Source organism: Physella acuta, unplaced genomic scaffold (genome assembly GCF_028476545.2).
Source record: "Physella acuta isolate Inbredline_101_S28 unplaced genomic scaffold, ASM2847654v3 ptg000708l, whole genome shotgun sequence".
Lineage (NCBI taxonomy): Eukaryota > Metazoa > Mollusca > Gastropoda > Physidae > Physella > Physella acuta.
The window spans coordinates 1-62,500 of NW_026732227.1; the positions used below are offsets into that span (position 1 = coordinate 1).

General features: G+C 31.5%; 3 protein-coding genes across 3 annotated transcripts; 1 reads left to right on the forward strand and 2 right to left on the reverse strand.

Moving 5' to 3' along the window:
• Positions 1–2,430: 2,430 nt before the first annotated feature.
• On the forward strand, positions 2,431–5,319 carry LOC131949650 (neurogenic locus Notch protein-like). Its single transcript, XM_059311497.1, has 7 exons — positions 2,431–2,554; positions 2,675–2,791; positions 3,211–3,304; positions 3,625–3,747; positions 4,062–4,319; positions 4,647–4,901; positions 5,136–5,319. The coding sequence occupies exons 4-7, from the start codon at positions 3,681–3,683 to the stop codon at positions 5,234–5,236; spliced, it is 681 nt and encodes a 226-aa protein (XP_059167480.1). The 5' UTR covers positions 2,431–2,554; positions 2,675–2,791; positions 3,211–3,304; positions 3,625–3,680; the 3' UTR covers positions 5,237–5,319.
• Positions 5,320–13,074: 7,755 nt separating this feature from the next.
• On the reverse strand, positions 13,075–18,360 carry LOC131949647 (protein delta homolog 1-like). The gene is made up of 11 exons (XM_059311493.1): positions 18,348–18,360; positions 18,115–18,234; positions 17,636–17,860; positions 16,549–16,809; positions 15,602–15,730; positions 15,319–15,431; positions 14,816–14,880; positions 14,380–14,546; positions 13,959–14,075; positions 13,682–13,817; positions 13,075–13,518 (listed from the first exon to the last, which is right to left on the reverse strand). The coding sequence occupies exons 1-11, from the start codon at positions 18,358–18,360 to the stop codon at positions 13,368–13,370; spliced, it is 1,497 nt and encodes a 498-aa protein (XP_059167476.1). The 3' UTR covers positions 13,075–13,367.
• Positions 18,361–20,009: 1,649 nt separating this feature from the next.
• LOC131949648 (fibrillin-2-like) lies at positions 20,010–29,762 on the reverse strand. Its single transcript, XM_059311495.1, has 16 exons — positions 29,742–29,762; positions 28,221–28,344; positions 25,769–25,963; positions 25,235–25,486; positions 24,683–24,908; positions 24,389–24,555; positions 23,708–23,875; positions 23,467–23,589; positions 23,152–23,280; positions 22,945–23,061; positions 22,712–22,831; positions 21,705–21,956; positions 20,858–20,974; positions 20,615–20,743; positions 20,268–20,390; positions 20,010–20,017 (listed from the first exon to the last, which is right to left on the reverse strand). Exons 1-16 carry the CDS (start codon positions 29,760–29,762, stop codon positions 20,010–20,012), a joined length of 2,271 nt encoding a protein of 756 aa, XP_059167478.1.
• Between the last annotated feature and the right edge of the window lie 32,738 nt (positions 29,763–62,500).

A 62,500-nucleotide genomic window follows, 5' to 3' on the forward strand; every position in this document is an offset into this window, starting at 1 on the left:
CTTATCTTGATTAGGTTCGAACTGAGGACTTGCAGGTTTAGCAACCGACTCCACCGACCCTACACCCCTGACAATTATCCCCTATTTGACTCTTTCCCGCGCCCTCTGCCAGTAACTATTGATAGTAAAAACTTATAGTATATTGAAAGCGTTTTTTATAGGAATATGGTTACGATTACGGTTAGGCTTAGCATTAAGCATAACCTTAGTACTATGGTTAGTTTTATGGATTCATACAGGGTTAGTCTTAACGTTAGAATAAAAAGTATTGGTTTTGGACAGGGATGAATTAAATTCAATTGTTGTAAAGTTTGTGATTGGGATGGGTTTAGGGATAAAGGTTGGATGTAAAAATAAGATGAATGAAAATAAGCATATGAATCATTTTAGGAAATGTTAAAGATAGGTTAAGAAAATGTGTGGATAATGTTAGATCTATGGCTAAGGTTACTTTGGTAAAAGTTATCGATGGAATATTCTTATAGAGCACATTACATATATATATATATATATATATATATATATATATATATATATATATATATATATATATATATATATATATATATATATAATATATATATATATATATATATATATATATATATATATATATATATATATATATATATATATATATATATATGTATATATATATATATATATTTATATATATATATCTATATATATATATATATATATATATATATATATATATATATATATATATATATTTATATATATATATATATATATATATATATATATTTATATATATATATATATATATATTTATATATATATATATATATATATATATATATATATATATATATATATATATATATATATATATATATATATATATATATAATATATATATAAATATTTGTATGTTGATAGAGTAAGCAAAAATACGATACATTTTCTCCCACAGATTAACAGCTGTTGATGATAAAAACATGCAGTCAGAAGTTATCCCATTGTCTCTTACTCTCTGTACTGGTTGCAGTAATCAGGGATCATGTAACTTCTCTGTTACCAGACCTACCTCATCTCCTTATTTTACCTATGCAATCTGCAACTGTAACTCTACATATAGAGGCATGTTGATAATTTAATATATAACTTAAAAAAAAATGTTTTCCTACATTTTTAAAGTTTAAAGCTAGAGCTTTTAAAATATATTGAAGTTGTATAGTTTGGCAGATGTTTTACTTTGATTTATATTAAATAGAAGTAAGCTGTATAGTTTGGCATTAGTTTTACTTTGATTTATAATAAATAGAAGTTTAATAGAATTTCTGCATAAGCCTAAATAACATTCTTTCTTTATAACATTTTTACAGCTATATGTATAAATTTGAATTATATTATGCAATAATCAGTTTGCAAAATTTAAGTTAAAGTAAACAGATCTGTCTGTATACACCTTCACAACTTTATTTTTTATAATTCTTAATAGGAGTTGATTGTGAAGAAATTATTGATGGCTGTGCTGATAAGCCCTGCCCATTAGGTTGTACAAATCTTTCAAACAATATAAATCAGGCTACTGGAGTATTTTATAACTGTGAAAATTGCCCTGTTGGTTTTAATCTTAGCATTACTAAAACCAAGTGTGAAGGTATGTTTTTTCCATATTTTAATTTTAAATATTTTTGGGTATGATGTAAACTCAGTGTGTTTACTACATGCATTTGAATAATCGATAGTGATATTTTAAGCAAATTAAATGTACACTATAGTATTAAATATGATAGGTACTTAGAGCTACACAGTGAAAATGTGGAATGCATTTCAATCTAGACAAAAGCAAACTATAACTCTTGAAATAAGAGTATTTCTATAATTTGTCTGCTTTCTTTTTTAAATTATTTTTAAAAAATTATAAATGTAAAAACATTTACTGAACAAAGTACAGTAGACACTATTTTTAAAAACAAGTTGTTAGCTATGTAAAACTAATAAATAAAGAATTATACATGTAATTTAAGCAACATTCCTTATGCACTGTATATTAAGACTATTATTAAATATATTGTATTAACAGACTTTGATGAATGTCAAACTTCACCATGTGATTCTCATGCTGACAGTGAAAATACTTATGGACGCTTTTTGTGTCACTGTCAGAGTGGTTACCAAACTGTAAACAACAATTGTGTAGGCAAGTAGTTTTTCTATTTCTAAAATCAAAATAGAATAAACAAAATATGAAGAAATTGTTAAAATTCATAAAGAATCCATACTACACATTTGTCATCTTAACATATAATATACCATTTATTAATATTTAGAGTAAATTACCTTTGTTATCATTTTTTAAAGAATTAAATATTACGATGTAATAATCTGGAATATTTTAAAATAAAGTATTTCACATTGTTTATTTTGTATATTATTCATTGTAAAAATATCTTAGACATAGATGAGTGTGCTGATAAACTAGATAACTGTGATCAGTTATGTACCAACACTCTAAGAAGTTTTAATTGTTCCTGTTATCCTGGTTTTAATAGCTCCAAAAATGCATGTATTAAAACAGAAACAGGTGAACATTATTTTTTAAAATTTATTTAAATCTTAACATTGATACTATTCATTTATGAGGATAGTAAACAAGAGACGAATAATCAAATATTTTAATCTTCACTTTATTTTTAATTTAAAGGTATAAATCAGTGTAAATCAGTCAACACAACATGCACATATCGCTGCAATAATGACACTCAAGGCTGTTTTTGTAAACGTGGATTTATTCTGAAAGAAGATGGCATTGATTGTATAGGTAATTCAGTATTAATAATAATATAATTAGAATAATGGTCGATATTGTTTTGCTTTTATTTTGAAACATATTCATTATAATGAACTTTATACATAACAAAATAATATTTATTTAATTGAGTACAGTTTTATACAATTTTAAAGAATTCATTTTGAAATAAGTATTTTGAGGTTACTAATATATATATATACTCAAACTTTTAAAAAAAAATTAAATTGCTTTAAAAATCTCTTAAAATAAAAAAAAAATTTATAAATAAAAAATATGTACTCATTAATTTACTAACAGATTTTTAAGATAATATTTTAATGTGTGCATCAGCAATAAAATTACTGTTAACTTTAGAAACTTTTAAAAGAGACATTACATTTTAATTTTAGTGTGCCATACCTTGTGACCCAACAATTTTATTTTTTCAGCTGTGGACCCTTGCGTCAATTTTTATCTTAACTGCACCTCAATGTTTCTGTCATACTGGCTTCACTCTTAGCACTAATAACTTTGATTGCATTGGTGAGCTAGTGCATTGTTTAAAATTGACATTTTTTCAACTATATTTTTAACAATTGGAGTTTAACATAATTAAATAATAAAATACAAGTAGGTTTTAGTAACCCTGTTTTATTAACATTAGTAAAACATTTCTGTTCCTCAACTTAAAACAATTTGAAATATTTCTATCAAAAACAACAAAAAGAATAATCATTTTATTGTTATTATGAAATTAACACATTATTTTAAGAATAAAATTAACTATAAACATTTTACTAGAAAATATCTAGCCATTCTGTAAAAATTAAAAATAAATCACTAATCAAATTTTTTTTTTTTAGATGTAAATGAATGCAAATCAGAAAATAACAAGTGTGATGGAAACTGTGTTAATACTATGGGCTCCTACAACTGCTCATGCCCTGTAGGCTATAAACTGCAAAATGATAAATTAAGCTGTCGAGGTAAAATAAGTTATTTTTAAAAGAGTAGTAATTTATGACTGCATTGTGTTTGCTCTCCTTACATGTACAATCATAATAATGCAGGTACATCACATTGTTTCCAGCATATGCTATTTAAGCGTGTGAATATTTTTTCTTAAACTGCTATAGTTTACAGTTCTATTTTTATTTTGCCACTCTTATTTGTTTTTAATATAATTTTTTGTTTCTGAAAATATTATATTTAAAGCAATAATATAGTTTAGTATAAGTTCTCATAATGCAAATGATGTTTTCCAAAAAACCATAATTTTTTAATGTTTATTTTCATCTAGCATGTGATGCTTATCATTGGGGAGATAACTGCGAAACTACATGTAACTGCAGCATACAAGGCACGTCAAGTAGTGATGCTGAAATTGGATGTCAATGTAAAACAGGCTGGGCTGGGACATGGTGTGAGATTGATCAAGATGAATGTTCTAGTGAAATTTTTCCTTGTCTGCCATTGTCTACATGTATTAACACACGTGGATCATTTGAATGTCAGTGTAAAGAAGGATACATTGACTTAACTAATCATACATGCACAGGTAATGTGAACATCCTTTTTATCTTTGTATTTCTTTTAAAGGCACATACACATCATTATTAATCACCAATTCTTGAACCTATTTTAATACACCAATTAAGTAAAATTATTAAAATATTTAACCATTTAATTATATTTTAATGAAAAATGCTTCTGAAAAAATTATTTTTGTTTTGTTTATTAAAGATAAAAAACATAAATTCTAAGCAATTTAAACACAAATAACTCCCTTGAAATGGTAATAATAATGACTTATTATTAAACTAATTATTCATTTAAGTGTACAGATAGAGTCATAGAAACCTACATTGTTACCATGTGTTTTCAGAATGTTATTATGGAACTAACAGATACAGTTGTAATCAAAATTGCACATGTAATGTAACAAAGGGTATTTGCTTTCCTGAGAATGGAACATGTGAGTGTCTAAAGGGATGGAATGACACAGGCTGTAATACTGATATAAATGAATGTAACTACCAAATCAATCCATGTCAGAACAATTCAAACTGTGTTAACACTTTGGGATCATATAGATGTGTCTGTGATAAAGGCTTCTTTAAATCAAACCATGGTTGCACTCGTAAGTATTTTACATTTTTATTTATTTTTCATTTATTATTTAATTTTTTATTTTGCCCAAATAATATATTAATATTAGAACCTATTATAAAAAAAGAAAAAAATTGACAGTTTTGAGCAAACATTAATTGACACAGCTAACTGAAAAGCCTTAAGACTTATTGTTTTGTAAATTAAAAATTGAAAATGAAAGTTTTAAAAATTAATTTTAATTATTTTACAATATTTGTTTTAGCTTGTAGTAAAATGAAATTTGGTCAAGACTGCAGTGAAAAGTGTAATTGTGTTCAGCTTCACACTGAGAAATGCAATAATATTGATGGATCCTGTACATGAAAGCCCGGCTGGACTGGAGTTCATTGTGAGACAGATATTAATGAATGTTTAAACACTTGCTACTGTCCAGATGCTGATGACCATTGTTTTAATATAAATGGATCAGCAGAATGTAGATGTGATGAAGGATTTGGAAAATTAATTGGCCCACTTTGCAAAGGTCAGATAAATTATTTTATCATTGATATTTATCTTATAAAAGTAAAGTTCCCTTTCAAACCTGATGGTCTACGGTGCAAGTGAAGTAGAGTTCACCTGTTTCTGTAGCCTCAATATATGTAGGGATAATGTGGTCAGTACTATACCTAGCCCCCTTGACTTACACTAATGTGAGTAAGGTACCCATCAGAGCTGGGTGGACAGGGACGGTGTACTGACTTGAACCCAGATTCAAACTCTAAACTTTTGGGTTAGCAGTCCAGCTCTCTACCGCTAGGCCACTCTGTCCAATACGTAAGTTAATATTCCTATTCATGTCGTAAATGATACTTTGCTCTAAAACTTAGCATCTCAATTTCACATTTTTTTTGCTCTCATTAAAATTGAATCTAAATGAGCTGCTTAAGTTACACTTCAAACATTTTACATTTACAGATATAGATGAGTGTCTTGATCCATCTTACCAATGTGACTACAAAACTACAACATGTAGCAATACAGAAGGATCATATGAATGTATTTGTAAACCTGGACATTTAACAAAAACAAATGACAAATTTGCTTGTACAGGTGACTTTTTAAATCAGCTGATAATTTTATTTTTGTACATTTTAGAAAGTAGATTGGCATAGGTGAATTCTAAAAGAATTAATCATCGTATTTTCCTGTTCGTGCTTAAGACATATGGGGTAGATAACCTAGAGTTCATCTGTTTCAGTGATCTCTTTACTTTCCCTAATTTGATTTAGGTACTCTTTAGAGCTGAGTGGATTCGGGGACATCCTACTGAGTTGAACCCAGATTCAAACTTGAGACTTTTGGGTTATTAGCCTAGCGATCTACCTCTAGACCAAGCTGTCCCATAGGGGAATCAATCAGAGACCCAACACTCAGTTTCTAGTGCTTGAGCCAATAGGCATTCCAGGGAATATAATGCTCTTATAATGTGACTAGACATGTGCAGACCATAAAATGCCACATGATGTCTAAATACATTTATTAACATCAAAATCACAAAGTTATTATGTAATCAACTGATTCAACTGCTGATGTTTCCATACAGTGAATTATGTTTCATTCCCATTGACTGTTCAACTTCAGTATCCCAATGAAAAAATAAACCCATTCTTGTTTATTTCCACTACGAGAGAATCAAGAGAATTATCAAGTAAAATTGCAGATAGTGTAAGTTTTATTTATTATAAAACATACATCTAGACTAGAAAGTTAAGAAGGGTTGCTTTTGTGCTTTATTTAGTCTAATTAAGATAAAATAATCATCTAGGATATTATTGTTTCAAATATCCATAATATTTCTTTGAAAGCTTTTGATATATATATATTGGTTAAATAATAGTTATCAGCGACAGAAGCAATTTTGTTGTAATTGTGTAGATCTTTGAAATGGAATTTAACCAACGTTAAATCACTTTTGGTTTTAAAACAGTTTAAAGGGATCTTGCAACATTTATTTCAGTTAACTAAATTTGGTAAAGAAAAACTTGGTCAAGCTATTTTGCCTTTCATTATAAAAAAACTGGTGTAAGTATTTTACAAATTTAATTTTGTGATGTAATTACTGTTACTTTATATCTTCATTAAAATAAAACCTTGAATTCATTTATAATGTTGATATACGCCAATACATTATAGTAAAGTAAAATATTATATTCTTAAAGACAACTTATACCTTAAACATTTTTTTTCATATAGAAATGGATCAGTTATTGCATATACAGAACTACAGGTTGATCAATTGTACAGTGACTCTAACTCAGACCCAGCGTCAACATTTGCTTTTGAGCTAAACAAAGCTGGAAATTTGACAATTGGTTCTGAAGTAGTTGAAGTACTAGATGTTTCTGTTTGTAACACTTCATGTAAGTCAATACAAGTTGTTATATTTTTTTTTCTCTGTCTAATACATTTCAATGAACTCAAGTGTATAAAAAATTTAAATACATTTCATTATGAAACAGTTAGACTTTAAACAGATATTCAGAATAATAAATGATATTGGTTTAGTGTCTGAGTATCAGACAAGTAAAATGAAATATTATTTAACACATTTTTTTAAACTTTGAGTTGATAATAAAAATATTCATAATTATTCAATCACTTTTAAAAAAAATAATATAACAAGAAATTTAGACAATGTGTAATAGAAATATACTTAAGTAAGATGGATGATTTTACAGTTGATTCACATTTACACATTTTTGTAAATAGTGAAAAAGTTACCAAGTTCATGTGAAGTGTACTCTGTGTTAAAGAACTGCTCATCTAGTACATCATACAAAGAGAACACAGTAGCATCATGTAAAATCATAGGTAATTCATTAAAAATAATGAAAAAAAATATGCAGAATTTATGGTGAATTTGCAAACTCATTTTATATAACACTGTTCTCTTTAAACTATAAATATATTTTTATTGTGCTTGTTTTACCATTTTATATATTTGAAATTGAATATATGACATTAGGAAAAGTAAAGGTGGCTGAGCCTAATCCTGACCACACTGTCCCTTCATATTCCAAGTTAATAGAAACATGTGAACTATATTTTATCTACCCCATTGACCCTCAGCTTTTGAAAGGGTAATATTACTTACAATGTCAATACAGGCTATAAGTAGCATGTAACTTTATAATTATGTTTGTCCTATAAATACTTATTTAAAATAATAAAATAAGATACACTATTTTAAGATGCTGAAAACAAAACTGCATTAATAATTGGACTGTCAGTTGGACTTAGCCTGTTTGTCATCATCACAATAGCTGTTGTGGTGTTTGTTATCTTGTACTATAGAAAAAGAAGACATAAACGTGTTAAGGAAGAATATATTGAAATTATTCCGTAAGTTTTTGTAATGAATGTGTCATAATGGTTTCATAGCACAAATTTAGTCAAGATAAGACATTTTGATGAATTATTTTAACTTAGTTAATATGTGGATCTTGGTAATTATGTAAATCACTAAAAGTTTATCTGCAATGATTGTGCAAAAATAATGTATGCCTTTAACTGTGTGATAATAATGCTGTGGTGAAATTATCCTTTTATAAAGTCTGTCATGGAAGCACATTCAAGATGCAGAGTTCTAATGTTTTCTTAAATCTTTTTCTAAGACAACTGATATCCCCATTACCAAATGACGCTGTGTACAAAACAACTGAGGACTATCACGCTTACAATAAACCATTTAAGGATTCAGAAATAACTAACAGTACATACAATGAAATACAGAATAATCAAAATAGTGTAATTGTTATGAATGCAGATTTAAACAACTCTCCATACAATGAAATCCCCATCAAAGAAGACAATGAAGTTGCCAACAAAGCGGTAGAGGCTAACAGTCTTTATAATGAAATAGCCACTAATCCAGAATATGATAAAATTCACAATCCATACCATCAACTAACTGAATCTGGAACTAATGACTTAGACATGGAACATGTAAGTAGTACAAAGTTTGGAAATATACATTTATTATGAATGACCACAATGATTGGTTCAGATGAAGTAGAAGTAGGGTTTTTTTTAAAATAAATTTTCATGCTTTTTAATCTTAAGCTCTACCTTGATGACATATTTTTAAATTTTTTTACCCACAGGTTTATGAAAAGATCCACAAGTGAACAGTTGAACTTAATCTATGCTTAACAACATAAGTAATCGTTAGTATGATATAATTAATTATAATAAACAATAGTTTTTTTGTACATCACTTTGCCTGTTTCATTCATATATTAAAATTTACATGGAGTTGTATACACCTATATGTCACCAGAACAAATAAAATCCTAGAATTTATGGAATACCTAGGCAATTTAGCAATCTCTGTTGTTGTAAGGCAAGGTGTGAATTATCTGTGTTCTATAATTTTTCTAGGCATTACATGAAATGCATATGCACTGTAAAGACTGAATTAGAAAGTTGCTCATATTAAACGTGAAACATCCAGATTGGAAAAGTCCAATAAACAATCACAACTGAAAATTTAACTTCAAATATTAACCCCTTAACCTTCTATTTTAAAACCAACATGGTCTTTATCCAAACGTTTAAGCACACAAAACTAGTGGAAGAAAAAAAGGATTCTTTGAAATACACATCTATTCATGTTTTTAATTATCAACAGTGGTTTCAGCTTAACCTTCATCGTTGCATGTTTCTTTCATTTGTATTGTTGGTACACTTTTTAATCAATGTTTTTATTTTTTTCTCTGTTTGTATACCTTGTTGTAAGATATCTTGTTTAGGTGAGATGTTATGAGACACACTTTACATACTCTAGCTTTGCAGGTAAAAGAGAGCTTCCTAATATGCACTTTGAAGCACAGATTGAAAATCCCTATTATTCATAACATTTAAGATGGATGAAATTCTTTGCTATAGTGGTCAGTTTCCTGATAATGCATCCAAATAGACAGCATAGCTTTATGTCTGGGTTTGCACTTTCAACCATAATAATATTCTAAAATCTGCCTAATTTGATTTAGGTATTCTATAGATTGTCTAGCAAATGTATGAAATTCAATGCATTTTTATTTGACAACTAATTTCCGACATTTTATACACTCTCTATGTATGAAGTGTCTTACAGTTTTAGTGATTAGTATCTTGGTCCTAAATTGTTGAGAAATGGAAATATTTCATTAGACTTGGTTTTAATTTAAGCAGTATTATAATAATTTACACAAGATGTTCAAATAGTATTGAATTTAAATGCTGGTCTAAAGTTACTTAAGTTTTCCACTTTTACTACCCATGTCCAAAAAGATGGCTTGATTTTATGCAGTGCCTTTCTACATTATTTAAATGAGTTAAATTGAGATAGTGACTCAATCTATGTAAAAAGCATATGGGACTAGCCCATCACTAATATGATAAAAGGATCGGTAACAAAAACTTATACCTGTCTCCTTTTTCTGGCTTTCACATGTTGAGTTGAGGGCCATCAGCCCTTCTACTACGTATGCTCGATTTTGTATTTAATTTATTTTATTTTTAATTTAATGTTATATTTTTTTTTACCATAGCTAGAAAGTAATTCATATTGTGTATCATTAATATGTTGAACCACTTTTTAAAAAAATCCTTATTATTTTTAAAGATATTTCTGTCAAAGTTTTAGTTCATGTGACAGTGAAATTTTGAATTATAATATACTAAATTCCCAGTGGAAAAGGCACAGACCCTCCAACTGGTTGCATTCTGTCATTGCTAGGCTATATTATTATAGCTAAAATGTATAGAAATATATTTTTAACCGATGACTATTAAATTGAAAGACAACTCACATAATAAAATTTGTTCTTAAAGTTAAGCATAAGACTGGTTATTTTTTTCATTTTTTTATTACAATATAATCAGTATAATCAATATTTAAAAAATTAAAATACACAGAGAAATATAAATTAAATTTATTTTATTCATGTTAAATTTTTTAATTACATAAGATTTAATGCTTAAAACTTCCTTCCCCTTCTTCTTATCTTAAATTTAGTGTTGGAAGGGTGCCCTCCAACACAATTAAGTAATAAGAGTCAACTTCGTATGTGCCATATAGTATAGTGAACAGAGATGTAATTATATGCAAATAAATATATTCTACCATTCTTAATAGCTTTGTTACTGCTTGATCAAAATGTCATCCTTTCTATTATGTACTTAAATAATTTTGGAACATTATGTTTTCCTATACTATTGCTTCAAATACAGATCAGAAAAATCATAATTTTCCTGTTTTGCAAAAGAAAACACTAATGCAATTAATCTTGCAAATGCAATAATAGCAGCAATATAAGAACCAATGTATACATCATGCTGTTTCCAATGAAATAGTGAAATGTATAGAATACATACAAGTAGTATGCTATCCCTAGGTCAAAGCTGAGCCCACAGATGAGTCATTGAGAAAAAAAAAAAGAACTGTGGGTAGTGTTACAGCCAAAGCAGATAAAATATTTGTTATTTCATTTTAACAAAAGTTGATAGTATATATAAATAGTGAATGTAATGGAATTCCAAGCAATAGAAAACATGCTAATTGTTCAAGTTCTAAAACAGTTCACAACAAGACTGGTTTTATCAAATATTTTATCAGGCACATTAAAGAATGACTAACTTTAAAGATGTATTTGTTTTATCTGTTAAATATCTATTTGCTTGTAAGTTTTGTTGAATATTTGTTGTTTAAATTTTAATGGTTAGAGAAAGCAATTTATTTATTATTCTCAAGAAGTAAATAATTTGAAATGGTTTTTAAATTGTATAAGCTAAGTTAACATTAAACTGCTAATTTTTTTTCAGAATAACTCATTATCGTTCTAACGATTGTGTAGACTGATTTGAATAAACTACAAAACAGATTTTTTATATTGACTAAAATACCATCAAATGAATAAAATAAAGCAGGAGTGATCTTGTCTAAACTTTCTCAAAAAGTCTTATATAACAATTCTGGAGAAGGCAACTTGGGATATAGTCATAATTTTTAATCAACGTTTAAATACTTAGCTTTTAAAAATAGAATAGAATTTCAGAGAAAAAAGAACAGCAAATGATATGAGTATAATAGTTCAGAACATTAGTACTTCATATGCGTTTTTAGAGAAAACAAAAATTGCGTAAAGTATTATTTAGGTTCACTGGAAATTGATCAAAATTTGACAGAAACAGAGTATAAGATCTTTTACTTATATGTGAAATTTTATCTATCAGCACAGTACTCAAGCTATAGATTTTTGGAAAATCGAAAGATGAATAATTTTCACTTCCTGTTAACGGAAATCGCTGAAAAGTTGATACAGAACTACAAATTTGATATAAAACTTATATATTAAATTTCAACAACCTAGCTGTAATGGTACTCAAGTTATCATGTTCACACACATACACACACACAGACATATGGACACAATTGGAAACTAACTAAGTTTTTTCTGCCTCAGGAAGGTGTAAAATGTAGACATTTATAAAAATCGCAATTTCAATTTTGTGCACGATTACAATACTTCCTCAATACATGAAAAGGTAAAAAGATGAAGTGTGCCTAACTTAACGTATTTTTATAAATGTTGAAAATGAATCATTTTTATTTAAAAATGCATTACTTAAATTAATCAAAATAGCAAACAAGACTAATTAAAAGGTAATAGTCATTTTAGCAATAACCAGAACTATGATCAAATCATCATAATATTTATATGATCTTTGGTAGTAGAATGCATTCGTGGCTTTTATTTAAAAAATAACTATAAGTGTGGCTATATGTAAGAGTAAATGAAAGATAAATTTTAAATTTAACTTTCCACCTGTACAAAGTTTTTGATCAACCAATGTTGGTGGTGTTAGCTGATGCATTTAGTCTACAAATTTTCTGTTACTGCTATGAATACATGACAACATATAGGTAAGCTATAGTGTATATGTTTATTTCCATTTCACACATATCAAGCTCAAATATAGAATTTTAAACATCACACAAAAAAAACCTAAATTAAATCATGCCAAAATTGCTTTGGCAAAGTTATTCAGAGCAAAGAATAATACATTAGCCTATGACAGTACAGCCTACAATCCAAGTTGGAAATTAATAGTTTTCAAATGCAAAGGCTACTTTACAGCAGTTTTGTAATGCAATTTGTAAAATCTCTGTTCTCAAAGAGCTGTTGTATGTTCAATATGTAGGTTAAGCAAAATCATATGTATCAATTTTTAAACAATTTTACGATAAATAGTCTAACTGCAAATACTTTTTACAAAGTCTAACAATGAATTGCTAAATACAGTCCAAATGAATCCTATATTTATCTATAATATTCATAATTGCTAGCCATCAATTCAATGTGTTTATCAGTTTTTAAAAATGTAAGCCTACTTATTATTTATTAATGCAGGTAGTACAATATTTTTTGAAAACATTAAATACTTAAATAAATATGAAATTTTGAGTATTTCAGTACATCATGTTTTCATTATATATAGCTTCACTAAAAGGAGAAAGAACTGGATTATACTTTAAGCATTCAGCGGCTGGATCACTTTCCATGACAGGAGGTAGTTCAAAGGATTGATAACTTGTTTCTTCTTTTGTATGCTTTTTATTACTAAAAAAAAACTAATTTAGGTTATTTAACATTGGGTTTTTTAATGCTAAATTAGGGTAAGGAAAGTTTGGTTAAATCTAAAACATTATTTCATACACTATTTAGAAAATTAATAATAATAAAAAAATTACAAATAAATACATGATTTACATTTTATACTTACTCATTGAGAGGCTTTGAATATAGATGATATTTGCTTAAATTCTTTTGATGAGCAAAAGCAAACACACCAATAACCACAATGATGATAATAAACAAACCAATCCCAATTGAAAGTCCCAGAATTAAGGGCAATCTGTCTGTTAATAAAATAAATATCTTAACTGTAAAATTCACACATGAGGAATAGTTAAATAACATCCCAGCAGTTTCTCATTCCCTAAAGACAAATGTAGCTAAATATGTATATTTAGCATAGTATACTGTCCATTTTAATATACCTGTATCATTTATAATTGTTGGACACTCTGTAAGATTCTGAGGATTCTTATAACAATTATCACTGGATAAACAAGCTTGTGTGAGCTGTGTGTACAGGTCACAAGTCTTGTCTGGAACTAATAATAAATAATGAACATGATAATTAGCATAAAGTAGATTAACATCAGGTGAAACACTTTTTAAAATAGATAAGTGTTACATTTTATAAAACAGCTTCCAGAGTTATAAGATTGTTTAATATGTGAATAATGCAGATAGTTTAGAGTAAATATTTTATTGGCACTTGGAAGAAAAACTGCTTTAAGCTTTTAGATAAAATTTAATACTAAAACTTTTTGTTTACAAATCATCTACCTATGTAAACATAATATAAATGCAACAACAATTTTTATTTCACAATAATTTGAAATTACAACTCACTTGGTTGATTTTGGATTAAAATATTCATGATTTCTACTATATCAGAACCAACAGTTATATTTTGATTATTTTTTAAACTGATGGCAAACTTTGATGCAGAATATGCAGGAGTGCTGGTATAAGTCATGTCTACCACAATGGCTGTATGAACTATGATAGAGCCATTTCTGCAACAAGTTACAAAATGGTAAACTGTTCATTTTTGGCAATTATATAATACAAATTTGCTAGATCATTTGTGGAACTAAATTGAAGTGATTTTAAAAATTGTATTGTTAACAAATTAGGTTTTGTCCTAACTCTTAGTGCTCATTTAAAATACATTTTTCAAAGAAACAGTTCTAGTTTTGAATATGACATCATTAAGATCATTTACTAATACTGATAGTTGTGAAAAATATTCATTCTACAATATAGTAAATATTATTGTACTTACGTAAACTTTGAAATGACAAATGGAAGAAATTCTTTTCCCACTTTATCTCCACCTAACTTGTTTAGCTGAAATATTTTGTTTCTTTTAAATTCTACATGTAATACTTTTCTAGCAGGACGTACAAGTCATGCATAAATGAGGCCAGACTCTTAAGGGTCGAGTTTCAGACATTTGTGACAAAGAAGTTAAGGGGTTTTAGAAACTTTGAGTAAATAGATGTCTTACTTTTTGTTACAAAAATTATCATCATATAAAATGTTTGCTTATCTCATTGGAATTTAAATATACACAAATTCATGGAATAAAATTTGCCTTTTTAGAGGGAGGAGGATTTATTCTTAAATGTGATATCATTTAACTGGTAATGTGTTTTGTGATGAGGTGTAATGGTTGGAGCGGGTAAAATGACAAAAATAATTAATGACATGATATATGGATAATCTCATTTATTATATTTTATAGTATATTTTAAAACAACTGTAAAACATTATAAATAGCCTTACACTATCTTCAATGCTGAATTTTAGAGAGATGAACTGTTTTGTGTTGTAAATAAAAACATTAGGGTCTGGTACAATATTCAGTCTTAGCTGCATTGAAAAGCTTTGAAAATTCACTGAAGAAGATATATCAGACAATGTTATTTAAATGCAAACAAACAAAAGAAGACTAACATTGATTCATATAAAACAATAAATAATTGTGCATCAAAAGAAAAAGTGCATGTGCACACCAGTTATGGATAAATATTATAAGACAAGTTTTTGAAAAAACACCAATACCAACCTTTACAGGGAACAGTACTGTTGACATACAGATAACCTTGTTTACATACACAATCAAATGAGCCTTGTGCGTTTATGCATTGTTTTGTCTCATCACAAGAGTAGGTGGGATCAAAGCATTCATCTATATCTGAAAACAATTAGAATAATATGACTACATTTGCACATTCTGTAATTTTGATATACAGCTAAAAATATTTGGAGGATTTTATTCATAGTTTAATAACTTAAAAAAAAAACATCTGATTTTTTAAACAGAGTTTTGAATAGCTTTTTATTTTCAATCTTTTTATTTTATTTGCAATTATTACCCAAGAGTTGGTGAGATAAATAGAATTATTATTTATTTCTAAAACTAGATAATCAGTCTTGAAAGTACAGGGAAGGAAAATGTATTAATTAAATATTGGCCTACATACAAGAATTGTGAACATTTCTCAGAACTATGATTCAGATTGACTACAAAAGAACTAATAATGGGAATATTAAGCATTGCTTCATTACAACAAAAACTATGATATAAGTACATAAATATAGAGAAGTTAAATATCCCAATATGTCATTTACTTTTTTTGGATTTTTAGGCATGACAGCATTAAATTACTAACTCCAGAAATCAAGATTTCTGACCCTGGGCAGAAAAGGCTCCAGAGAAAACTCCTAACTCAAATAACTGCTGTCTTGCAAATTGTTTTTGGTGGACAATGGCTATAAAAACAAATTAACAAAGAAAAGCAGGCTGAAGTCAGTGTTGATTGGCCAAACAGCAAACTAAATTTTGAAATGTTATACTTACATGTGAAGGAGGATATTCTCTTCAATAATACAAAATTAAAAGTTAAGATGAAAAAGAAGTTTAATTTTTCACTTTATTTGAGTCTGTTAGTTTTATAGGGGGAATGGAGAGGTTTACCCATAATGTTCTACTTTGAGTTGTCTAATACCCACCTTGGCAGTCAGATCCACCAATTCTCTGATATCCTTGATGACATCTACACTCTACAGAACCATTTAAATTAAAACAACTATCATGTATATCTGGGCAGTAGCTGTTGTTCAAACACTCGTCTATATCTGTTTCACAGTTAGAGCCAGTCCAGCCTGGTTTACATGTGCAAGTTCCATTGGCAGCATCGCAGTTATTGCTGTTGTCTTTTACACATGTACAAATCTTCTTACAGTCCTGGCCATAGTGGTTCTCATCACATGCTAAAATAGATTGTAGGACAAAATTTATAAGAAATATCTACATTGTGTGCTATTTTAAAAAAAAACTCCTATAAACTCCTACATGATGCTCAGTTTAAATCATCTTAGGCCTACACGATGCTCAGTTTAAATGTTCTTAATTAATTTTTTGTGACCGAACGAAAGGATATTTTTGAAAACTTTCTTCAGCAATGTTGGTCTAAATTATGGCAGGAATCGATTGGTAAATGTTTTAAGTCGCTAAAAGGTCTGGTTGCCGAGATATGGAGCAAAAACTGCATTTGTTCGAGGTTTTTTGGCTTTTCCGGGAAATCCAGGAAGGAATTCCCGGAATTTTTTTGGCCCACAACCATCCTTGGAACTTGCTTAACATATTTGCTTTTGGAACTAGTCCTCGATATTGCTTCGTTGAGGAGGAGATACCACTTAAAGCTGCGGACACACATCCATCCATCCATCCAGAAATGACGAGTTAATAATCGCAATTGTCCGTATGGAAATTGCGCTAAAAATATGATACTACTAAACTGGCCATGTTAAGGCCTCAAACTAAATGTACAGGAAATTTAAATATGAGTTTGTGCTCTTTAAGCCATTATATCTTTAAAACTTCAATGCACCTTAAAAAGTGTGCAGAAAACTTATGCAATCATTGATAGTCACTGTGCTTAGTATTTGTATTTCAGTAAATTTTTGATATATTTTTTATACTTAAGTTGGTGACTTTATACACACATAACTATTATTTACATTTGTCTACCAGCTCAAATAATACATTTTAACTTACACAAACAACCAGTACTGGAACTGAAATAGCCTATTTTACAGACACATCTGTAAGAACCAGGGGCATTGACACACTCTGCATTGATTGGACATACAACATCATTTGTACTACACTCATCAACATCAGTACTACAGTCATCACCAGTCCAGCCATTTAAACAATCACAGATTCCATTTTCAATAAAACAGATTTGTGGTTTGGTGTTGGTAGTGTTGCAGGTACAATTTTCAGCACAGTTGGGGCCATAGAAGCCGTATTGGCAAGCTGTAGAGATAAAATGAAACAGGTAATTTGTTTTTAAAAAACTAAATTAATTAATAAGTAATGTAATGCAATTTAAATAGAATAAAACAAAGCTTGCTTTATAACATTATTATTATTTAAAATCAATTCAAAATGCCATGCCTTGAAATCTTTAATCATGCAGTAAAAATTAATTACAGAGTAACTCAAATTACTTGTTCTTCATTTGTCAACAAAAGCTATTTGCATGCTATGATATAAACATGGATAATTACCTCTGCAAGTTTTTTTATCTTCTAAAAGTTCTGTCTTGTTTTGGCAGGAACATGAAAATGATCCGTTACTGTTGATACATCTACCACCAACACAAGGGTTATTTTCACATTCATTTATATCTAAGAAAAAATTTAAACAGAAGAACATGTAATAATGTAATTCCTTATTCAATTGTGCATTATAAATTAGAGAAAAATATTTTCAATTTTATAAAAAAATTATATTCATATACTTGCAATTGCCATTCAATATTGTTTATTGTACTTGACTTTACATTTAAAAAAAAATAACAGAAGCAAGAAAAAAAACATACCAACACAGGAATTATTAATCATGCTGTATCCAGAGAAGCATGAACAAATCTGGGTATTATTTGAAAGTACACACAACTGTTGACAGATGTTTGATGCAGGACACTTCTGATTTAGGCTGCTAACTTAAATTTCACAAAATAAAAACGTAATAATTATTTCTTAACAACATATTACCATACCAGTTTATTTTTATGGTATTATTCTTTTAAAGATTTGTCAACAATTGAAAAATTGCAATACATGTGTTAATACCACATGATCTGCCAACTAAAATTCATTGTATACATGTAAAAAGAAATGCAATTAAAAATATTGACTATCTACACAACATTAAATTGTTAAGTTGTATAATATAATGAGCACTTACTAATGCAAGTATTTCTAGTTGTATCATTTAATTCATATCCCTCATAACATTCACAAGCAAATCCACCAATTGTATTCCTACATTCCTGGTCACAGTTATTTAACTCTTTTACTGCACATTCATTTATTTCTATTGAAAATACAGATTTCAATTAGAGAATATTATAGCACATAAGATTATTGTTTAATTAAAGTTTTGATGTACCTTATGGTGGAAGCTGAACATTTTATAATAAAAACTATAACATTCTGAAAAGAAAGCGAATATACCAACCATTGCATAGTGTTCCATTAAAAATAAAACCATGAGAATAACAAGAGCACTGGAAGCTGCCTTGTGTGTTAGTGCAGATCTGGTCACATGGGGAACTCAAACATTCATTGATATCTTTAACAAAGTACATGATTCTTTTGTTTTAACATGTTTCTAAATTTCAAATGTGCTACATAAAACAATTTTATTTTTAAATATTTAAGTAAAATAAAAGTACTACAATAACACCCGTAACAAAATACATATAAAAAAATACCTGTACAAGAATTGTTTTCAAAAGAATATCCCTGTTTACACTGGCAATAAAAAGAGCCTAATGTGTTGACACAGCTTGATGTTACAGGACATGGTGGTACAAGACTTGAGCATTCATCAATATCATCCTGGCACCAAGTTCCTGCCCAGCCAGCTTTACACTGACATCCTTGCGTGGGGTCACATCTTGATGTACCTCTTGTGCTGCAGTTACATTCTGTGGCACAGTTCTCTCCCCAGTGATAGGCATCACATTCTAAAAAAATGTAAGCATCTCAATTTTTAAATTGCAAGTTTAATAAAAATAGTACAATATTTTCAGAAAAGAATTAACACAAAAAACGTAATTTTGAAGAACAACTTTTTCGGTTGAGCAATATGTATATTATAACTTAAAATAATATATATATATATATATATATATATATATATATATATATATATATATATATATATATTTATTTATTTATATATACAGACATATAAATACCTTGACAGGTTTTCTTATCATTCTGTAGTTTAGATCCAACTGGACAAGAACAATTGTATGACCCTGGAGTGTTAATACAGCTACCATTGCATAGTTTTAGTGTTGCACATTCATCAATATCTTTATTAGAACAAAACAAATAGAAAACATTTACTTGGAAGAACATTAATGTGACTTTTACTACTAAAGCAGAAGTTATACAACTTTAATAAAGAGATAAAGAATGAGTAACTTTATTAACTGTTGTAATTCACACACACACACACACACACACACACACACACATATATATATATATATATATATATATATATATATATATATATATATATATATATATATATATATATATATATATATATATATATATATATATATATATATATATATATATATATATATATATATATATATATATATATATATATATAGACACATGGCACAATGGCTTACCCAGACAATCAAACAGGTTATTACTCAGCATGTAACCTATTGCACAAAAACACTGCGCTTTGTCATTAGTTACAGTACACCCTTGACTGCAGTTCAGGTAAAAGTTTTCACATGGATCAACATCTACAATATCAATTAAATTGTACACACTGTTAAAACTTATAATAACAAATACCCTTTGACATTTTTAAAAATTGTTTGACATCTATTTTATTATTGAAGGCAGTATAAATTTGAAACAAAAATTCACTAAAGTTATGGTTGGTTGCAGTAGCTATATGAAATTGTTATTATTTTATATTATAATTGTGAACATAATTTTAAAGAAAATGCATGCCGTAACATACCATCTTTTTCACAAGTCTTCCTGTCATCTTTTAACCTGTAGCCTGGATAACAGTCACAGTTGCTACTTCCAGGGACATTAATGCATTTTTGTTCACAGCCCGATTTGTCAGTTTCACATTCATTAATATCTGTTGGGAAGAAAACTGTTCTTGTTAGTTGAATATTAATTTAATTCAAATGATTTATTTATTTGTAATAAGGTTAACATACTAGAGAAACAATGCAGAAAGACATGGAGTTACCTTTACATGTGCCATTAAGCAGCTTTAAAAATCCACCTCTACACTCACAAATAAATGACCCTGGTGTATCAATGCATGTTTGAGGACAAATGTTTCTTGTTTCACACTCATTAATATCTGGTTTGTTAAAAAGTAAGTCTTTTTATGTTTTTGATCAACAAATACAGAAGTAGGTTTTTCTTTCTTAATATTCATTAATTTCTAGTTTAAAAAAATGTAAGCCATTTAATAGTTTTAATCAACTATTTTTAAAACAGCAACTGCTATAAACAAGCATATTAATAAAATATACCAAACCAAGTGTCAAGTAAAAGAGTTTTGTTTTTATGTTTAAATCAGTACAAATGTACAAATTCATTAGTAAAGATTATGTGATGCAATTGCTGAGTAGTGAAAGTGAAGCTTAATTGAGACACACATTAGGCAGTTTAAAATGTATTTTATTTTAATGTATGTAATATTTTTATTTTATTTCATTTAATTGCTTAAAGAAATAAGTACTTTGAAAGTAGAATAAAACAGCCTATAAAATTATAACTGCAGTGTAATTAGCATCAGTGTTTCTTCCAGGCATCTATTTTTTTGGGGGGGGGGGGACCACCCCCGAAGTGAGTCTACCGCCCCCCCTCCTCCAAACAAAATGGAATTGCTATAGAAAATATCCTTTTTAACAGTGTTCCCCACCCCAATACCCCCAGAGCAAAAAGTCTGGAAGAAACACTGGATAGCATGGTAGAAAAGAGTATACAACATTCTATTTTCCTTTTGACTCACTGGTTTATTGGAAATTTAATATTTAAATATTTAAATAGAATATCAAAATATTAGAACAAAAAAATATACATACTAAAGCATGTTCCATTGATAGCTTCATAACCCACAGGACAATCACAAGTATAAAAGCCTTCTGTATTTGTACATTTATGATCCACAGGACAGACATTAGGTTTTATAGCACATTCATCCACATCTGTTTCACATGATTCTCCTTTCCAATTGCTCTGACAGATACAGCCTTTAACATGGTCACATCTTACAGCCCGTCCTTTACACTGGCATTTAGAGCTGCAGTTGTAACCATAGGTGTTGCCTTGACATGCTGGAAACAAAAAACAACTTATAAAAGATAAGTGAAATGAACTTATTAGAAATTAAAATGCTTAAGCTAGTCAAATGAATATTTCATTAAATAGTATTAAAATCTACAGTTTAAAACAAATTGTTCCAAATATTCTTGAAAAAAATAAAAAAATACAGCTTTTTAAAATAATCCTCACAATAATTATTATAATTTTTATAATTTAAGTTTAAAAAAAATAATTATTTAATGAGTATAATTAAAAGTAAATGTACTGGAGTTACTGTTTTAACTTGAATAACATTTTTTTTACTAAACCAAAAAATTATATCATTAAGGGTTGTTAAATTTCCATTTAATAAGAGCACCAGTTGGAAAAAATTACTACTCTATTATGCCACATTTGGCTTTTGCAGGAAATATAAAATTTATATCTTGCCTTTAATAAAAGTACAATAAAAAATGAAAATACTGACAATTTTGGATAGGTAGTGAGGACCACTGTTTTATAAGACAGACTTTTAGTGAGGTATATTGGTAAAAACAACACTAAATGGATGTTTAATGAAATATAGCTGCATTATTTTTATAGAAGATAGTACACTGGCTGAAAAGTTTTAGTAAAAATACAATTAAAATACTGGAGTGTCATGTTTGTAAAACTATTTTTTTTATATAATTCATTTTAAAATTATTGTAAATCATGCATTTCTGGTGAAACACATCTAACAAAGCTGTGGCTACATATAAATTTTTAAATAGTTATAATTACATACTGTCACAAGAGCGCAAATCATTCTTGTTAAGAGTATATCCAGAGTAACATGAACAGCTGAAACTTCCGTTTGTGTTGATACAAACTTGTGAACAGATTTTCTCTTTGCATTCATCTATATCTGAGACAAAATTAAACAAAACTAATATATATTCACAGTTTAGGTTTAAAAATAAAATGAATTATTTATATTGATGTATGTCGTGCATGTATACTTTGAAAAAAATAAAATACCTTCACAAGAATAGTTGTTTGCTTTTAATTTGTACCCTGATGCACAAAAACATTCTGCTCCCTTACTGCCATTTCGACAACTGTATTCACATGACTTGTTGATTAATTTACATGGTTCTATCATTAGAAAAGTAGATGATTGCTATTATTAATGATATTTCATAATACAATTAAACATTTAACACAGTTATTTATTTTTTTAAATACCCTTTTCTGTCAGTTCACATTTGCCACCAGTCCTAGCAAACCCTGGGTAACATCTGCAATCATGACTTCCTAAGTTGTTAACACATATTTGATCACAGTCATGTGATTTCTCTGAGCATTCGTTGATGTCTGTGGGTATATTATTTAAATTTACCTAGAAGCAATTTAATGTTTTTAAGCTTAATAAAAAATTTTCATAATATGTAAAATACATAAAAGATATCATTGTAATGTCAGTGTAAATATTAAACAATGAAGTTTTAATCTAATATAGCAGTACAAATATAGCTATACATTAAAATGTTTAATACTTACCAACACAATTTAGTGATCCAGATTTTCGAAAGCCTTTTGGGCAGTTACAAACAAAACTACCATAAGTATTCTCGCATATAGCATATGCACCACAAGATGGGGTGTTTTTACATTCATCAACGTCTTTGAACAAAACATGAAGTGAGAATTTAAAATATCAAACAAATAACAAAACAACAAATGCAATGGAACTCTAAATATCTTTGATAAATATAACACAGAATAATTAAAATAAACCAACCTTCACACTTGGTTTTTTTAGAATTCAGTTGATAACCAAGAGGACAATTTGTACATGTGTATGATAAACCAGTGATTTGTTCTTCTGAAGCTGGTATGTCTAAACAACCTGTCATGTTGGGGCAAGGATTTGTAGCACAGCCATCATTGTCTTTTTCACAGTCAGTACCTATTGGTTGCATTAATAGCTGAAAGTCTATTCTAGTTTTTATTAAGACAGAGTTGGAATACTATAAGCCTTAGCATATTTTACCATTACACTGAAACATGCAGAAATAAAGCATCATTGGTTAGGCAGAATAATATATTTTAAAAAATTATTAAAAATAAGTATCACATTGTAAGACAAAAAATAAAATATGTTAAATAATTGTACTTTTTGCATGATCATAGTCCCCAATACATAATTGAAGTCTGTCAAATTGTGTTTTTTTTTTGCCTACATAGAAGTGGTGTGTTAGATTTCACAAAAGTACAACTATATTCTTCTATAATAAATATAACAATTTTCATTTAAAAATAAATGCATCTGTTCTTTGTCATAACTACAAACGATAAACTCAATTTTACTTAGTTAACAGTATATTTTTATAAAGTTTGAAATCCCAAACAAATAAACCAGTATAAAATAAAAATAATTTATAACTATTTGTACTATAAATTGTAATTAATTAAAAGGAACCTGTAAATCCAATGTAACAGTTACATGCTTCCCAATAAAAATATGGGTTTAATGTTGGTCTAAGCCTTGCTTCATCACAAGTACCACAATAGCTACATCCACTACATACAGAAATATTGATTGATACCATTTCTGAATGCAGACCTTTATTATCAAATGATGAAAATCTGGATTTTAAGCAATAGAAAACAAAAAAAGTTTCTTAAAACAAAACATACCTTTAGTAAAATATGTAACATATAATATTAAAGAAATAATTATTACAAGTAGACTTTTATTATCAAGTATGCTTACATGATCTGAGTTTCAGTGTCAGATAATATAATTGAATAAGTTGATGCAACAGCTTTTGATGTATCTCTCTTATTAATAGTTTTAACAGTGTAATTAGCATTGGTCATTAAAACAACAGTAACATCTTGACCATCAGGATCAGAAGCTGTTAGAGTTAGGCTGAAAGATTGATTCACGGTGGCCCTAACATGTGTTGTGTTGACCATAATATTTGGGGCTTGATTTGCTGAAGATTAAAATAGCGCAAAGTTTGTATAAACTTTATCATTTTAACAAATTTTTATTAAAGTGCAAATAGGGTTGCTTTTTTTTAATTTTGCAATTTAAATTATAATTTTTTTTCTCAATTTTTCTTATATATTTCAATGTTTAGCAACTTGCAGAATGCTTTTGATGAAATAATAATAAGCTTTTTTCTTTGATTAAATCAGCAAAAAATTATGTGTTGTGTTTATATTTTTGGTAAATTTCAACAAATCTTAAATGCATTTAAATGTGTTTGGAATCAGTAACTTACAAATTATAATCTCACGTTGTAGTTTTTGCATTTACCTGTGCTAATTGAAACTTTTTCAAATTGATCTGAAGACATTAATGAAGTTTCAGCAATTTTTTCATTTTGTGTAGCAACGAAGTCAAAAATACAAGGAAGATTTCCTGAACCATTACAAATCTTTTCAGCTTCTGCTATTTTTGTAGGATTTTGTTCATCATAAAATAAAGGGGTAAAATTTGGGTTAGAAAAAGTACTTGTGCTTTGTCCATAGTTGTACTGGAATAAGCTTTCATTCTGAGTTATCGCCCCTGAAAATAAAATAAAAACCAATGGAGAGATATTTTTTTTATTGTTAATTTTCTAGTTGGAAAAATATTATTTTGGTATGCTAGAAAAATATATATAGTTTGGAAGAGTTAAATACATACATGATATTTTTTTATCATATGTCTTATTAAACATAGAGCAGAAAAATTCAAACATCAAACCAAATAAACAAACGAAAAAATATTATGTGAACCATATTAAAAGATTTTCAGAGCTAGTAACTAATGGTATTTTAAAATATACAAAATACATAGTATACTCACATAGCTTTCCATACTCATATAATTGTTTTTCACTTGCATCGTTAGAGAGTTGTGTTCCATTTGGGCAAATAAAATCATCAGTTCTGTCTTCATTAAAATTGCCTAAAAGACCGGCGGTCATTTTCTGATATTTTTTGTCCATCATGAGGGAAAATTCTAGTAATTCATTTACCAGAGTAACAGTCATCCCAATACCTGCAATAAGTGTTGAAATTAATTTTTATAAATAGACAAAGTATTAAGTATTGTCTACATCAGGGGTCTCCAAACTACGGCCCGCCGGCCGGATGGGCCCGCGATGTCCTCTCATCCGGCCCGCGGAGATCTTTTTGTCCACGGAAAAAACGTTTGTTGCTGACGGCTGAGGAACTTTGCCTAGAAAAATCAAAGACATGCCTGGAAGAAACTGGCCCTCGAACTGAAATTTGATAGTTAATGCGGCCCTCGGACTGAAAAGTTTGGAGACCCCTGCTTTAGGACATTAATTTATGACGTCCATGTGGGATAAGGGGTTTTACTTAAAGTGAGAGTACCAATAAAAACCTTACATTACAGTAAATAATACAATGGCACATGGAAACCTTCAACACAACAAATAACACATGTGCATGTACATTCGCATTCGCATTCGCATTCACATTTACATTTACATTTACATTTATACCTTCTACATATACACCTCTCTCTAATTATTGGCAATATTGATTTCAGAAGTAGTAAATGTTTGAACTTCAAAGTTTTTAAAATAATTTCGAAGTCAACACTTGCACAATTTTCAATGTTATATTATATTACATACAATTAGATATGTGTCTAAGTATTAAGAAGAATTTTACAATTCTATGAAAGCCATTACATAGCTCAAATATATTGTCAACTATTAATTCAACCTTCTTAGAAATCACAAGCTTTAGTAAGAATTAATTAAAACAATTTCCTATCCCTTTTAATGCTGTATCAGTGTGATTATGCATCTTTCATAGTAGTTGGTTAAGAGATACTGAATCTCTTTAAGTCACAGTAAAAAGAAGTTCTTTAAAAGCAATACAACAGGATAGGTTAATGCTCACAACAACACAGACATACAAACTTATAGATGAAGCAAAAAGTAAATTATATAAAATAAAAGCAACTTACTTTCTGGAAGAGACACTTCTAAAGCCCCATTTTGTTTTCTTAATATCATTTTATTATCATTTGTAAAAAAATTAGGGTTACTTAAGAATTCTGTTGTATAATCTCTTTTATTAGCATATATTATCATAACTGAAAAAAGAATAATAAAATTAGTAATTTAAATTTTGTATATAGATTTACATATTTAAATTAACAATATTTGTTCAATAAAGTATTCGCTTTACAGAAAGTAGCAGTGTTTCTTTTCAGGTGTCTCTCCTGGGGGGGGGGGGGGGAGGGGGAAGAGAGGACCTGTTACAGTAAAGGTATCATATTGATATCCTAGATATGGCCCCCGACCAACCATTTTTTCTAATTATGTAAACTGACTTTTACTAGCTCTGCTGGTTTTAGCACTGAGGATTTAGCCCATTAGGAACAGTTAGCATGAGCTTAAATATATTTTTTTTTTAATTTACTATATTGATTTATACTCATATTTTATTATTAAAGTGATTTTAAGTTTGATAAATTTATTATCTAATCTTGTAATCTACCTTGTTTTTTACAAGTAACTTATAATTTTATTACAGGCAGTAACCTGTGTGCAATGAATTGTCATGTAGTCCTGGTTATTAAATTTTTACTAATAACTGTTGCTGTTACTAAATACTGCAATTTTATTATTACTTTAAAATCTGTTATACTGATGTTGTTGAAGTTTTTTGTGGCAGTTGAATACATTATTTTACCAGAACTCATCCTGCATGTGTCTCAGTTCATATGGCAGTAAATAATACCTATCATTATAAAACGTATTCTACCAATGACCCATTTTACACCACAGTATACCATACATTAATTATTAATTCAACATTTTATTTTGCTTATATATCAGCTAAACTAGAAAAAGTATACTTTAACCAGTGTCTTTTCCTGGAATTTTGAAGTAATCCCCCCCCCCCCTGGTAGTTTCAAGTAACCCCCTTGGAAGTTTCAATTGTCCCACCTCTTGAAGTTTTAAGTGAGCTTACTGGAAGTTTCAACAGCCCCCAGGATAAACCCATAGCAATTGAATATATACAGAAAGAGCAACATTTAATTTTCCTTACATCGTTTCTAAAATTAAATACATAATTATCCATTTAGGACTCAAATTTTAGAAGTAGGCATATTCAAATTGAAATTTGAAACTGATTCAATATACACAGCTACTAAATAAAAATAAAAAATAAAATTAAACTATATATTTTGTAGTTTCAATAAAACATTATTTTACTATTACATTACTAAATTGTATAAACATAATTAAAGAATATTTAACATTTATTCTTACTTTTCCTTGAAGGGCTGATTTCTACTCTCAGTGAATTTTCATCACCACTCATCATTGATAGGGCACACCAGACTGTGGCTAGAGTTTCATTACCATTACTGTTTAATGCACGACAGGTTCTACCCTAATGAATTATAAAACAGGTAGCATATTCAAATGTTAATTGATACATTAATTTCTATCATAAACATTAAAATTTAGCCAATATTTATATTTAATATTTATAATGTGTATATTATATTTATAATTGTTTTTGGACAAAACATTAAGAATTTGCTATGATATATAAAAATCTTTAAAAAGATAATTATATATAGTTTCTTTAATGCTCTTAGTCTGAAAACAAAAGCAAAATATACTTATACTACCTGCAATTTAAAATGCTGGTTAGTAGTTCCTGTTATTTGCACTAAGTGATATTCTCCCAGTCCATTGAATATGAATGATCTTTGGTCCAGGGTTATTATGTGGGGGTCTCCAAACAGGAAACCTGTGAATGGTATTTGTAAAAAAATATTATATAAAAATAATAAAATATTTGCTTTAATGTGTTATATTTATAAGTAGTGTAGTAGTGGTTTAAATAAATAAATAAACAGGGAGTGATCTCCCCTAAACTTTCTCGAATATTTTTATATAAAATAACAGGGGATGGGAACTCGGGCTATAGACATGATTTTTAATCCATTTTAAATACTTAAAGTTTTAAAAATAGAATAAAATCTCGTAGACAAAAGAATTGCACACCAAGTGAACGCTAAATAAAAAAGTGCATAATAGTGCGCAATATTATTAGTACTTTAAAAATTTACATTAGTTTTTTGAGAAATCGGAAGTAGCGTAAATTACTACTTCCGGTCAACGGAAATGACTCAAAATTTAACAGAAGGTAGAGAATTAGATCTTTTACGTACATGTGAAATTTCGTTTATCTATCTTAAATAGTACTCAAGTTATAGGCTTTTGAAAATTTCAAAGTAGGAAAAGTACCACTTCCGGTTATCGGAAATCGCTCAAAAGTTGATACGGATCTACGATTTTGATAAAATACTTATATATGAAATTTCATCAACCTAGCTGTAACGGTACTCAAGTTATCGTGTTTACACACACACAGACAGACAGGCAGACAGACACACAGACATATGGACAAGATTGCGAAATTATGTTTTTCCGTATCAGTGAGATGTAAAACGTTGAGATTTGTAAAAATCTCGATTTTTTTTTCTTGCACGATTACAAGACTTTCTCTATACTTCGTATATACGAGAAAGTAAAAAAACAATATGTATTTCGTCAAGAGCAGTTTGCCTGTTTTAAATATTTTTTTAAAAACAAAACAAAATACATTTCTGAATATTGGACCAAAGATAATTAAATTGTCAATACAAAAAACAATAACTGACAAATTTTGAATTCAGTTTCAATAAACTTTGACTTGTTTTACTTTCACATTAGAAAATGTAAAATATGTTCAATAAATGTTAAGCTTGAAATTCTTTACAAATTGTATAATCTTACCTCTAGCCCAGTTACTCCCATTGCATGAGAAAATTGGTCTTAAAGTATAGTACAGGTCACACAAGCTTGACTTAGTACAGCACCAGTCTTTAGGGTCTTCATCCAACTGATCATGTTCTTTGTAAATAAAAGAATTATATCTCTGAAGACTTCCAGCTTGTGGGATTGTATTTAAAAAACTTGAACTTTCATCAGCTTTGTAGCAGCATCTCTGAAGAAAAGAAAATCAAAGAAAATAGTTTTTCAGCTTGTATAGAAGACAGAAAAAATTGTTTTGGTAATTGAGGTCAAATATTAGAGCCATACCCTTCCATATTCTCCAAAAAATGGTAATAGATCAAAGCAGTTTCTGTCTGAATTAGCTAGACTGCTAGGAACCCAGATTGGGCTACTTTTGGCAGCAACTTCATTACAAGGGCAGGCAGGCAGTAGGTTTTTGTTCCAGAGATCTATAGCTGCTCATAAAAGATTTTTAACATTTGTTATAATTTCAAAACATTGGAATCATATATTTGAATTAACCGAACAGACTATCATGTCATGTACTAAAAATATAAAAATATATGTGTAAAATAATAGTTTTAAAGACATTTTTTTTACTAGGCAGTTCTCCTTGATTAGACATAAATCATGTTTGGCTAATCTTCTTAAAATTCTTATAAATAATAGTTTTAAAGACATTTTTTACTAGGCAGTTCTCCTTGATTAGAGATAAACCATGTACGGCACATCATCTTAAAATTTTTGTTTTCTCCAACTTTAAAAATCCAAAGACCAGGTTTTCCTGTTGTAACAAAACACAAAAAATTTTAATCCAAAAACAATATTGTATTCTAGTCTAAAAAATTTAGTGCTTTTCATGAAATCAATATAGACCAGTTTTATAAAATCAATGCTCATTTACTACTACTTATCTTGAGTCTTTAGTAATATAGACTATTTACCAGTGTTCCCCAAAACTGTATCAAATCTGTAGTAACTTGTAAGTGAGGTATCAAAGCTAAAATTTGCCCAACCGACTTCAACATTTCTAGCTGATAAGGGTTTGAATTTCATTGCACCTTGGATATAGATGTATATGGCATATGTTGTATGTCCATCTGATATTATGACACATTGGAATGAGACACGCTATGAAGAAACAAGAAAAACATTCAATGTAATATGATTTCAGATTTTGTTGCATATAAACAAATGTTTAAAAACATGTAACAATGACACGCAAAATTTATGGGGTGTAGGAAATTGGTCAATAATAGTTACAATAGCAGATAATAATTGTTTTTGTGCCCATCCCATATTGCATTCTATATAGCCACATATATGCAAAGCAATACTCTAATTTGCAATAAAATAGAACTTTCATTTAGACAAATAAAAAGAAGATGTGTGCTAAAATCAAAATACCTCATCCACACTTCCATGTGCTGGTACATTAACCCATGTAACCACAATTACTGTTGTAGCATTGTAGCTTTTATTTTCTGTGAGAGCCATAACATCTGCATTGGCTTTAGTAAAAACAGCTGTGCCCAAAGTTTTATTAGAATACAAATCATACATCTGAAAATAATAGGTTTAACTGTGTGTTCATGGTTAAGTTTACAATTATTTAACTACTAAAATTTTCAACAAAAGTATAAATAAAATATACACATAAACTATTTAAAAATTTGATAAGACGAAATTAGAACAAATTCATAATGAATTGAAATAATAAATAAAAAGTATGTTTCACAATACTGGAATGATATAAACTACCTGATAGTAAACTTCACAATTATCATCCTCGTTAACATCAAGATCAGTCCAGTACACAGCCAACAGACTGCGCTGATTTAAGTTTTTGTCTAACACTGGCAACTTTTGTGGGTTAAAGCTGGAATACTCTTCTTCAAAACTTATAAGACCATTAACTGTTATCTGTTTAGAAAAATATTTTAACAGAAACCCATATAGCATAAAAAGGGTGAAGATATTGACTGACATGCATAAATAATGTCTGAAAGAGTAAAATATATATTTCAATTTATAATAATCTATATATATAAAGCAAAGTGGTCAGGTGCCCGATAGTGCACTTCCCGGCGCCGCAGGCGCGTCAAATTTGGCACGATGGTGCCTTGGGTCTATAGAACACGAGGGCCGGTGACGGTTGGCCGAAAAGTCTACGGAGAGGGGGTTAAAACTGACCTCGACTGACCGGCGCCTTATATGGGCTATATTACGAAAAGAAATTTCCTCCGACGACCCCCCTTGAAATTTTGTGTGGTGGTAGGAGAACACCGTGGGGTGTCACAAAAAACTCGGCATATCTGGGAAAACTTCGTAAAGGGGTCAAAACTGACCAGTCGTGTTTCCCTATATAATCTTTGTATTTTATGGGAAAAACATAGGGTCATTTCAACGCGGATTTTAGGGTACTTAAACTCAGTATATCTGGCTAATTTTTTGCATACTCTTAGGTAAATGGCTTGACCTTTAGGGAAAACTGTCGGTTTGACTCAAACCCTTGACGAGGGCTAAAAAGTGAACGCGAGTGAAATTCTCTTTATATGAGCTCTATTACGAAAAACAATTTCCTCCGACGACCCCCCTTGATATTTTGTGAGGTGGTAGAAGAACACCTAGGGGTGTCACAAAAAACTCGGCATATCTGGGAAAACTTCGTAAAGTGGTCAAAACTGACCAGTTGTATTTCCCTATATAATCTTTGTATTTTATGGGAAAAAACAGAAGGTCATTTCAACTCAGACTTTAGGGTACTTAATCTCATTATATCTGGCTAATTTTTTGCATGCTCCTAGGTCAATGGCTTGACCTTTAGGGAAAACTGTCGGTTACACTCAAAGCCCTCGACGAGGGCTAAAAAGTGACCGCGAGTGAAATTCTCTTTATATGAGCTCTAATACGAAAAAAAATTTCCTCCGACGACACCCTTGATATTTTGTGAGGTGGTAGAAGAACACCTAGGGGTGTCACAAAAAACTCGGCATATCTGGGAAAACTTCGTAAAGCGGTCAAAACTGACCAGTTGTATTTCCCTATATAATCTTTGTATTTTATGGGAAAAACAGAGGGTCATTTCAACTCAGACTTTAGGGTACTTAAGCTCATTATATCTGGCTAATTTTTTGCATGCTCCTAGGTCAATGGCTTGACCTTTAGGGAAAACTGTCGGTTACACTCAAAGCCCTCGACGAGGGCTAAAAAGTGACCGCGAGTGAAATTCTCTTTATATGAGCTCTATTACGAAAAAAAATTTCCTCCGACGACCCCCCTTGAAATTTTGTGTGGTGGTAGGAGAACACCGTGGGGTGTCACAAAAAACTCGGCATATCTGGGAAAACTTCGTAAAGCGGTCAAAACTGACCAGTCGTATTTCCCTATATAATCTTTGTATTTTATGGGGAAAACGGTAATTTCAACACAATTTTTTACGTTACTTAACCTCTGTACATCATGCTAATGTTTTGCATACACTTCTATAGATGACTAGGCCGTATGGAAAAACTGTTGGTCAGACTCAAAGCCCTCGACCAGTGCTAAAAGATGACCGCGAGTGAAATTCTCCTTATATGAGATATATATAAATAAATTGCCGATCGATCCCCTTAATATTATTTGAGGTCGGAGACCGACCCTCGAGGATAACAAAAAAACTTTATTCCCGTCGGAAAAAGCCATTGTAGTCGTTAAATATGTTTATATATCGTATTTTCTTATGTAAGCATAGTAACTATTTGTTTTAAAAAAAAGTAAACACAGACATTCCTCATTCGGTTAATTTTCAAGGGAGGTAACCTTTTTAAATAATTATTTTTCAAATAATTGTATACTATTTTAAACGGAAACAAAAACGACAAAGTATAGCATTTGTTTTAGAAAAAAATAAGTTGTTAATTAAGCTTCGTATCATAATTAAATAAAAAAATAATTTTAAAAGTCAATGTAATATAAATTATGAGATATACTGTTCATGGAACCTCTGTAGTTCTATTTCCATTTTAGTTATAAATTGCGTACTCTCGAATACTTTCTCTGCAAGCGGATGTTAAAGGTTAAAGAACATACATCTTCTCTAAAATTAGCATTACTGTTTAGATTTAAGCACTCCACGCCTCATCCATCAGCAAATAATTATTATTTAAATTATCAAATGTTTTTGAAAACCAAAGCGAAGCTAGGCAGTATGCCTAGTCTAATATATAAAGCTCAGTTCTGTATGTAACTCATATGTTTGTCGTTGGTCTTGGATGGATTTAAGTGTTAGACAATTATCGTGCGCATTTTTCTAAATTTATGAGTTAAAAAATTACTATTGAAAGTGTTGGGAAATAATTTTCATTTTTCAAATTATAGTAATAACTGTCGGCATGTTCATTAAACACAAGTTTTAATAAAATATCATCTTTTACAACAATTCTAATTATGTCTTTATTTAGTCCTATAGCACTCACTTCCCTTTGATAAATTAGGAAAACACAATTACTTCCCTTTATAAAACCATTGCATTTTGTGGAAAACAATTTACTTTTTAATTACTTTGTTTTGGTGTTGGGAAAAAAAAATTACATAATTAGCGGGGATTGATCAAGTGCAAATGTTGTAGGTATTTTAAGGATAAGCTTGGAGTATTATAATTGTTCATCAAATTGAAACAGGCGCGTTCGTTTAAGTGAGTGCAAAAGACTATAAATAAGTTGGGGTACTATAGTCGTTCATTAAGCTAAAACAGGTGATTCCGCCCCGGGCGTTTATGTTCGCGTTAGTGTTTTCTTTGTGTTTAGGTGGGTTTGCGTAAGTGGTTGCGTTTTGATTTGGTTCGTTTTTGTTCTTTCTTTTTTCGTTTTTGTTTGTGTTTTTTTGTTTGGGTTTGTATTTGTGTTTTTGGTTGGTTTTGCTTTTGGATTTGGTTTGTTTTCGTTTGCTTTTTCGTTTTTTTCTCTTTGTCTTTGTATTGGTGTTTGTGGTTGTGGTTGGGTTTGTTGTTAGGTTTTTGTTTTCGTTTGTATTTGTAATTATGTTAGCGTTATGTTTGCGTTTTGTTGTTTTGGTTGGTTGTGGTTTGGGTGGGCAATGCCGGGTTTATGATGATTACTAAACACACAGGTAATGGTCTTTAACAGAAAGGTTTTTCACAGAAGCCAGATCAGGGCCTGGCCGGGACGGCTAGTAATATAATAATTTCATTAAACTTACATACCCAAACAGAGCTAATTAGCTTTAGCTGATATGGGATGAAATCTTCAATGTATAAGTTAGCTGATGCCAGTTCTTTATTTTTTGGCAATGATTGATCCTTTTGGACACAACCATAGGGATAGGTCCCTTATTTAAAGTTATGAATAGAAGAAAAATATGACGTTTTTAGACACTTTATCATAGCTATTCAGGGCATATTGTATAACTACCAAAAAAATTTGAATTGCCTGTCCATGATAACTAGTGTTTTATGTTTGGAGATTTCAACAGACATTATGTCTGGATGATAATAGTTTCATTCGTAAAAAGAATCTTTACTTTTGATAATTTGTTCAAACTGTAATTAGACGTTTTACTTACGTGAATCATTAAATCTAAAAACAAAAAAAAACAATTGTAAATGCACCTAAATAATGGACAGTGTTGTTTTTGATTTTTAAAATCAGTTTAAATACATTTTTTATTCCTTTGTAGAAATTTGTTTTTATTTTGATTGTTGTTATTAAGCAACACACGTAATGTATATCTTACCCACAGGTCCATTTATCAGCTGTTTCATCAAAGCAAACTTCTGCTTCTGTACAATTAGGACATAAAGCTAGGGGGAAAAGTAAATAAACTGTATAAAATGTGCGCAGTTAACATTATATGTTATTAAAATAAATTTTTAAATTGTATGAACTGTGTTATTTTGTCTACATTTTTATCCCTCTGAAATATAAATTAGTTTACTAGTTTACTAATCACACTATTTGTAAATACTATACTTTAATATGCAGAGATAACTAAAACAAGTGAATTCTACTTCACCTTTCCTATGTTTGATACGGTTAGAGAGTGTGCTTTACTTCTTAACATAGGAGTGCAACTTAACCTTGACATTTTCCACTGGAAAGCTTTCGATAACCATTATCACATCTACATTCGGCAGATCCATTTAAATTAAAATAGCTTGCATGTACTTCAGTGCAATAATTTATATCATCACATTCATTTATATCTTTTTCACAATTGGTTCCATTCCATCCAGGAGAACATAAACAAGCACCAGATGTTCCATTACAACATATGGTGTTTTCCATGACACAAGGACATTTCAAAGAACAATCCAAGCCATAGTGTGTTTTGTTGCATACTTTTGGAGAATAGAAAAGACATACTTATTTTTCTTAATTTTAAATTCTTTTAAAACATATTATATCAAAAATTTTTTTAGTCTTTTCTATCCAATAAAATTTACTAAATACAAGATTAAATATGTATCATAATAAACATAAATAGATTGTTTAAAACATACAGGTAATTGACTAAAAATAATTGTTAATTAAATAAAAATTATTTTATTAAAGCTATTAAAAAACCAATGAGAATGCATATATAATTACATTTTCAAAGCTTAGTAGTAAATATATTTACATAAATTCATCAGATTATCATTTATTTTCTACAATTGAGCTTACATAACAGAATATACATGATCTGAAAATGTTAGCTAATTATAGTTTACCTTGACAAATTTCTACTCTGTTTTTCATAGCCAGGCACACATCTGCACTCAGCAGACCCATTTAAATTGTTACATTTTTCATGTAATCCGACACAGTAGCTGGTACTCAAGCATTCATTGATATCTGTATCACATTTTGTCCCAACCAATAGTCTCATGTTTTGAAGGTGACCTCCCATGTTGCCTCAGGTGTCAAATGGTCTGCGCACACTTCTCTGCAGGCAGTCCATCGCAGCAGTCCATAGCAGCAAGTCAGACCAGACATCTTTGAGAGAGAAAGCCTTGAGTGTCGCTATTTTGTAGCCTATAGTTTTAAGCAGCATTTTTTCCTTTATTACTTGTGATTTTAAGTAATATTTTGTGCTTTAAGTAGTGTCGTATAAGCTGTGGTGATTTTCCTAAGTGCCATATCCTGTGATAGTGTAACATAGTGTTTTTTCCTCAAATTGTAAGTTGGGTTTTTGTTATTTTACTCATTCATTTTATTCTGTATAAAGCTAGAGTCTTATCTTGAATTTGTACACATATTAAAAGTTATATATGGATTAAATGTGTTGTTGGTATCAGGAGTTCATCGAGTGTATCCCCTAGACGATAAGTACTTGTCCTCGTTAACTGTTGTGCTAGCAACCATTTATAGGACTTTAAGCCATCTGTGTATAACCATCTAAAAGAACCCGGGTACGTTCGCCAGCTATCTGACTGATAGAGTGGTGTTTCGTAATACCCTGCTCTTGATTTACGCTACGACAGAGCTATTTTTAGATAACACAAGGAAATTGCGCTAAAATTGTCACTAGACTTTTTTTAATTACTTGTTTTATGTAACTGTCCAGGTAAACTAAACAGCCGGGTCGAGTGTCTTTCAGGCTACAACCCCACCTCCGCACCCCTCCATCCCTTACAAGGCCAGGGTTATTAGATTGTTTTAAGTATTATTGTTAGAGAGCCACTTTTTATGTACTATATAATTTATATAATTATATATATTATATAATTTATATAATTGTAAAGAGAATCGCCTGTAGTTTCCATGTTAGGATTATTAGGATTTTAGCTGATTCACCGCCGTATCGACTCTTTTCATTCACCCCACCACCCACTGGTGTAGGCAGGGGGGGGGGGGGGGTTAGGGGGGGTTCATAACACCCCCATAGACCCCTCAGTATATATATATATATATATATATATATATATATATATATATATATATATATATATATATATATATATATATATATACATATATATATATATAAAGTATGAGGGGGGGGGGTGCAAATCGAAAGTTTGAGGGGGGGGTGCAAATCGAAAGTTTGTCCCCGGGTAAAAATTGCACCCCCCCCCCCTTTCCCTTTGAGACGATCCTGGCTACACCACTGCCACCACCCCCTACCCCAATTTACATATTTCGTTATTTTTGTGGATGAATAACCGTTTGTACCAGCCACTATCTCAGAACTGTTTTTATGTTGGTGCAAGCCACAATTGAGGTAGAAAACAGTTACATCAGTGTGTAAAGTCTTGCAGACGTTTATTTACATTAACTTTGTGTATAATTCAATATTTCAGCTTAAATCTAGCTTTTTAAAAATCTTTCACATCCTATCGTCGCCCCCTTGGAAATCGGGGTGTGCCAGTAATTCAATACCCGTTGAGAAAAGATCTGTACTGTAAAAAGATATTAAATTGTTCGCATTGCTTAAATAAAGACAAAGATAATCATCTCCAATCATCTTCAAAGAAAACAGGGTGTTTATTGGAAAAAACAATGCAATATAAATACTATTCCCATTACAATCTAGTATAAATATTGAAGAGTCAATGTGGTCGAGTCGGTAAAGCTCATGGTTGCTAAACCGAAATTGTCTCGAGTTCGAACCCTCGGGCAGATGAGGCTCGTTAGCTGGGGACAGCAACTCATCTAGGAGAGACAACTCCAAAATTAAACAACTGCTGCCTTGTAGATTGTTCTTGGTTGGACAAAGGCTATGGAAGCAAATCCAAAAAGAAAAGCAGGCTGAAATCGGAGTCAATGGCCTCAATGGCGCATAACCAGTTGACACGTAACGCTTAATTGTGTTGGAGGCGTGGTCGAGTCGGCAAAAAGCTCATGGTTGATAAATTCGAACAAAGTCTCCAGTTCAAACCCAATGGCAGATAAATCTCGATCCCCTCCAACATTAATAATTAAGAACGAAGAAGAAGAAAGAAGATGAATGGATAAAAAAAAATAATAAAACATGGTTCTGATTGTGAATTTGGATTAATTAACTTTTTAAAATTCAGTACGTAGATCTACATACTTATATTCATACACCTGTTATAATATCAAACTTTATAATTTAAAAAATAATTCTTCAAACAGAATGTTTTATGAAAAATGTACTTATAATTCAAATTTCTAAAAAAAAACGTAAAAAAAGTAAAATTATGCTATTTCATTGTCAAAGGGGAATTATGTCATATAAAGCTACTAATACAATAAAAAAAAAGAATATTAACAGTATTCAAAAGGCTTTTCTGTTGTTAATCATTTCCTCTACTATATTTTGCTAAGATTAATTACTTTGTTCTTAGTTTTGAAACAAATTATATTCAGATTGAATTCCTATAACATTATTTTATGTTGTTTTTTTTTGTACAATTTAACTGTTTATAAAGGATTATTTTTCTATTTTGAATGCTTGAATAAAGTTCTAATGGCTAACTTAGTTATATAATTTTCACATGACGTGTTATTTAAAAAAAATATAATTCATAACAGAAATAAAAAGAGAATGCTGTATACAAAACAAGGAACCCCAACCAAATGGAATTGTTAAATCAATGGTAAAAAACACCTGCTTATACTCTACTCTATATCTAATGGTAAAATTAAACTCCATTTAATGTACATCTGATTTAAAATAAATTCTAAGCCCATAGGCGTACAATAAATTTCATAGTGGGTGCGCCTGCAGTTGAATGTAAAACATCATTCTTAAGTCCCTACGTCTTGTACATTTGATCAGAAGAGCTGGCAAGTGCTGCTATGATATTTACGGCAATAGCAGCGTGCATTCCAATCAGGAATGGAGAAACACTGCCTGTTGAAACGAAGCGGTCATATTTTTAATTCTTTTTTTTTAATTATTGTAAAACCAGTTATAATTAAGTTTAAATTGGCACAAACATTACATTATTATAAAAAAAATTAACAAATTATATATATCTAAAAATCAAAAGACACAAGGTTATCTTCAGAGTTTCTTCCAGGCATAGTTTCGGAGGGGGGGGGGCTGAGTCTCCCCGAAGAAAGTTTAACTCTCCCTTCTCCGAACGAAATGGAATTCATATAGCAAATATATACTTTTAAAAGTGTCCGCCCCCCCCCCCGCCCTTCCCCCCCCCCGCTCCCCCCCCCCCCGGAATTTTTAGTTCCCCCCCCCCCCCCCACCGAAAACTGTTTATCTTTGAAGTAAATTTCTCTTGTGCCAGTGATCTTAGCATGTGGTTAGCGTGTGGTTAGCGTGTGTTTAGCGTGTGGTTAGCGTGTGGTTAGCGTGTGGTTAGCGTGTAGTTAGCGTGTAGGTAGCGTGTGGTTAGCGTGTGGTTAGCGTGTGGTTAGAACTATGTCCAGCTGTCTTTACTTTCCCTAACGTGAGTCAGATTCAACAGATTCAACAGAGATTGGTGGACATGGACATTCTAGGAACTCTACCCAGGTATCGGAACTCGTTACTATCGGGTTAGCAGTCGAACGCTCTATAAATAAACCACACCGCTATGTTGTCGTGTATTTATATGCGGTGTTGCTAAATTCGTCTATAAATATTGCATAAAGAGCCCGTCCAACCTGACTTGCTTGTCCAGGCTCTATTGACAGCATTGCAGTTGCCGCCCTTGCCATTTACACATGAACACATCTTGCTACTGTCATGTCCACAGTGGTTCTCATTTTCTTCTGTGGATACACGAAAAACATTTAATGGTGAACCAACATGTAAACTTATATTCTTTAAAAATTATATTTATTTTACTTTAGAAACGTCTTATGATCATGATCTCAGAGACTTTTCTTTTTTTTGGGAAAGAAAATATTTAAAATTGTAAGCTTTAGAAATATGTGTAAGTTACTTAATAAATATTAAATATCATACATAGATAGCCCTTTCGAGATGATGGAAAACATGGCAGGTGGAGTAGAATTCACCTATTTTCGTTACATTGGCATATGACGGAATAGTCATGGTCAGTTTTATGTCCAGCTGTCATTAATTGTCCAGGTATCCATTAAAACTAGGTAAGCTCATGGTCACCCTTAGGGCATCGAACTCGAGACTGCGAAGTTTAGAAGTCCATCTCTATAACGCCCGACCCTAATGTCCCATTATAATATAGTTTGTTAATTTGTATATATTTTATCACTTCATTTTCTCTGAACGTATTATCCTTATGTTAGGCTGACTTCTAAAATCTTAAGCAATTTTTTTTTCAGTCTTCGAGCTTAACTTAAAAATACATCCCACTATGAACGCACTTTTCACTGTGTAGTTAACTAGAAAACTTCTCTCTGTAATCAGCTCATCGGTGGTAAGTACGAAGTGAATTTTGTTGCTGGATGATACAGTCTCATTGAGTTGGTCGTCACAGTTAGTGGCGATACGTTCATCATTTGAACAGTTCCCATCGTAGACCGCAATAGTATCATATGGGCACGCATCTACATTGATTTGTAGAAACCTAAGAGTAAATAAATATTTAAAATATACTTTTAAAAAATTTACAATTTAAAAGTTATACGCTATTTTCTGTTCTATTAATAAATTAAAAATGGTTAGATTTAGTGAGATTACTTGTTGATTATAAATACAGCCAGTTACAATAACTTTACAATAGAGTAAATCTAAAAAATGATTTGGATCCAATGTATTTATTCCCTCATCATCGTTATTTCCCGTTCGCGCCCACACATGGGGCAGATTAGGTAGAGTTCATCTACTTCAAAGGTTTCGGTATATAAAGGGATAGCATGTTCAGCACTATGCCCAGCAGCCATCTTTGTTTCCCTAACGTTACCCATGTTTCCCTAATTTTTCAGGAACGTTCTACTAACTCGTACCCGGATTCGAACTCCATACTCTCTGGTTAGCAGTATAGCTGTCTACCGTGTGGCCTCGCCGTCCTATATTAAGCCCTTAGTGCATCTATATATATATTTCTCTTCTGGGAGACGCTAGAAAACAAGCTGTAAACGCGCTCCCTACAACCCCCATCCCTACATGGTCTGATAAGCTGTGGTTCACTCTCAGTGTTTCTTCCAGACTTTTATCTCCGGGAGGGGGGGGGCACTTGAAATCTTCGGGGGGGGGGGGGGGCGGTAAACTTTCTTCGGGGGGGCGGACACTGTTAAAAGTATATATTTTCTATATAAATTATATAAATTTCATTTCGTTACATGACACCTAAAAACGTGTAATTGGTTTCCTTACATTTAAAAACTAAAACACAAAAAAGTAAATAGTTACCATACGTGCTGTAAGTAGCCATGAAGAATGGTTTAGGTTCTTGACTGAACGTAATGTACATGTAATTTGATTTAGACACTAAAAACTTAGGAGAGTGTTTGAGGGTATCTGTTAATTTTGTCGAGTTGCTGTCAATCCCATCATAAATGTCTATGCTGTAATTAGCATCCGGCTTTCTAAAATAACGGGGCCTAAATAACAAAATATCAGAACAATTATTCAAATTGAAAACTGAGTTAATTTTTATTATATATATACTAGCCGTCCCGGCCAGGCCCTGCTCTGGCTTCTGTGAAAAACCTTTCTGTTAAAGACCATTACCTGTGTGTTTAGTAATCATCATAAACCCGGCATTGCCCACCCAAACCACAACCAACCAAAACAACAAAACGCCAACATAACGCTAACAAAATTACAAATACAAACGAAAACATAAACCTAACAACAAACCCAACCACAACCACAAACACCAATACAAACACAAAGAAAAAACAAACAAAAAAGCAAACGAAAACATAAACCTAACAACAAACCCAACCACAACCACAAACACCAATACAAACACAAAGAAAAAACAAACAAAAAAGCAAACGAAAACAAAAACCTAACAACAAACCCAACCACAAACACCAATACCAAAAAAAAACAAAACAACGAAAAAGCAAACGAAAACAAACCAAATCCAAACGCAAAACCAACCAAAAACACAAATACAAACCCAAAGAAAAAAACACAAACAAAAACGAAAAAAGAAAGAACAAAAACGAACGAAATCAAAACGCAACCACTTACGCAAACCCACCTAAACACAAAGAAAACACTAACGCGAACATAAACGCCCGGGGCGGAATCACCTGTTTTAGCTTAATGAACGACTATAGTACCCCAACTTATTCATAGTCTTTTGCACTCACTTAAACTAACGCGCCTGTTTCAATTTAATGAACAATTTTAATACTCCAAGCTTATCCGTAAAATACCTACAACATTTGCACTTGATCAATCCCCGCTAATTATGTAATTATTTTTTTTCCCAACACCAAAACAAAGTAATTAAAAAGTAAATTATTTTCGACTAATGCAATGGTTTTATAAAGGGAAGTAATTGTGTTTTCCTAATTTATCAAAGGGAAGTAAGTGCTATAGGACTAAATAAAGACATAATTAGAATTTTTGTAAAAGATGATATTTTTTTAAAACTTGTGTTTAATGAACATGCCGACAATTATCACTGTAATTTGAAAAATGAAAATTATTTCCCAACACTTTCAATAGTAATTTTTTAAATTCATAAATTTAGACAAATGCGCACGATAATTGTCTAACACTTAAATCCATCCAAGACCAACGACAAACATATGCGTTTTTACATACAGAACTAAGCTTTATATATTAGATATATATATATATATATATATATATATATATATATATTGTTTTCTTTGAATTCTATTCATTTTAAATTCTTTATAAATACAGGCACTTGACGGCTACTTAAAATGCACACATTAAGTGCGACTTATTTCTAGTGGCCTTATAAAAAACATAAATGGTTACTACATGTGAATATAGGCTACTGCGAAAATTTGATTACATTTGTAATATAAATACATTTTAAACAAAAGTTAAATAATTACGTTAGTCTATATATATATATATATATATATATATATATATATATATATATATGCAAATAAATAAATAAATATATATATATATATATATATATATATATATATATATATATATATATATATATATATATATATATATATATATATATATATATATATATATATATATATATATATATATATATATATATATATATATATAAATGTATATATAATTGCTGCATAAAATATTAGATGAAACATAACCAGTAATATTTGTATACTTTTAAGTGAATGCATGGAAATAACACATATACACTTTTTAAAAAAAATAGTTAACTTACCTCAATGCAATGACTTGACTCTGGTTAGCAACAATTGTCCAGCTACATGTGGTAGTGTTCGCAGTTAACCTGAAGAAACCTGAGCTGTAGATGTTGCCATGTGGGCTGGTCAGTGTTATCACACAACCTGAAAGTCGGTGGGTTGGAATTTAAAATCACGAAGAGAGTCAGAGTATGAAAATGTGCGTGTAATAATTTGGTACATGATTCACTTTACAGATTGAAACATAGTAAAGAAATTGTAATCATTCATGTGATACGGTTTATATTTTATGCCAATTAAATTAAATCAGGGGTCTCCAAACTACGGCCCGCGGGCCGGATGCGGCCTGCGATGTCCTCTCAATCGACCCACGGAGATCTTTTTGTGCACGGAAAAAACGTTTGTTGGTGATGGCTGAGGAACTTTGCCCAGAAAAATCAAAGACATGTCTGGAAGAAACTGGCCCCCGAACTGAAATTTGAATGTTAATGCGGCCCTCTGACTGAAAAGTTTGGAGACCCATGAATTAAATGATTGGAAGACATAAACTGAATTATTTTTAATTAAAAAGTCATCTAAGTGATTGAAAATTAAGTACTGACCTGTGGTAACTAAAAAAATAGTAGTTACCTAATGAACTTTCGTCATCAAACAATTAAGAGTTCAATACTGACAGGTGGCTGTTTAAGTGACTTAGAGTTACCTAATTACCTGTGGCTATCCGATTGACTAGAATTTATCTACTGACCTATGGCTATCTAAAAAAAATGCTAGTTATCTACTTACCTTTAGTCAGTACAATTATTGGGAGCCATCGTATTAACTACTTTCTCAAATACAATACAGAAGATTTTATTAGATGCATTATTAAATAATTTTATTTCAAAAAGGCAATACATTATTATCATAAAATGTTTAAGAATAAAACAAAAACTTACCTGCATAAACGCACGATGTGTTTGTTTCTTTGACAAACGCTTCACTGCAATCGCATCGGTAGCTTCCAACTGTATTCACGCAGTAGGCGTTGTCCCCGCATGGACTCAGTTCGCACTCATTCTCATCCTTAGTGCAGTTCTCTCCCTGACAGTTACTCCTACAGCTGCACTGCCCCGTGGTGGTACTGACCGGTACATAGTTACATTGGGGGTCACAGTCTTCTCTAGCGGTCAGCTTGAGAGAGTCTAATATAAAAAAAATTAATTGGATTAACCCTCATATATCGTAAATAGAAATACGAAAGTTAAATCTCATACATATTATTCTTCGTTCTTAATTATACAGTTGAAATGGGAATTCCCCCCCCCCCCCCCCATAACACAATTACATATCTAGTTGTATTTCGCCATACTGACCGTTGACTCCGATTTCAGCCTGCTTTTCTGTCTCGATTAACTTCTATCCGTAAACTTTGTCTATCCAAGAACAAACTACAGCAGCATTTGTTTGATTTTGGAGGTTTTTTTTCTTCTCTGAGATGGATTGCTGTCCACTGCTCTTTACATTAGCAACCATGAGCTCTACCGACCCGACCACGACGACCCTTCAACACGCAGAAAATAAACAATCTCCACCCCCTCCACTTTCCCTTCCAACTTTATTTTATTCTAATTTAAAATAACATAGCATCAACTTAGTTACTAAGTTGTGTTAGCTCTTTCCAAAGTATTATATATATATATATATATATATATATATATATATATATATATATATATATATATATATATATATATATATATATATATATGTGTGTGTGTGTGTGTGTGTGTGTGTGTGTGTGTTTGTGTGTGTGTGTGTGTGTTTGTGTTTTTGTAAGGTTGTAAGATGAACACTAATAAATCATTGCAAAATATGCCGATACTTTTTTTTCTTCAGTTTTTCAAACCGGCAAAAAAAGTTACTAAGCGAATATACTTGTTGATAACAGAATAATAACTATAAACATCAAAGGGTAATCGGTGGAAGGGATGATCCGGAGTTATCTGTCACTGTCACCTCAAACAAGGGACGGAACTCTTAAGAAAAACAAGCGCTGTAGTGTTAACAATAGCATTTGTATGGTAAGGGTGTACACTTGGCGTTAGCTGGCTGATGTGGTTCACGTTTTTCTAAATAAACTGTCTAGATGGTATGAAGATGTGCAGGTAGGTCGCGCAACATGAAAGGTCAAATAATGACATGATTAATTTTTTTTTAAATCCCAAAAGTATTCTAATGTAGCTGTAAAATAAAAATGAAAAAAAAAAAACAATGGTCTAAGCAGTGGCGTCGCTAGGTCGGGTGTCACCTGGTGCGGCATTTCATGGTGTCACCCCTCCCCCAAAGAGACAAAGTATATATCTATATACCTCTATAAATTACTAATTTTGTACTTACAATCATTAATGGGACAGGCAAAAAAGCATTTGTTTGTGAAAATTTGGCAATTTTTTGCCTCACCTAAATGGTGTGACCCGATGCGGCCCGCACCCCCCCCCCCCCCCCCACTCTACGCCTCTGGGTCTAAGTACTCCGGAATCTTAAAATAAAATTGAAATTGTTTTAATTTTGCATTTAAAAAAAAATGTATTTCTTTTGTATGTAAATCGCACAATCAAGTAACAACATTCTGCTACTTTTAATTCTTACTGAATCTTCCTAGTTGTTGATCTTAAACTAAAAGGCTCACCAACACAACATTACATAATGGTTGTGATATTTTGGTTACAAAACGATAAACAGAATAAATGTAACCGTGATGGACACATTATAAAGTAAAAAACATTCAATGAAGCGACATAATAACATACACGCACAAGAATTAATTAATATTATTTTTATGTATGGCTAAAATATAATGATTGAGATTTGTTAAACAGTATGTTATATTTTTTTACCTATTTCCAGTACATTAGACGCAATCAACACGCAAGACAGCCAGCAAATTATATTTTTACAAGTCATCTTCGCCCTATAGTCTTGCATCAAGGCCTGAGAGTTTATGTAAACAATCAGATAACTTAAGCACTAAAAACATCACATATAATACGGTGTATGTAATCAAGTTCAATACCAGCGGGCATTAAAACTCATGATCATGCTATTACTTATTTTTAGGGTTGCTTGTCTTAATTCCCGGGACCTGTGTATAGCAAAATCTATAAATCTACTTATCAAAACGTCCACTATGAAATGTGTACAATTTTCTCGCGAAAAGTAGTACAAATTACTTTAAAAAACAACATAACTACATTGAACAGCCGTGTTTTTAACAGAATCATTTAAGTCTCTTAATCAGTGTGTACATTTAATATAGTGTTATGTTGACTAATAATGTATATAAGTTGATTTTTTTAAATAGGTATTTGTAGCCTTTGTTATTATAAATGTGTTGGATTTTTAGATATTTAGTAATTTTTTTTATTTGTCACTAATATCGTTCATCTTGTAGTAAAGCACATTGCGTTTTGACCAATAACTATTTAATAAAATATTTTTTTCTCAAACAAGTATGACATTAAAATATATAGGCCTATAATTCACACGCAACTGGTACCGATGGCTAGTAAGATATAATGAGCGCACACAGCAGCAGTTGTAGTAGGCCTATATAAAGTGTATATAATTCTATTTCGCTCGTAAGGTGGCACTTGTTAGGTGGTGCCACCCAACCCCCCACCTGTTCAAAGATATTCTTAAAAACAAAACTATTGTTAGCCAGTCAGCTGCTCTAGTCTAACTGAACCCCTCCAAATGTAAAGGTAAGGGACTACGTCGTTTGGCTTATTATTTAAAAGGCCGTATCTCAATATTTTCGGATCATGCAGTGCCAAAAAGATCGTTTAATCGCTGTACGAATAACGGTTGACAAAGTAACAAACACGCTGTTGATAATCAACAGCATCTTTAGGCTCATTCAAGGTTTCTTTCGGAACTTTTTCTCCGGGGCCAATGGAGGCAGTTGAAACATCCGCGGAGGTGTAGTTGAAATTTTTGGAACTAGGGATAGTTAAATTATCTATTTTCAAAAAAAATAATTATTTTCTACTTCGTTGCAGGGGGGGGGGGTGTAGACGTGTTAGCTGTTTGGTTTAAATTAACCCTTTCAAGTGTAAAGAAGTGGCGTAGCTAGGATTTTTGGGCCCCTATGCAAAAAGTGTTAGTGGGTCCCTCAGAGGCGTAGCGACCCTACCCGGCGACAAACTTTCGATTTGCACCCTCCCTCAAACTTTTGATTTGCACACCCCCCTCAGACTTTCGATTTGCACCCCCCACCCCTCAAACTTTTGAAAAAGGGCCCCTATTTGCCTTGGGTCCCTATGCCTTGCTTACGCTAGCTTTACGTTAGCTACGCCACTGGTGTAAGGTAGGTGACTATATCGTTCAGTGTATTCTTCAAAGGGCTGAATTTCGATATATATTTTCGGATCATGAAGTGATAAAAAGGCAATTTCAAATTTTTACCATGGGAACATACACGATATTGGCTGTTGAGCAGTCTCACGAGATTCATTCATACGCCCTTCAGGTCTGTTCTCAAGGTAAATTTTTAGTTTGTTTTCATAGCTACAGCCTAATGTCATTCTATGTACCTTGCTATGTGTTATTACATACCGGCCTAATTGTGTGTATAGCGTACGTAAGTATTTATGTTAATTAAACAACGTAATTTTTGGACAATCGCCTGAGGACGCTAATAGATTATAATGCTAATCATGTTTTACGCCTCTATCACGTTTAGAAAAAAAAATATAAATGCTCAATAGGAAAAAAAATAGCGGCTATGAATATGCATTCGTCGCAAGTAATACAACAAATTGTTATAATGAAAAATACAGCTATTTGAATAAATTTAACTTAAATAATTTTACTAATATAAATAATTTTACTAATGTAGATTTTGAAGAAATTTTAGAAAATGTATTTACCTGAGTCTTTCAGTTTTGATGGAAAAAAAAAACAACAACTTTGTTACAACGAATTCGCAGCAATATTGAGGATTGACTTGTTATTAAGCTGTACTACACATCACTGAACTTCACCTGATGTTTGGTTCTAATACAACAGTTCATGTCTCTAAAAATAGAACAGGATGTAGGCCCTACTTTCACCAAGTAATAGTAACAATTGATATATTGTTCTCTAATATAAGGACATTTTCAACACCTGTTCACCAGTGGCGGAACTAGAAAAAAAGTACCATCCCGCAAAAAAAATGTTTGGGCCCCATATATATATATTTATATATATATATATATATATATATATATATATATATATATATATATATATATATATATAATAGGACCCTCTTTACGACATTACGAAAAACGAACATATAATACTCAATACGGGCTATATCGAAATTTGAATAATGTTAAAAATTCTAAGTTTATATATTTAATTAAAACATGTTACGTCAACACATTATTTGTGTGAGCGCTATTAGCCTGTTTTGAAATTCTTTGTTTTAATGTCTGACACACTGCTTTTTACTTTACAAGTCGGTCAAAAGAATATGAAGCATGAAAGCTTTGAATGTGTAATGGTTTCTCGCCTTATGATTATTTTTATGTTTTTTTAGTATTTATATTATTTGTTTTTAATACATTTCCCTTTTATTCTATGTCATTCTTTATCATGTATTTTTTAAAAAAAAATAATAATTAAGAGAAGTAATTGCTTTTCAATTTGTTTTAGTATTAATCTATTAAAAGTTTCTTAAGAGCACACATATTTGACTATTTCAAAAAGGGAAATAATTCATTGACTTGGTTTGAACGTTTGTCAATCTTTCACACTACCAGTCATGTAGCCTACATAATTTTTCCTTTACGAAACAGCATGTGTTAGCTACTGTAGAACATCACTACTGTATTAGATCTGTTTTTTTACTAGAAATTTTTATTTTAACTATAAAAAAATGATTATGGTCGGCTTTGGGCCCCTAAACGGCCTGCCCCCCCCCCCCCCCCCGCATTGCGGGGTCTGGCGGCACTGTAGTTCCGCCCCTGCTGTGCACAGTTATTATTGTAAACATTAATTATCCTTTCACAACCTGGCTGGTAAATCGATTAAACGAAATATTTAAAATCTCTATTAGATTTTAGATCAAAGAAACTTTTATCAAACAAAAAATGGTTCATTTTTAACGAGTATGTTGACAGCTGCTGTCGTGTTTCAATAATATTTGGACGCTAGAAACATGGTTTCTTCTGTAAATGCTTTGAAGTTTTTTTTCCCCCAATGCAGTCTTGCATTCTCTCATAATTCGGATACTCCATCAATGTGATTAGTTTTCTTCAAAATATAAAATTTCTATTTTCATTTATATAACAAAATCTAGTTAACACAGTTTTTGAAAAAAAAAATGTTTTTAAAACCTTTTAAAGACAAACTATTGAGATCAAAGACCTTTTTAAAAGATAATAAATTTTTTAAAAATTTTCTCCCTAGAATGTAATTCGAATTTTTCAGATCATCGTTTTAGTTTTCCTATATACGCAATTCTATATATATATATATATTGGCCTACGTTTTATTTTATTTTAGAAAATGAATCATCCCTTTCTTTTCCTTATGTTTGTGTATCGTCGAAAAATTCTGATCCAAAACAAGTACCACACTTTAGCCTACAAAAAAAAAAAACAATTTCAGTTCTTATTCTCTGAAATAGTGTATTCTTTCTAAAATGTAAAGCGCTCATTGGTTTATTGATTGGTTATAAAGAAAAGTAAAGATTATTCTTTAGACTTAGCGATCCATTGGGCAGATAAATTAGAGTTCATATATATTATTTATATATATATATTATATATATATATATATATATATATATATATATATATATATATATATATATATATATATATATATATATATATATATATATATATATATATATATATATTATTTTCTTGACCTAGTCGTTTTTACGTTCTCAACGTATGTCGGGTGCCCCCCCCCCCCTTCCGTCGAACATTTTAGTCCGCCCCCCCCCCCTTGAAAATTTAAAGTGTATCCCCGGAGAAAAAAGCATGAAAGAAACACTGCTCGAGATCTTCCGGGTGGTAGCCAAATGCTCTACCATCCTTATTGATTGTTTAAAATAAATGACATAAAGTTTATAGAATTGCGAAATAAGTGCTAAACTCATATTGAGAAATTGATGTCAGACTTTTTAACCCTAATGTGTCGTCATAGAGACCGTACCAATTATAAGCTCGGGAGCCGGACGTTTTCCCGAAAGACACTTGCCCGAATGCCGTTTGCCCGAAGGCCGATTTCCCGAATGGACAGTTGCCCGAATGCGACAAATGCCCGAATGGACACTTGCACGAATGCGACAAACGCCCGAATGGACACTTGCCCGAATGCGACAAATGCCCGAATGGACACTTGCCCGAATGGGACGAATGCCCGAATGCCACTTGCCCGAAGGCCGTTTGCCCGAAAAATGTTAACATTATATATTACTAAATAATCATTCGTAATCAATTTAAATTTAAAATGTTGGTTAACAAAACACATCTACGCAAAAAGAAAGTCAAAAAATAATATTATATATTACCACGCAGACATTTTAAATTTATTTGTATTTGATATTTAAAAAGTGTAGAAACATACTTTCTCTTCCATATATGAAATTAGACAAAAATACAATTTTCATTCATCTCCGGGTTTTAAAATGAGTTTTGCTTTCTTTATTAAGTAATCGCTTCAACACATTGTCTTAACAAGATAAAAAATATTTAAATACGTTTAGTTTTTAATATTCGCCACATAGACCTCGCCTTATTCTTTTGTTAAATGATCACCACTTAAGTTAAGCTTAACAAGATAAACAAACAAACGCGCCTCTGTTCAATGTTGCGAGAAGCCGCGTCGCCTACGCCTTGTCATAATATATAACCTTGTCATATATATATAACCACCGCAACACGTCGGCTAAACAAGGTGTTCAACACATACATCAAAAGAATGTTAGAACACCGCCGCCAACATTACCTTACACTTATTAAAGAATAAAGTTTTTCTTACAGCACTTTCTCAGTTTTGAAAAAAAAAAAAGCTAAATTAAAAATATAAACAACTTTGTTTTATGCTTAGAATTGTGTTTATAATCAAAATTTCAAACTTAAATTGCTTAAAGAATGTCTATTTGTAAATATTATTTATTATCTAATATTAAATTTTTTCGGGCAAACGGCCTTCGCGCAAGTGGCATTCGGGCATTTGTCGCATTCGGGCTAGTGTCCATTCGGGCATTTTTCCCATTCGGGCAAGTGTCCATTCGGGCATTTGTCGCATTCGGGCAAGTGTTCATTCGGGCATTTGTCGCATTCGGGCATTTGTCGCATTCGGGCAAGTGTCCATTCGGGCGTTTGTCGCATTCGGGCAAGTGTCCATTCGGGCATTTGTCGCATTCGGGCAAGTGTCCATTCGGGAAATCGGCCTTCGGGCAAACGGCATTCGGGCAAGTGTCTTTCGGGAATTTGTCTTAGACCCACAAGCTCACTATAACTCCAGGGGGTTATTTAGCGTGGACATTCAGATATTCTGGGTGCGGAGGAAGAGAAATGCAAATAGTTAAGATGCTTAAAACATACAAATGAACACATAATACGAAGATAACAAAGTATTATTATAAAGTTTGTACCATCTGTAGTATGTTTTAAATTAGAATTATTTCTTACAAATTTTAAATTGTTTATCACTAATTTTGTTTGTCATATAGCATATATATTTATGAGATTTAAACAATTTATGAACATAAACGAATAAATTCTAAATCATGTTATTAAATCAAATTATTTAAACACTTTAGGGGTCATCCATAAATGATGTCACGCTTTTTTTTGACGATTTTTACCTCCCCCCTCCTCTCAACCACACGTCGTCACAAAAAGCCAGACCTCCCCCCCTCCTAAAATGACGTCACACCTCAACCTACAACCCCCCTCAAAACTGCAGTTGAATTTTTTTAAAACATCGATATTTTTCTAAAATCTTGTCTAAACTATTACAATTTATTACAACAGTTATCTCAAACGCGAAATATCGTCTAAAATTCGTTTTCTAACATTGCTTTTTTTATAATGGAAAAGTGTGACGTCGCAACATCTGAACCCCCCCCCCCTCCCCCTCATCACACATCGTCACAAAATTACGGACCCCCCTCCCCCCCCCCCCCCCCAACGAGTGTGACGTCATTTATGGATGACCCCTTAATCAGTATTGGCTCGCCCAGCGAGAGGCATGTTTATTTCGAACAAACGCTGAAAGATTTCAAACTAAAAAGCAAACAATCTGTAATGCACTTTATAGATAGCTAACTACAATTCGTGCTTCAGGTTACCTACTTAATTAACATATTTTTAAAAATCCACCTATTTTACAACGATAAAAAGGAATTTATTATGACTTATTACAAAAACTTTTTACAAGAGAGAGAACTCGAGTAAAATGTAATTGACAACACAAACCTTTCATTGTGTTACGGCCCCTTAAATACTTTGTTCGTTCCCCCAAATTTGAGAAAAAAACATTACACCAACATAGATTTTTTGCATTTCAATCTGATTGTGTCGTTGAAATTACCAGTCTTAGTGTAAAATATCAAAACTATTTGTTTTTAATGAGAAGATGCTGGTGAAATTCTATTTTATATGTTTATAATTAAGTAACGTCATATAAACTATTGGCTAGCAAAATGTTGCTGTTATTTTAGTACTGCTTCAAAACAAACATTTAATTTTATAAAATTAAGACTATATTTTTCTAGAGTGAACAACACACACTTTTTCAAATCCAAATATATGCGTCTGTAATAACACTATTTATCCGTGCGGCGTCAAAACGGCCCCGTCAAAACGTCTAGGACCAATCGGCCACTATATAAGAGCCCCGTCAAATCGACCAGCCAGCGGCATATGGACCCGTCATATAGGCTCCCGAAAATAGGCTCCTGTCATTTAGACTCCAGCTAAAAGGGCTCAAGTGAATAAGGCTCACGACTAATAGGCTCCTGTCATTTAGGCTCCCGATATATAGTCTCCATTCATTTAGTTTCTCGACAAAACGGACCCGTCATTACTACTCCCGACAAATAGGCTTCCATTACTTTGGCTCAAGACAAATAGGCTCCTGTCAATTTGGCTCCCGACAAAAGGACCGCTGACAATACGGTTTCCGTAGAGTCAAAGTCTCCCGGCAAAACGGTCTGATTGAATATGACAACACTCTTAAGTAATACAACGTATGCATATCTTGTTCAGTAGGCCTTATTTTTATAATAGATTATCTATTATAAGAAATAGTATGTTTTAATTCAAAGGGTCATCCATCTATGACTTTTATAAATGAGTCGGTTCTAGGCTGTTCCAACTCAGTGTGTGGGCAGAGGGATCAACGATGTGCATTTCTACCGGCAGTATGCTAGTAGGTTATTAAAACAGAATGCCGTTAGCCTGTAAACATCATGTATATCATACATTTACACTTCTGTGCTCGCTTTTAAGCAACAGATCTTTACTATTGTAAATTAAATATCAACATTTGAGAATTGGTGGAATTTAGCTGTTAAGGGCTCGATTTGTTTGTAAATTGTTGTTGGTTCATGAAAAACTATTTGATTCAGGCATATAAAAGAGGTTATAGTGGTAGTGGAGGTAGGACAAAACGGTTACTTTTAAGCCAATAGTGGTCATACGATTCATTTGTCAGGAGCCAATATGTCGGGAGTCATTTTGTCGGAAGCCAATACGTCGGGAGCCCATTTGTCGGTAACCAATATGTCGCGTACTTTTATCGGTAGCCAATATTTTGTGAGCCCATTTGTCGGGAGCCCATTTGTTGGGAGCCCTTATATTGGGAGCTAATATGTTGGGAGCCGATTTGTCGAGAGCTAATTTGACGGGAGCTCATTTGACAGGTGCCAATAAGTCGGGGCCCTTTTGACGGGGCTATTTTGACTGGGTATTTTTATCGGGGGTCGATTTGACGTGGTCATATTAACGGGGCCTTTTTGACGCGGTCATTTGCCCCGGGCCGTTTTGACGGTGCACCTTGTTTATCGTGGTGAAGTGAAAATGATACTCCGTTTATTTTTTTAAATTTTTTTTTAATTATCTGCTTTTTTTACATAGTTATGGTAATTAAGTCTATTTTAACATGAGTCAATGCATATTTTCCTAGTACTTTAAAGAAACATAAATACAGTTTGTATGCAAATACTGTCTCGAGTTCTTATATTCAATAACTATAAGGGGAGACAATGAGAAACTTGATGAGTCTGGCGAGTTGTCATCGCGAATGTTTTAGAAAGATGACGAAGGAACTCACTTAGGGGCCGATAATTGTCTTTTAGAGTTACTGAATGGTGTTAATGCAAATATTTCCGTACTGGTGTGTGGTGAACTCCTTACTGAGAATAAAGGAATGCCAAGAAAAATATAGGGCTAAATGTTTTTAAAACTTTAATATCGATTTACTCTTACATCTATATGATTTCCAAAATAAAACAAATATACAACCCGTTATAATGACAAGAACTATTTACTAAATAATAAAGAAGATACTTTTTGCCTTCTTTTTTTAGTTCGCAACGTCTGGTTGTTTGTTTGTTTGTTTGTTTGTTTGTGGACTTGTAGCGAATCTTGAAACTCAATTTTGACCCATTTCTAATGCAGCGATTTGGTTCAAACTTTCCAGATACGTTCCACTTTGATGAACATACACACCTCTTCCCTACCAAGTTTTCATCTGACATGAAGTGGGCTTGTGGGTTGATCAAAGTCAGCATACCCACATTGCCAGGGGTCAAAATTGGGTCAAGGAAAATTTAGAATGCACGGATTGATAGATCAGTGAACAGTGGCCGTTTTCCCCACTGTCGTTTTATTTTTCGCCTTTGTGCAAGAACGTTAGGTCTTATATATTAAACTAACATTTGCCCAAAGTTTTCAAAAACGACCACATTTAACACGTTTTCTTTCTTTTAGCTGTTAAACTTCGTCATTTTGATGTAATTGAATAGGTTTTATGTAGACGATGTATACGGTTTTTAAAAATATTACCCTAATCCTAACACACTTAACACTGTTTAAGTCTGCTATTTAGCTTGTAATATTTCTGTTATATACACCTACTATCTAATGTTAATATTGCGAGAAATTAACAATCGCTGTCTATAAACTCGTCAAACCAATGGGCCTAAATTCACTAACAAAACATGTAGATTCTACTTGAAATCAAGTTATCTGCCCTTGTTCAAAAGATGATGAAATCATAGTTTTAAATAAAAACTGACACCTTCAGTGCTCGCAAGTGCTGGTTGGTAAACTGATTACATAAATGTTCAAACCACATTTTTAAAGTAACGTTACATTTGTTTTACAGCTTTTCTGGATAATTTTTGAATAAATAATATAGCATCTTGAAATAACCTTCTATTAAATTCAATTACTACTGGTCACAGCGCTAATACTTTATCGCTAATACACTTCAAACATAAATATGATAATTCATGTTTGGGCTATGCTTGTAATTTTTGGTTGCTTGCATATTTTATAATTATCTAAAACAAATATTCGAGTGTACGTATTTATCTTGAAGACGATGGAACTAGTATCTGTAATTTATAAAAGAATAGGAACGATTTTTAACAGACGCTTTGAATTATCGTTGGTTTCTTACTTGAATACTAAATATATAATTTCAAACCTTGATTATTAACTCTTTGAAAGAACATCCATTTGGCCGCTCTATTGACTAAATTTGTGTATTAATAGAACTAAAAATAATTTTAAAAACTATTTAATTGTTCAACAGTTCTTAGGTCTATAATTTTATTTAGTTTAAAAAAGCAATGCCAATTTTGTGATGGCTTTTAAAAGAGTTTCTGTAAAATTTGTGTAAAGTCAACTTGCATTCCATCTCTTGATTTCTATAGGAATGGATTTAAATCTTTCTATTGTTACTGACCTGTCATACAGTCTGGAAACACCTATTGAATCGGGTAATTGTGGGAAAGTTTCAGAGGTAATGTTCTTGCCAAAAGTCTATTCGACCTCAACCTATTGGGAAAATTATAACGATACCAATATCCGAAAACTAACCTAGACTGGCCGCGGTCTTATATAAACTATACAATCTATTAAAGTGCTTGAATTAGATCGCCCACTCTCAGAAGCCTCACAAACTTGAATTTCTACCGCTCAATTTTACCTGCACCGTGCATTCAAACTTTTAATTTCCTCCTTTGTTCGACTATACAAAAAAAGAAACGAAAAAAATCATTTTTAAAAAAGAAAAGTGCCTTTAAATTTTATACTGAACTGTTTTCAAATAACTGTTAAAATTAATTAATAATGACTAATAAGTTATGTATTTTATTGACAAACTTGTTATTTTTTAACACTGCTATTCAGGAGTTAATTAAAGCGGTTTTAGCACACAGCATTAATGTCAAAACTCAAGAAGGAGAAACGCAAACAGTTTCGACCTAAGGTCTTTGACGGTTAAATACATTGGAATTATTAATTCACTATTCTCATTCTATCTAGAATATTAATAAAAAAAACTACTGCTATGATTTATTTGTACTGCAAAATAGATAACGTTTTACCAACGTCAATAGTTCCATCTCAATTACCCCTTGTCAATTAACCCCCCCCCCCCACATGACAATACCCTACGCCTAGAACTGCAGTGAGACATTACTTACACCTTAACATAAGCTATGGTAACGGTAAAGGCAACGACATCGGTAATGATAGGATGTAATAAAGAACAAGGATACAGTGAAGATTTAAGATAAGCAAGTGGTTTTGATTAGCTACAATGCTAGGGATTTGGAGATAGCTATGGGGAAATAAGAGGATAAGTATTAGTGTAATACGTATTGTGTTGTGAGGGAATTACACAGATGGTAATTGAGAGGAGGCAATTAATCAGGGGCTAACAGAGTTTCTTTCAGGCATCTCTTCGGGGGGGCGAAGCCCCCCCCCCCCCCCCGAAAATTTTTTACCGCCCCCCGAACGAAATGAAATTTATATAATTTATAAAGAAAATATATACTTTTAACAGTGTCCGCCCCCCCCGAAGAAAGTTTACCGCCCCCCCCCCCCGAAGATTTCAAGTGCCACCCCCCCCCCCCCGGAGAAAAAAGCCTGGAAGAAACACTGGGGGCTAATGACTGGGTGAGGGTAGGTGTGGCTAACGCCTTACGCCCAAATAAAATTTGTCATAATTAAGATAAAATGATGGTTGGATTTTTATTATATGCTCATTTTTAGTTAGATTTTTTTATATTATTGGCATTTCTATATTATTGGCATTTCTGTACACATTATTTAACTTTTAATACATACTGGTGGCTTATATGTTTGTACTAGATATAGAGTATGCTGTATTGTACAATGTTCTGTTACACTTTCTTATATTTTATTGTTTTCTGTTCGTTTACGCTAATGTTACGCTTTGTAATGTTTTGCTATTATGGTGTAAAATGCTATAGGTTACTCTTACATGATACTACTCCGATATTTTAAGTTTGTACATTTTAATTCTATCATATTGGGTTGTTGCTCATCAGGAGAGGGAAAATAAGTAACAAGCGATTTTCTGTTTAACGTTTTGACTCTGATGTTTATTTTATTTGTGTAACTAACAATGTTATTGAGGAATGACAGGTGATGTTTAGGTTTTTTTTTAGAACCACATGATGTTGCTGTTTTGAGCATAGCGTTATGCAATGCTCTTTAATTTTTCTCAAATCATTTTGTAAACAACAATACGTGTGTGTGTTAACATTTACATTTGGACATGACTTTTAATGGCTGGAGCAAAGCTCAATCGATAACGGCTAGTATAAAATAAAAATGTTTTTTTTAGTAAATTTCACGGGGGTGAACTGTATTATAACTAAACTAAATGTTTTTTTGTGTGACTTAAGTACTTTTTAGCACTACTTTTAGCGTGGTTTCGATGTATGGTAGAAACAATTATTCACACGTTTTAGTAGATTTATCGTAGAAACAATTTATATAGTGTGGAATTTTAGCTTATGGATATAGAACTCTCTTAAACTTTGGGTTAAATTTACAAAAGTTGTTCAATTTCCAATTAAATATGTGTATATTTAATTAATAAAACTGAATACTTTTTAATATTTACAACATATAATAAATGTTGTTTTAATTAAAATAATTACCTATTCAACCACGTGTCACATCAAATCATCATGCTACTATATCTCCATTGTATGACACTTTAATTTATCTGACCAATGCCTGTTAAGCTAATTTGCAAACAATGTTTGTGCTCAGATGTTGAATTTTTCTTAAATAAACGTCTACGATATAATATTAAGCGGTTTATTTTCACTTCCGTTAAGGTCAATGATATTAATTTTATTTAAACTCTAGCTGATTATTACACGTAACTTGCTTTTTAAATGCATGTGACGTCTTTTATTTTGATGTATATATGTATTTATATGTATGTTGTCCAGTAGTGACTGTACAAATCTCCAGTAGTGCCTGTCAAAATTGAGTTACAAGATTAGCCACAAACCCAGAAACAAACATACGTTGCGAACTAAATTATAGCTTTTAAATGTGTTTTCTGTATTCTTTAATATATATTTCTTGTCATTATAACGGGTTTTTATACTTGTTTTATTTTCTACTCTATTATTTGGAAATCATATCGATATAAGAGTAAATCGATATTAAAGTTTTAAAAACAATTAGCTCTATATTTTATTGACATTCCGTTATTCTTAGTTAAGAGGTCACCACACACCAGTACAAAATATTAGCTTTAACACCTTTGCAGTTACTCTAAAAGACAATTTTCTGTCCCTAAGTGAGTTCCTTCATCTTTTTAAAACATTCGCGACGACAACTCGCCAGACTCATCAAGTTTCTAATTGTCTTCCCTTATAGTTATTGAACATAGTAATGCTAAAGACTTGTGAGCTATCAATGACCAACAAAACGGAAGCGCTTTGAAATCCAAAACTTAAGGCCAGCTGGTCTTTGAGCTCGTGTTGTGGAACGGAGTGGCGTGTTTATGTGTTGACTAGTTAAAGATGTATGCTCTACTTCCGCTGAACTCTTCCGGAACATTAGCTCACAACAAAAGCGGGCTTCAAGTCGTATTTTGTTTTCATCAAAATAGATCACTTAAACATGAGCTTACAAAAAGAACTGGGTTCAAATTGCATTTTGTTTTCATAAAGATAGATTACTTGAACATTAGCTGACAATTACAGCCGGATCAAGATGGACCAAGCACTTCAATTGTACACAACAGCTGAAGGATGGCTCTCGAGGCAAGCTCGACTAAAGAAAATATTGATCTCAGGTGAAAAACGAGAAGCATTTAAATATTAAATTGACATGAACTTTGAATGGAGCTTCTGTAGAACATTCTATGGAACTTAATTAAACTTGCAGGAATCACGTATGAACCTGAACTAAACATTTGTTTAACCTGCTGAGTGGCTGTATCCACATTTGTGTGACTTGTTATGTAGATTGTCTGACCCCTACATATTTATGTGATCTGTTATGTAGATTGTCTGACCCCTACACATTTATGTGATCTGTTATGTAGATTGTCTGACCCCCTACACATTTATGTGACTTGTTATGTAGATTGTCTGCCCCTACACATTTATGTGATATGTTATATAGATTGTCTGACCCCTACACATTTATGTGACCTGTTATGTAGATTGTCTAACCCCCTACACATTTACGTGACCTTTTATGTAGATTGTCTGACCCCTACACATTTATGTGACCTGTTATGTAAATTGTCTGACCCTTACATATTTATGTGATCTGTTATGTAGATTGACCCCTACACATTTATGTGACCTGTTATGTAGATTGTCTGACCCCTACAAATTTATGTTACCTGTTATGTAGATTGTCTGACCCCTACACATTTATGTGACCTGTTATGTAGATTGTCTGACCCCTACACATTTATGTGACCTGTTATGTAGATTGTCTGACCCCTACACATTTATGTGTCCTGTTATGTAGATTGTCTGACCCCTACACATTTATGTGACCTGTTATGTAGATTGTCTGACCCCTACACATTTATGTGACCTGTTATGTAGATTGTCTGACCCCTACACATTTATGTGACCTGTTATGTAGATTGTCTGACCCCTACACACATTGTTTCGTAACTGTAACAAACTTTATAAAACCTGCCATATACATGTACTAGCCTGCATATCACCTGCGTCGATATTTTCCTGAAACAGAATCGATATGCTGAACACAAATTGAAAATACTTATTAACGGCCTTCCTATTTTATCTTAATGAAGGCGTTTCTTACAATTACTTCACACAAACACAGACAACTTCAAATTTTAGCAACAAGAATTTCTAAAAGATCTACCTGTTTAGAAATAATGTTTTGAAAAAAAAAGAGATGTGATTTTATGAATCTTGACAAAATGCTTCTAAGCAAATGTGAATTGTGCTAATATTGTACAACTCTGTGATATGTTGAGACTATTTGAAAACAAAAACAAATAGTAACTGTTACATTTTGAGGAATCTGTAAATTGTCATCAGGTATTTGTACAACCCCTGTTTGTAGAGCGCTATTCAGCATAGGGTAACTCAAGGAACTTGCAAGAGAACTATTAGGCAAATATCTATTCATGTCTACAAAATCTTTCTGGAGTAGGGCGTCAACGCAACCCCTTACCCTACACGCAGAGACACACACAGACACATAAATGCACATAGAGACATGCACAGACATACATAGACACACACAGACATACATAGACATACACAGACATACACAGACATACACAGAAACATACAAACGCACACAGACACAAACGTCCTATCATTGTAAACACTGTACCCTTTGAATCGCTACGTTACAGCTAAAGCTACATAAAACTTGCAGCGCTCTAGATAAGTGACCCGCTAAAGTTTCAAACGTGGATTCAATCATTAATCCCCTTAATCGGTTCATCTTGCATACATTACAAACAATGCTCCAAAAAATCCCAGACGGTCTCTATGTACATGAAGAATCTGAAACTGAAAGGGGATATATCTGATTCTACTAGCACCCTCTCGAGAGTGAAAGATATCTGATTCTACTAGCACCCTCTCGAGAGTGAAAGATATCTGATTCTACTAACACCCTCTCGAGAGTGAAAGATATCTGATTCTACTAGCACCCTCTCGAGAGTGAAAGATATCTGATTCTACTAGCACCCTCTCGAGAGTGAAAGATATCTGATTCTACTAGCACCCTCTCGTGAGTGAAAGATATCTGATTCTACTAGCACCCTCTCGAGAGTGAAAGATATCTGATTCTACTAGCACCCTCTCGAGAGTGAAAGATATCTGATTCTACTAACACCCTCTCGAGAGTGAAAGATATCTGATTCTACTAGCACCCTCTCGAGAGTGAAAGATATCTGATTCTACTAACACCCTCTCGAGAGTGAAAGATATCTGATTCTACTAACACCCTCTCGAGAGTGAAAGATATCTGATTCTACTAGCACCCTCTCGAGATTGAAAGATATCTGATTGTAAAATTGTGTACTTGAGAT

What these genes read in the sequence shown, in the direction of transcription:
- LOC131949650 (XM_059311497.1), top strand. Translation starts at nt 3,681, where the DNA reads ATGGGCTCCTACAACTGCTCATGCCCTGTAGGCTATAAACTGCAAAAT. An exon ending in AACTAATCATACATGCACAG is followed by an intron (nt 4,320 to 4,646) that starts GTAATGTGAACA and finishes ATGTGTTTTCAG; the next exon opens with AATGTTATTATGGAACTAAC. An exon ending in ATCAAACCATGGTTGCACTC is followed by an intron (nt 4,902 to 5,135) that starts GTAAGTATTTTA and finishes TATTTGTTTTAG; the next exon opens with CTTGTAGTAAAATGAAATTT.
- LOC131949647 (XM_059311493.1), bottom strand. An exon ending in TGGTTCTTACAGATGTGTCT is followed by an intron (nt 16,810 to 17,635) that starts GTAAAATAGGCT and finishes AATCTATTTTAG; the next exon opens with CATGTGATGAGAACCACTAT. An exon ending in TTTGTCATTTCAAAGTTTAC is followed by an intron (nt 14,547 to 14,815) that starts GTAAGTACAATA and finishes AACTTGTTGCAG; the next exon opens with AAATGGCTCTATCATAGTTC.
- LOC131949648 (XM_059311495.1), bottom strand. Translation starts at nt 29,762, where the DNA reads ATGGGAGTAACTGGGCTAGAG. An exon ending in AATCAGCCCTTCAAGGAAAA is followed by an intron (nt 25,964 to 28,220) that starts GTAAGAATAAAT and finishes CACTTATTGCAG; the next exon opens with GTATTGGGATGACTGTTACT. An exon ending in TGGATCACTAAATTGTGTTG is followed by an intron (nt 23,281 to 23,466) that starts GTAAGTATTAAA and finishes ATATACCCACAG; the next exon opens with ACATCAACGAATGCTCAGAG.